Raw genomic sequence first — 64,600 nt, forward strand, 5'->3', positions numbered from 1 at the left:
AACCTGATGAGGATACCAACATATAGAAAAGAAGAACTCGATAACATAAGTTTCAGTCGTAAATAAATTATACTATCTTTTCATTACGAATACATAACATATAATTTAATACAAATTGCGTGTGATCGTTTTGTTTATATAAAGCAATGTTGGAATCATGTCTGCAATGCTTTGTTCGCGTGTCAGGGGAATTTGTTATCGTATTCTTAAAATTACCCGAAACGACAGATGGCATATTACATAGTAACCGTTTTATCACTGAAAATGCTAAATCACGCCGACTTATGCACAGTGGATGAATAAAAGTGTTCCGGAATCTTCGTGTGAGAACATTTTTCTTTTGTCTTTAATAGGCTAATTACGTCAGATTTAGGTCATGGTAATTGTCATAACACTCACCAAAAATTGTATATCGTGTTCACAGAACGGTGTTATAAAATAGGCTGACTTACTGACTGACTGACTGCCTCAGTGAAGTACGAACCGGACAGACCGTAGGACACTGTCAGAAAGACATACAGCCTGAATGAATACTTGTAATAACTGTCAATTAACCAATGTATCATGACCTTGGAGGATGCTAACTTAGCCATTGATTTCCAAACACTTACCAAAATCAGTCGTTTTTCAACAAGACAATCACAATGTTGTTTTCTGGTCTTTCAATATAAGCAACAATTATTGCGCTCACGTGAGCGCATTTCACTGAATCATCCATGCATAAAATTACGAAAGTCTTGCTCTTAATATTATCATAAAAATCTAAACCTAAACTGTATTTAATTAAAATATTTGAGTGAAGACAGTTTATAACCAAACACGTTTACTCTTAATGTTAGACATTTATTTTCTTACTGCACTCTAGAATGCTGCTTTGCCTTAATTTGAACCTCTTACCAGAAAAATAATTTTGTCACCGTAAAGCTACGAAAAACACCAATTTTAAAGCCATGATCAACTGTTTGACTAAGTATCTGACGTTAAATTAACCGGAGTCAGTAACAACGGGCTCGTCTTATTCACCGTCTGTTGGAACTGAGTGTTGTATTCGAATTTGGGAGGCGCTTCTTCCCAAACTTTCCAAAAGCGTTCTTGGTTGGAAAATATCCCTTAAAACCAGCATGATTTGATTTCATTTATATCGACTTTAGGAAGCACTTTGTTCTCAAACAAACATTGCTTTCATGTTTAAAGTGTTATTTTTTTGCGCGGAAGCTAGATAGCGGTAGAATATCGTAAATGAGAAAATTCTTGCTCGCTGGATCTTTACGCGTACCTGCGCTGCACCGAGAATAATTTATTTAATTATAACACTACAGAAATATTTGGAAGCAAAGAAAAGCACTGCTCTGTCAGTATAAAGTTATCAGAAAAATCTCTATAAATTGTCTTCAGAAAGTATTTTCTTTATCAAACGCGGAGAAAGAAATGTTTTCCAATTGGATACAGCGGGACCAGTCAGCTAGTAACCAAATCCACTAGAAAGGCGACATTTTTCAAGGGATGGAAAAACCATAGACATAACTGCAAAACAAAATAAAAAAGCACATCTATTTGACCTGTCCCAGAACGTTTATTCAAATGAACAAATGGAAAGAAAGAGAGGTATAAATAACCACAACAGGTAACCACAACCGGCGCAAAATTAATATCTCAATTTAATCTGTATTCACTGCTGAGGGTTTCAGTAAGAGTTTCTCTGTACTAAATTGTTGACAATGCTGGTTTTCATCTATAATCTGCTTTTTATTGGCAAATGATAACTGTTCTCCGAAGACAATTCCTTCATCGGCAAACAATTAGATTTACAAGGTAAATAAAAAACTTTTGAATGAAATTGTTACAAAAAATGCACCATAACTACAGGCGTGTTATTCTTCACAAAAGATTCTAATTATTCTATTGTAAAAGGCATTCAAAATGTTGCCGACACGAGACCATTCTTTACAAGTTCTGAAAGGGAGGAGTCGTGGATTGGTTTTTCGAGTCTTATTAGTTGATCTCCCTTACTCAGTCTGTTGTAGAAAAACATAATCCGATGAAAAAGAAATATACGTTAAATAAAAATAAACCAAAAATATAAACTTATATGCGTTTATACATGTATGTGTGATAACGTTTACTCATTCCTACAGGAAGATAGCGCTTTCCATGTTCTGATCACGCGAAGTAACGGGAAAGAAATTTGCATAGTTAATTTTGTTATGAACCAAATAAAAGTAGTATCTATTCTTTCTGTTAGAGAAAAAGGAAAGAAGAAACGAGCTTTAAGTTTACTAGAAGCTCTCTTTTATTTTCTACTTCGCAAAACTGACAACCGAAAAGTGGTAAAGTAGATGTTGACAAACCCAATTACAATATTCGATGCGTTTTCTTCCTTTTCATTGACCGAAAGGCCACCACCTGATCTTCAAATAACTGCCTACAAATAATGGTCTGCTCATGCGTAATACCGTGTAAATGCGTTTTGCTTCAAACAATGTTCTGCTCATGCGTAATTGTAACCACGCTCTTGTGTGAAAAATGGCAGATCGCTTCCCGGAGCTGTTAGAGAGTGAAAAACTTGGTGATGGAATGATAAAACAATTATTGAACTCGGTTATCGAAAAATATCGTAAAATATCGTGATTTGTCAATGTCTCGTAGATCATTTATTTGCCTCAGTCGAATAACTGGTCTTCTTGCCGCTGACAAATCACCATGTTTCGTTCAACCTCGTCCAGTAATTGTTAAATCCATCATCCAAGTGATGACACAATTTATTATTAATCAATAACGTACAGTTGCTGAACTAAGGATCATAAGACGTCACGCTTGTTAACAATGCAGATCTCGAAGCGACTCTGCGAAAGTAGCGACCTCAAAGTTCAATTGTTATAACATCAAAAACCAACATCTCCAAATTCCAATTCGACCAGGATAGAGGACCCGCATGAAAAATAGTTAAGACTGATGTGGCTTCCCTTCTAAATATTTACTTATTTTTTTAAATAATGGAAACAACAGGTACAGCAGGGGGCGGGGGGAAGGAACGAGAGGAAGTTCATTTGATTTTTTTCACTTTTTCAAGTGACAGAGCTTGGTCTTGCACAATTAGAGAGTTTGTTTTCGGAATAGTTTATACAAATCGGGCACATGAACAGGTCATGATAACATTGAAAGCCTTGAATCACTAACTATCATTATGGTGCAACAGTTTAAAAGACATAATCAAATTATCAAAATGAGTACAAACGAATTGTAGACAGTTAACAGGAATATGGCGATACTGTTTTGCTTGTTTCTTCACAATCCACTGAAAGCGTGAAAGGCACCACAATGAAACTGAAGAATTATCCATAGTGAATAAAACCTCGACATATGTGTGATGTTATTCAGTAAGTAGTTTTGTCTCTATAACTTGTAGTAAATGCTTGTGCCTCACATTTATAGCACTTATGCTAGCTGTTATAAGTACTTAGAACAAAAGGACTGTCACATGCAGTATGGAACTAGAAGAAGTAAAGTCAAAAGCAAATATAGCTAATTTCGCTCTGCGAAAGTAACGTCATAAAAGAGTTCAGGGTTTTGAGAGGAGTAGACGATACAAACAATTAACGTGCTTGATCACATGATAGCCTTGTTGCATCAGCCAGTATTGTTAATTTGTAGCTCGTATTTACAGAAAACTTTATTTTTAGCCTATGAGAAAGAGCTGCATGCCATGAATTCCAAGATTTGAATATCCCAGTTTCCAAAACAATATCTGCTGTAACGTTAGATGCAATGTGCGAGAGAACAGAGCCCTGACCTTTTGATGGATAAGCAGGGTTAAGCAGAATCAATATATACGCGCCAAAACGTCGAAGAACATCATGATGTCAATAGTAGAAGGGTGTTTTTTGTGTTGCAATACCGACGAAGCGAAAAACCAGACCAAACTGCATGAAAAAAATAATCATATCAAGGCCAAAAACTTAGAAACTCTACCTCTGTACAAGCAATGCTGGTAACAAATTTCATTATGCCTTGTCATGGTGAGCAGAAAAACAACTGTCTAATCGTTATGAATAAAACAAATTATTAAAAGCCTCTAATTAACTGCATAAATTGAAAACTCAATACAATGAATTATGACGTAGTGGTGCTGGCTCACCTGGTTTCATCTTTCCTTTACAATAAGAGTCCTTTCGGCGACTGCTTTGTAATTTGTAAGCATCAGACATAAAAGACCTTGACAAAATTTCTCGCTAGCAACATATCCACTTAGAAAACGTCACTTCGCGCGATCGATGTACTTTGACCTTTAGCGGTGCGGAAGGAAATTGGGTTCAAACAAACAAACATTCATTGATATTGTCTTGGTTAAAATGATATTTTAGGAACTGACGTTTTTAGGCTGGAACATTCTAATGCTAACTAAATCTACTCAAATTACCCCTAATTGGTATAAAAAACCCTCCCTGTTTGTTTGTCAGTATGAAGCAACCCCTTAAAACATCTTAGGAAGAGCTGGTATCACAAGGGAACCAAACTTTTTATCCTATTACGAGGAACAATAATCAGTATTTTAAACAGTCTCAACCCGACTTCAATTCCAAGCGTATAATTTGAAGGCCTCTTTTACTAGACGGTCCCCTGTCTTTTTCCTTGTTCAATGAACGTGAAAAAACATCCAAACAAATGTTATTTTTGGAACAGAAATTGAAAGAAACTACATGAAATATCATTAACATTCCTTAACTTTTGCGAGGTAAGAACATCTTTGGACTACGAAAACTCGTAGAGTTAGTAGTACATTATTTCATGCGGTTGTCCACTCTCAAAACGGGAAATATTTTCTGCTGGCTGTGTTTTTCAACTATAACAGGTGTTGTTTTGATCGACAAGATCACATGGCCACAATGAGCTGCAAAGGTTTTGCCAAAGCGAGCTACTGAGAGATAAGGAAGATAAACTCAAAAATAAAATGTTTGCCATAAATAGCAAATTTTAAATCAAATGATTAGCACTAAAATAGATTAAAAACAGCCATGCAGTTTGTTGACTGTTTTGTTAATTTCATCGAAAAAAATGAAAAAAAAAAAGGATTTGATATATTGATTTACTATTCTTAAGCAATAAATATTCCTTGGCAAGTCGTAGAGGGGAGGGGCTGTGTTGTTATGCTTGCTTCATTTCCCTGAATTAGTTTATATGGAGATCATAGCATGATTGCAAAGAGAATTGATCTAGAAAAAATAATACACCAACACATAGAAGGTACATTTGCTGGTTCATAACGTTATTTTAAATAAATGGCAAAGCAAAGTACTCGTGTTTTCTGCCGGGTATGGCGACAACCACATCAATAGGGAAGGTTAATGCATAATAGTGCAGATTACTTGCATCATTGATTTGAGGCACTCAACCGGCTAACGTTCTGTTGTCAATTCACTGAAAGAAAGATAAAGTGTCGATAGTTTTCTTTTATTCCCATAGGTGAAAACCCCGGGTCGATTGCGGTTTTTGTTCAGTAAATTTCTGATTTTCATTATCCAGCCAGTTAAGCTGTTATTATTATACATTGAACTCACAATCTCTTTTCTGATTGGCCGAAAGAGTACAGTGAATTTTCGAAATCAGCGGTTGTGACGTCATCATGTCATGTATGACCCCGTTGCATGATTTCTAAGGGTAATCATGTCAAGTTCGCGCGCTTTGTGTTGCTTGTCGTCAGTGAAGAAGCAAACACATGACTTCCATTTTTTTCTCGGTAAGGGTTATCAGCCTCAGCCTTCGGCTGATAACCCCTACCTCGACCTTGAGTATTCTGGATATCACAAGAACCTCGTCCAATAATTGTTTATAAACGATATTTTCAACACAAGCAGCTAAATTTACGCATTACAGAATTGATGTCATTAGTTTGTCTCGTGCGGATCTTGTGACTAAATGACGTTAATCAACATTGCCATTACAACTGACATCCAAACTTTTCTTATCGTAAAAATATATATTGCTGTGTTACCGCGTATGGCGACTGTAAACGATTATTAAAGTTTAATTAAGAAATAGAAAACAGTTCCGTGTTTCTATCTAGTTTTAGTATAAATCTACTAAAATCTACCAGCTTTCTATCGCGAATGCCGTTCTGTGATTGAGTAGGCTACTCACCATCTGTTCTGTTGTAGATAGTGAGTAGCCTGGTAGAATGCGGTTGTTAACAAAATGGCGACCGCTTATTTGCGTTTTCGACGTGACTGTGAATAGGATTAATTATTTTAGATAAACGTTTGGACGACTAATAGATTATACTGAATCAATTAGACTATTCGCTCTCCATTTCTATCACGCGATAGAAATCTCGAACGCATAATCTAATTAAAAAATAGAAATACGGAGGAAATAGAGCCTAAATAGGCAATGAGACTTAAGTATATAACGGTACGGTAAACTGCTTTATGTGAGATCAAAGATCTTTTAAGGATGGAGGAAATTAAAATGGACTATAGAAGCGATAAACGAAAAAAAATTGGGCTAAATGTTTCCAAATGCAAACAGAAACCGTTACATAGCATTCTGCGAAGGAGAAAATTAATCAATGTAGTGTGATGAAGAAACTTAGCACTGGAATTTATTGTCCCACTGGTATTGCTACAAGGAGGATACGTTTTGGTCTGTTATTGCTTTTTAATGCGAGGTGAATCTACAAAATTGAAAAATGTTAGTCCTTGCAGAAATGCAAATGTTATAACAAAGTTTCATGGATAAAAGAAAAGAGAAGTGATCAATGCTTTTGTGTCCTCAGATTATTTTTCAAAGCGAATTGAATGAACATGAACAATCCGTAGGAAAGACGTACCGCATTCGACTGGTTCTTTCAAGGTCTTTCGACGCAGTAAAGCGCAGTTGCTCGTTAATAGGAGATTATTTTTTTCTAAAATTTCTTCGTCGTCGTTCAATATTTATAGCTTGGAAGCCATCAGGGCTGCTATCGTGCATAACTCCGTATTGAAATCATTCGAGCAAAATTGTATTATAACTTTGCCGAGGTCAAACTTTCATGGTGCTTAATTGAAAGAACGGCCCAAAACTGTTCATGCTGCACTGTCAATTGCAAATTGTAAAGAATTAAAAGTCTCCATCAAATACTCGTTTGAACGAAATAAGATTGTTTTACAGGCTTTTTTGCTGAGCTAACCAGTATCAAAATTAAAGAAGAGAATTTCTTGAGAAAGAATTTAGGAACCAACAAACATAATCATGACGAGTCACGTGACACAGCTATGACGTCATTGATGAGTCAATTTTTCCTCTTTGTTTACAATACTACAATGCGACAGTTTCTTTGTTCGTGACAAGAACGGCATAAAATCCAATTCATAATTATGATATCGGACAATTGTATGGAAAAAATACAGCACACAGCAAGATTGAATACAATGTTTGGTCGCTGCCAAGACAGCGTGTGATGATTCAACACCGTGTCTTTAGCGACCTTGGAAATTCACATTTCATCGCAGTGACGTGGAAGTGTTTTTACCGTAAAATATTGCCAATTCATATTATTTGTTATTTTTATTTATTTTTATTTTTACGTCACAGGGGAACAATGAAACTACGCATTAACTCTAGACAGGAAAAGACAATGTGTCGCCCCATCTCAATCATCTTTTTAACCACATGATTAGGTACCTATCTAAACATTCCTAGGAAAAGTTTTTGGTTCGAAATAGGATTTTTTTTGTATTTGTATTGTCTAAACAATGTAACTATGGAAACGGAAGTTTGAGGAAAATAAAATATAAGAAATACTAAATATTACAAGAACCTTACTTGGTAAGTTAGTAATATTTTATGGTAGCATGGATGTAATTTACTGTACTACGGCTTTATTGCAAGTTTTTGCATAACGGACCATTTTTTAACTTGTCTTCTAACAGTACTGAGAGTCTGAATGTTATTTCAGTTGTCAGTTGAATTATCGGCGATTTCTCAGCCGTCAGTGAACATGGTTAAAAATTTCATCCCCTAACTCCGCAGCTATCAGTAACTTCTCCAAATCTCAGATCCCAGCAAGCAGTTGAAAAACGTGTAATTTTCAGTCGACCGTCAAAAAGATTAATCAATTCTCAGCTAGCAGCTCTACCCGACTAAGTCAGCTGAAAACAGACTCAGCACAGCTTCTCAAATAGGATATCAAATATCAATATATACGGAAAAAGGAAGTTGGACATCGAGAAACAATGCTCACAGAAAAGTTACGCTAATAGCCACTGTCCATTTCGCAGAAACGTTTTGTCGTAACATAATAATAAGTACATCGCGAGGTATTTAAATTTTGCAGATTTTCCTTCAAATCCTCACCATATCAGTGTAAAATATACGTTGTAAAGTGCATCATTCGTGAGCGAGACTCAAACAGTTTAATATTCCTGGGCTATAGTCTTTTAAGGGATGGGATAGAGTTGAACCGGATCTTCTCTCTCTCTTTTGTTTTGTTTTGTTTTGTTTTTTTCTTTAAAGAAACGCTATAATGGAAATAATTTTCAACAAAATGATATGTGTAGCAGGATGAAATAGGGTGCTTCTTATAACAAAACACAATTTAAATTGCAACCGGCCACTTGTTCTTTGGCCATAACTGAGGCAGCAGGAAGGAAAAACTCATGTAATTACCTATCAGGTGAGCTCTGTAGTTGCTTTGTTGATTCAACATTATGTCCAGCTCTGCCAGCTAAAGGTTCAGCGAAGGTCTATCTATTCAATGCAACAATGAAACAAACATAAACTTCTGGACAGACAAAAACTACTTAAGACGAATGAGAAGTTTGTTGGTGCTAAATGAAAAGAATGTAAAGGCTTATTTGTCGATGACGTTTTTGTGTTTTACTTTTAAATAATTATTGAATTGTCTGAGTTAGTCTTCAAATTTGCGGAGCCCAGTATTAGGGATAAATTGTGACATCGCATAGCACTGCAATCACCAAATAGGTGAACAAAATTGATTGTTCAGGCACGGCTTCTACGAAAAAATCCATTAAAGTATATGCAATATCGGGCCCTTGAAGCTGTTCAGCTTTCGGTTTTTCTACTTACCTAAAATTTATGATATACTGAGTACCAGAAAGCGTGGAACAGCCGTTGAACGTTGGTGTTAGAAGGAGAAAAACTAGAAGTGAAAATTTCGCTCTAAAGAAGTAATTGTTGTTCCGAGGTTCGCTTTGGGCTCGTATGAGCAAAATGAATGATCGAAACCAAAAAAATGTCTTTTATAAACACTGATAACCTTTGTTTCGTCATCAATAATCATTATACATTTCAACTTTACAAACAAATATATATTTAGATATTTTACTTAATTGCCCGTGAAAAAGATCTGTTATCACGTGTGCACGAACACTAAGCTCTTGACACAATGTCAACCACAAAATCTCACAATTTTGCAAGCAATATCTGCAGGTGTTACTAGGCAGTTTCTTCGATGAGTAAGCAGTTGTATTACGAATGGGCATACCTTGAAAGACAACATCATCACGTCATAAACTTTGACCGTTATTGGTGAATAATCATGATTTGTGACATTTTCATTGTTCTTAGCGTGACAAGGGTATTAAAGAAAGAACCTCATTTTGCCTAGTCATCCAGAGTAGAAAAACAACGTGCTTGAAGTTATAAATTAAACCGTTGATTACGCACGAGTTATGAATTAACAAACAAACACTGATTCTGTTAAAATGTTATTTTTGGAACGAAAGCTTAAGTGAGCTGAAAATAAGATGGTAGAAATTTCTATGCTCTCTAGATGTTAAAGTTAACCGCAGTTAACTCGCTAGTAGGAAACTATTAGTGTCGCACAACTTTCGAGACTTTATTCTCCTCGATATGTCTTTATTGTTCGGTGGGAACAATATTATCTGGTTTGGGAAAACTAACAACAGACAGATATAAGGGTAATTAGTCATTTTACTATAAAGAAAAAGATTTAAAATTGTAAACCTTCTCAGCGATGTTCCGGCTCTTCGAGTAGCGCCGTTATTTTGATTGACAAGAGCACTTGAGTAGAGGCTTTTGACGGCTTAATGGGCTTACTAGTAGTAACTAATTTAGAGCTACCGTTTTTATTCCTTTTAGCCACGGAGGAGTCTCTTGATCAGTTTCATTGACATGGTATTTTGAAAGCAAGCTGAAAAGGGCCTGTTGCCGACACAATTATAGCAATGCTGCTCGTCCTACAGGAGTTTCTGACCGAAAAAAATCGATTTTAAAGAGGCATCAAACTTCTGTATTAAATCATTAGAAGGAAAACAGATTGAAATAGCCATGCAGTATTGCACGGATTTTTTTATCAGCGCACTTTAAAAAAGCATTAAAATATTGCTTAACAAGTCTTGACAATAGAACATTCCTCCACAAGATCCTAAATGAGCCTAAAGGGAGGAGTTGTGATTTTGCCTTTGGTTTGATAACCCGTTTCTCTCAATCATTACAATCTTCAAAAGGTACATTAAATTGATTTAAAAGAAAGCTGACAAAAAAAAAATAATAATAATGATAAGAAACAGGGCGATATAGAACTACATGGTGACGTTTTGCCATTAAACGCACTGCAAGGCGTGTTTGCAGTTTTAGACATTGTTAAATTGTAAAGGAAATTTGAACACGGAATGCGTATTTTCAAAAACATGGCCAAAGTTTTGAAGTTTGTCGCGCGAAATCGTCTCAATCTTCCTAAATCTTACTTTTTGATGTTTTTTTGTGTTAGGAAACTATATAGTTTGAGGTTTTGTTGAAGATTATTGTGTGCATCGGAAAAATAGACTTAAATATCGCGACATAGCTCTTGGACTAAACTGGCACACGGCATGAATTGACAACTGAACTATCTACGGGGCAGTCTTTTGGAGCGAAGAACCTGGGAACGAGATTTACTCGTCTGATAATCTGAAAGTCGCCATACCCGAATGCAATAAATAAAAATATTTCAAAGTGTATTAAAGCAGTAAAGTAGTTTCTTTTTTTTTTCAGTCAATCTTATCAGATCTGGAAATAACGAAAATCTATATAACACTTGATTGACATTTGGTTTAAACAAAAGATTTTTAAGTTCTTGGAAAAAAAAATCATAAGAAGGAATGCTACTGAAACTGATTCAGCATGATTATCCAAAAAAGTATCTCGTTATTGCTAAAAGAGGTGTTGTGCAATATTTATTTCCTCAGTTGAATTTGACATCTTCATTGCGTGTTATTTAACGGCTTGAAACTCGCTGAAACACCTGACAACAAAATTGACAAATTACTGGTAACAAGAAATTTCGATACTCAGCAAAACTATCATGATTCGTACGTTTTAATTGTTTTTGGATGAATTTTGTAAAAGCAAGGAATTTTAAGACCTTTTTCACGTTTTTCAGTGTTACGCTGAATCAGTGTTGGTTTTGTGGAAAAGGGTGACCATTTTAGCAATGCTTTCTACTTTAATTATACTCAGAAGAAAAAGCGAGGTTCTCAAATCAAGGCACTAATTTCATGGAATGCACAACAGGCAAAACTATTTTTTCAATAAGGATTAGTATTTTTGGTCAAAAGTTTCTGAATATCGAACAAACATTAGTTTTGTTTGAAACTCTGAAACGTTATTTTTTGACACGGAAATTTTGACGGAAGTAACATAAAGACGCATTGTTCACTATGAATGTATCATTTTGAAGTCAGTTATTATTTCTTTGAGAAAACTTAAGATTAAAAAAACACGAACCTCGACACAAAAACAATAGAATAACAATGAGTACCAGCTGGAAAGAAGTTCCAGGACCGCGAAAACAACTCCATACTCTTCCCGGTAACTTCGTCTGGTGAGCGGAAATTATTACTCACGGAAAAACTGTACAGGCGTCTTATCCTTTCGAAATTGTTCCGAGGTTAAATGACTTTAAAATATAACGTTCAACCTCAGAACAATACAGAAAGGAAAACACAACCTTTTTCATTTAAAATGAGACGTGATAGTCTTAGAGATATTGTGATCAAATTCATTTACGGAAAAAAATCGTGACCGACTTCAAAGAAACAAAATTACGTCAAGCTAACAAAGCCCTACAGCATCGCGTGATCGAGATGTTTCACGTTACGTACAGCAGGAAGTTAGATATTTAAGTTTATGATATAAATATAAATCATATTTGCTGACTTCACCAGGCTTTATAGCTTGTTCATTATAGGATAATCCCATATCAGTTTCAAAGTCAAGTCATATCTATATACCAGGCTTTACTTGAACTACGTACTAGCAAAACAAGTTCAAAATAAATACCAACTGCATTTTTTGGTTAATAGTCACTCGATATTTTCCTATCACTTTATCTTGCTTTGCTTAAAATGCTTCCTGAGCAACATACATTATGAAATCTCTTATTAATTCCCTGCGGGGCTTGTTTCTTTGTACAACTACTTCGGTTTTCTTTTCTTCTCTCTCTGGGGGAGGGAGTAATGCATATTTTTCAAGCTTGGAAAATAATACTGAAGTTATCTCCTGCCTAGAAATTGTCTCGATTCAAATCTTTTGATGGGGGATCGCTAATTGAAAGGGGAACATATTAAAAAGATGATCAGTGTTTTGACCCGAGGTACGGTCTTGTTTGGAAAGTATCTTGAAAAACACTGGGGGTGGAACAAGTAAAGACACGAACGTCTTTCAAATGAAACCGATCGTGTCTTTAAGCAGTTTTAAATTGGGTGCAATCTCTGTGAAAGTCTTTTTTTCCGTTTTAATTAAAATGTATATTCTGGTATTAATATTGTAAGAAAAACATCGAAGAATAAAATCAGTTGATCAAAGAGGTGAAGCCGTGGAGCCACTGTGCCTTTGTGTTGGCGATGAATGTTTCCTGTTTCTCAGTTATTTTAAAAAAAATACAGAACGAAATTGCTCCAAAGACAAGACGAAATTAAGTTCCTTTGTTCGTCATTCACGCGCACTGAGCAATTTACAAATGTATTAACCGTTATCAATGGGAAAATCACACAACAATCGTTACAGAGATTTTAAGTTACAATGTTGACAGTACCAATAGGAGTTTATTTGGAAGTACAAATGCTAAATGTTAGTACCAGCGCCTGCTTACAACGGCGAAATTAAAGCTAAGTTCCAAAGTTTCTAAAGCTTCACACCTCTCGCATTTCTTGAAACATGAAATCCTTCATATGAATCTTCATATTTGTCCAGTGATGTAATCAGCAATTACATAAGACCGTGTCTCTAAGAAAACGTTAAAATGTATTGATATAAAAAAATTACCTAAAAAGGAAGTTACGTATAGTTTATGATTTAGAGTTCTGGCTTAACTTGTAAATATCTGATTCTATTTCCTGTTATACTGTAACGCATAAATTTAGAATTTTCTTGTGGTTTTTAAAATGGTCATTATTTTTAAAAACGTATGACCCAGCACTCTGTGAGATATTAGCATTTGATTTAGTTTCCTGTTTAACTGTTAGACGTCCATTTAGACCATAATTCATTGTCTTTTTCAAATGATCATTTACCTTAAAAATGCATTAAGAAGCTTCCAACGCTATCAATATTTGATTTAATTTCCCTTTTTACTGTTATGTCTCAATATAACTTAAATAAAGAACTATCTCATTGTCTTTACAAAAATGGCATAACGTTAAAAGAAAACATTACAAGGCTCTGCAAATATCATTGCTTGTCCTTTGGTAAAAAATAGCCATTAACTTTAAAAAGGAAACAAAAAGGGTCTAAAATATTCTTTTCAGCGTTAAATTGATTCAAAAGATGATGAAAGCCCGAGCCAGTATAGTTAAACATGACGCGGCTAAAATATTTGCTTTTCTATATATTTTCAGCGTGATTTATATTGATCTTATTCGAGAAAACAAAAAATACAAACGATGAAACAAATATGGCTTTATTAAAACTGTTATTTTTGGAAAGGACATTAAAGGTTCAGCCCAGACATCATTTAATAATAGACGGTAAGAGAGTATCTCTTAGGAGGTATATATGAATGAGTGCTCTCTTATTTTTCGAATACGATGCAAAATAGACTTTATAACACTAATTAAACAAATTTTAAACGATCGATGATCATGCTTGGTGACAAGAAAGAAAACACTCGCAGCAAGGCTAAAACAGTTTCTTAAACTGCGCACAAAAGAATAAGGAAATACAGTTACTAGAGTATATCTCAAAGAGGAGAGATATTGACAGCTTTATTTGAAACTGTTATAATTTATTTTTGTTTTTGTTCACCCGTCCATGTAGGCTGTACCATCACAAGGACAAAAAAATATTTTTAAGTGTTCTTAGACATGCAATATATGTTAAGTTTAGTCGTTTTATGTCGACGTTTACGCAGAAAGCGGAGTCATAAGCAGAAATCCAAGTCCTACTATGTTATATTTGTGTTTGCACCACGTACAAACCCAAACATTTTTGAAAGGAAAAATCGTTCTCATGTCGTAATATAGTCTCAGTATATGTCATAATAAAGGGAACTAAATCGTTATATCTAAGTAGCCGGCTTTTTCTTTAGGATAGGGTTTGTATAGAGGCGCGCCCGGATGGCCTTATGGTTAGCACGCGGGACTAGCCGAGGCCATTGCGTCTTGTTCTCCGGCAAGACGCTTTCCTCTCATGGTGCCTCTTTTCACCCAGGAGCATTAATGGGTACCGGTGAATTTAATGCTGGGGTCTAACCCTGCGATGGACTAACATCCCATCCGGGGGCGGGAGGAGGGGTTAGAACACTCTTAGTCGCCACGTGCTACAGAATTAGAACCGGACGAGCGCCAGCTGTATGGGCCGATGACCTGATTTAGTCTTAACTTTACCTAGGGTTAGGGTCAAATATCAACAGAATGAGGTAATCTTGTCAAAAGTTAATATGATGTTTTTCGTTCTAAACACTGAACCAGTTTTTTGCAAATTTGCGTGCATTACGAGGGTGAAAAAGAAAACGATTTAGCAACCGTAATTATATTGGTCAGAGAGCTCATCTTAAAACCGAGCGATATAATTCAGCGAGTTTTCTTGACAGGTTTACATCACAAGGAATTCTTGATTCATCTCTCATTCTAAGAGATCTGCGTAAGCAAAAAGTATAAATTCCTACACGCAAAGATGACGTGAATCCTAGAAGTTACGTTGTATATTGAATTCATTTTGATGACGGCGTTTCAGAATTCCTTTCGCTACAATGTAAAAGTTTAGTACTAGAAGGGAAAGAAATTATATGCCAACAAAGAAAGTCTCAACTTTTCCGTTTCAAATGGAGATTTCAAAAGTTTAAACTAGATAATTCGTGAAATACAAGAGGTATTCTTGCCGTCGATACAGTGAAAGTAGCCGGCTTAATATTAAGGTACCCAAACATGAAAAAATGAAAAAGCCTACAGTCGTACATGTGCGTCGAGTGTTGCAAGAACTTCCGCGTTAGTCACTTAAGTTAATGTTTCAGACCGTCTTTTGTATCTGTGTGATAAAGTGCGTAATCACTGAAAGGAAATCAGTAATTTTCAACTCCATATAAGGCAACTTTTTTGGACGAGTGAAAGCTCTAATATAACAAGTAAATGTAAGGGGTGAACCTTTATATCCAGTCAGTAGATTTACTGATATATTTTTTCCGATGTGAGATGTTTTTTTTTTGTAAAGGCTTGTGCAAGGTTAATACCAAAAAATACCATTACGCAATATCCATACCTTTCTAATTGTCCTCACGGTAGTTCTTCGTCGGGAAAGATATTGTGCCATGGCCTAGGCTCGATTACCAGGCGCTGTACGAGAAAGGAGCCCGCGCACGGGGAGGAAGGTGAACATGTCCAGGTTTCGTTAATTGTTCATAAGAGACCGGCAGGATTGTTCCCAAGGTATTTCTTGGCTAGGAATAAAGAGAAGTTAGATGAGATAAAGATAAGAACTTTATTAACGTGTCGAAGTCGCTAGCATACAATGTATACTAATTGGGGACACCTATAACATGCGTACAATTTAGGAAGCTGTTATAGTGAACTTCTTCTGTGTAGTGGGATGAGCTTTACAACGGTTCTTCTTCCTAAGTATTGTAACCTAGTATTTCTTTTAGGTAGGGGAGTTTTGAAAGCCAAGCACCTTTAGTCCTGGCTACGATACATAATCTTAACAAATAACTGTCAAAAATAATTTTTACTTTTCTTGAAGTATCAAAAATATAAGGTTAAGTCTACGTCAGCCAAAAGTATCTGACTTTGCCTGATATCACCCCAGTTTCCTTATCATGAAGCGACTTGGTGTATTTCTCACTCCCCCCTGGATGGGATGCTGGCCAATCGCTTGGTTACCCCAGCATGGATGGAGAGAGGCACTGTGAGAGTAGTTTCTTGCCCAAGGACACAACATAATGACCCTGGCCAGGACTCCCACCCAGACCCCTCGATCCAGAGTCCGGCATACAAACGATTAAGCCACTGTCCCTCTACAATAATAAGCGCTACCAAAAGTATCTAACCCTTGAGTAGCAGTGCTAAAAACCCGACCGCGCCCAACAGCACATTAGTAAATTTAAAAATGTGTCTCCAGTATAGCCCTCCTGCACTGAGAGTGCTGAACTTTGGTGGTGACCTTCAAATTGTTCCCAATTGATCGTGTACGCGGCATTAACGAAAACTTTAGAATATGTTTGAGACGTCTTAGGTTATTTCTAAAAGAATAAAAAAGCACAAAGGCAATCACGATATGAAATGCATCAGGCACCAATCCCCAAGGACGCGATGAATATAGATGGGCGTGGTTAATTAAAGCGGGAGCTTCGAAGTCCATTATACACTGCGATAAAATTTAAACCAAAAATTCCAGTTGGATCTGAGACTTAGAAACAAGGAAAAAAGTAAATAAATAAACACACATGATAAAAGGGGTGAAATCCCTTCCCACTCACTGCTTTCTTTGCAATTGTTCCTTCGCAAAATTTTAAAGTATAACTGGATCAATCCAATAAAATTCAATTAAGTCTTGATTAAAACATTTTTTTTTCAAGAACGGAGACGAAAAAGACTTTTTGAGCTGCTCCGAAAGGTTCAATATGTTTTGTCAGAGTTCTGGACGCGTTCCCAAGCTCTCCGTGTAATAAACACGTAAATATGTGCTTTTAAAACAGTCCTATAACTGTTATTGACTAACAAAGATCTTGACACTTCGCGTACGTACCTTCGGTCAGTACATAGTCTGTGCTTTACAATATGCAGTGGGGTTTTCAAAGAGATAAGATCTTTTGGTCAAGAGTGAACTCTTAAGACCGTCTGTATCAATTAGCCTGTTTGTTGCATCGCCAAAATACCTAGATGATATTTTTTCTTTGCTAATTTAAGGGCAATTCACTTGTGCAGTAGTCGCATCCTTATGGTATGTTTCAATTCTGTTATGACATTGCTGACGGTGTTATACAATAGGCCACTTTCGATGTATTAATATTCAGCTTGATAGTGAGGCCTAGAGGACACAAACAAAAGAGATGAATAAACATGGCCATTCAATTTCCTTTGTTTGTGTTCTCTAGGCCTCACTGCCAAGCTGAATTTTAATATATCGAAAACAGTCTATTGGAAAAATGGTGCACCGCAAAGTGTGTCATGGATAGAATGGATACTCGAGCGCCCTGATTACAGCTTAAAGAATGCTGATCTTTCAGAGTATGACTAACAATCGTGCGTTTTTTCACGCAGGTCATATTCTAGGGCTGCAGTCATGTATTCTACCGTCATAAACACCTTGAGAGGACTTAGTAAACACTCGCTTCTATACGTAGTTCTCGTGGTTGCATCATCAACTGTGTTTCATGGTAGTAAAACATATGGCCCTGACTTCTTCACCACTAAAAAAAAAAAAAACAAGCTGAGACTATTGAACTATTGAAGCTGAGACTATTAAACTCTTGTTTCGCACTACTCCTTTTGAAATGCACCGCAGTGCCAGTCTGATAAAACAGGAAGTATAAAACAGGAAGTATAGATATCGCACAAATCTGATAACACCATAAGTAACAAAGTACCGTTATATTGAGCAACGAGTAGCGCGGCGAACGTGATCTGATACATGCTAAACAGCGTGCATTGCCACATAAAAGACACGACATCGTATTTTGGGTGTCACTTTCGGCAATCAGCTGGACGGTGCAAGGCAAAGTTTGAAGGCGTTGCCTGCTATAGGCAAGAAAATGCAATATTTTTTAACCCTAGTGTTCAGCTTCAGTATAGCTCTGAGCTTTTGCCCTGTTAACTCTTTCCTTATTCCACAAGCAGGCAACGAAAAGTGCCAAGAGGTGAGAAGAGAGACTAGACAATTTTGCTTCTTGTAATTCCGACTATTGGATCAGTTATGGTGCTGTGTGTACACTTTAATTGGGGCGCACTGCTTGAGGTTTCGACACACGTCTGGGAAATATCAGAGTTGAGGAGTGTAAGATCCAGAGTGGCAGAAAAACAGACAAGACCTCCAAATAGTGACCATATAAATCGATCATATAAAACATACGTGATAACAGTTTTACCCAAGATTTGGGGATCCCTCTTAAAAACAAACAATGGCCTGTATGCTCTTGGGAAGGAGGCAATCCAGTGCATTGCACGTTGAAACCGTTCCACGAAAATACTCTCCATTTGCATTCGCATACTAAGATGTTTTTAAACGTGGTTATCATCTGTTTGTTTCAGTACACAACCTATGAGGATTGTGTGAAGGAAGCGTACATGGCGGCCGCAAAATGTCGAGTTTTAAGACTCCCATTACTCACGTTCAACATTTACGAGGTTTGTGATGGATATCAAGACAAGTTGAAACGCCTAAGTTCTTTTTTTAATACAAAACAGTTGCAATTCATTTGTAATATTTTTGTATTTCATAGTCTGTAAAGATCTTTACTGTCGCAATGGAGGCAAGTGTGCAGGACCCAACGCTTCTTGGTGCGCATGTCCGCCAGGTTATGCGGGAGCTTTCTGTCATAAAAGTAAGTGCTGGCTTGCTACTTTATATTTTATATTTTTTGAACGGAAAAGCTCGGAATGAAATCAAACAATGCAAAGCTCTCTGTTGACATTTAAGCAAACTTAGGTTCTTAAAGTACGGCGTAGCGTTCATTTAAGGTTGAAGATTGCTCGTAATTAGATTCAAAAATGCGAACTTGGGCTAAGTTAAGTCGTACTGCTGCGAAAGCTTAGTTTAGCTTAGCTTTGCCGAGAAGTTATTCCATAACGCTGCCAATAAGCATGTAAGATATTTCACTTCCAAGATGAAAAAAATTTTGGATGTTAATTATATGCAGTAGACAAATTAATGGTTAGTGGTTAGCAATAGTATAGATTTGAATGATTCTGCTAAGCAAGATCCGCTAACGGTTGTTCTTATTTCCTCTTGAAGGTAGATATGCAAGAAAGCCATGTAAAAACGGAGGCACGTGCATCAGTGAAAACCTCTGTAAATGTCCACCTCCATATTCTGGAGCTCAGCGTACAAGAAAAAGACTGGGAACCAAAGAGAGCCCGGCACCAAACGCACAGGCAATTCTTGACGCCGGCGACAGTGTAGGCAACGGCATGTACTGGATCCAGCCCCCTGGTGAAACGGCCCCGGCTCAAACTTACTGCGACATGAGCTTTGCTGGTGGAGCATGGATGCTAGCTAGTTATGGTTACGTTCACACAACGGGAACAAACTCCAACAACAAGGCCATTCCTAATATGAATAGTTCTTTGATTTCGCCTGGCTTCCCAGCCAACGCAGCTCCTCTCATGGCGTGATTAGTTTACCACACGGGGCGGTAATGACGGCAAATAACGCTCGTTACATGATCATGGCTGCGGGTAATAACCCAGCCACGGGCGGTATCAACCAATATGCATACGTGTACCGTATTTACCTAAAGAACAACCTTTACAAAATAACATTTGCAAATCATAACCGCTACAATGGCGGACAGCCGGGCCGTATGCATATCGTTGATTTTGTCGTTGAAGCGTTGAAAGGAGAAAGTGGCAAGTATGTGAGAAATGCCCTGGGGGAAGCACTGGGGGTGACATGGACCGACTCCTATCGCACCGCTTACGGTTTTAACGATAAGACCACGCCTTCTGCAACCTTTACCACGGGTCCCTTTTTTCCTAGTGTCCATTCGGGTTCGGGACGAAGCCCATATTCTGGATGTACCCCTACTAATTACGACCCTGATGTAGTGGGAGGGTCCCCTCATTACACACACCACGGATGGTTTACTGCTAACGGCTGGGACAAAACTGGCCAAACCTCTATCTGGTTTAAGTAAGGGGTTATTCCTAGTTATTGTTCAAACATCGGTTTAAGCTTTAGTAAGTTGATGAACTTCACTGACTACCCAGGTGGACCGGCTGCAGGGTGAAAGGGGCGGCGATGCTCATTGAAAATCTTAAAAGAAACCAATCTAGACGGGGCTCAAGCTTAATGAGAACTCTAAAATACCATTTTAAGGTAATTCCCCTGAAATAAAACTGCACATAGATTTTTGTTCAAACTTTGTGAATATTTATCATATGAGAACTTTAATTATAAAATACAAAAGGGGGTGCCCATGCTCGTTAGGGAGCTGTCAGGCATTAAAAATGTCCCATTTTAGCGTTATTTAATGCTTATTACAAGAACGCATTCCAAGTTATTGTAAACTTTTTGTGAGCCCAGACTCATGAAAACACGCCTCAAACTACAGTCAATACTTGTGTCGGACACAAATAAACTTTTTAAGTTTGATTTTGACAGACAGCTGAATCCTTGTTTAAATATTGGAACCAAATTGCTTGCCACGGTTATCAAACTGCAAAATAGAAAAGACTACAGTGCAGCTGCTAATTTCCTTATTTATTCAATTTTCAGCAATAGAAATCAGATCAGTCTTTTCTCACGCAAAGCTAATGATTAGTTCGGTTTTCTTTTCTTCTCTCTCTGGGGGAGGGAGTAATGCATATTTTTCAAGCTTGGAAAATAATACTGAAGTTATCTCCTGCCTAGAAATTGTCTCGATTCAAATCTTTTGATGGGGGATCGCTAATTGAAAGGGGAACATATTAAAAAGATGATCAGTGTTTTGACCCGAGGTACGGTCTTGTTTGGAAAGTATCTTGAAAAACACTGGGGGTGGAACAAGTAAAGACACGAACGTCTTTCAAATGAAACCGATCGTGTCTTTAAGCAGTTTTAAATTGGGTGCAATCTCTGTGAAAGTCTTTTTTTCCGTTTTAATTAAAATGTATATTCTGGTATTAATATTGTAAGAAAAACATCGAAGAATAAAATCAGTTGATCAAAGAGGTGAAGCCGTGGAGCCACTGTGCCTTTGTGTTGGCGATGAATGTTTCCTGTTTCTCAGTTATTTTAAAAAAAATACAGAACGAAATTGCTCCAAAGACAAGACGAAATTAAGTTCCTTTGTTCGTCATTCACGCGCACTGAGCAATTTACAAATGTATTAACCGTTATCAATGGGAAAATCACACAACAATCGTTACAGAGATTTTAAGTTACAATGTTGACAGTACCAATAGGAGTTTATTTGGAAGTACAAATGCTAAATGTTAGTACCAGCGCCTGCTTACAACGGCGAAATTAAAGCTAAGTTCCAAAGTTTCTAAAGCTTCACACCTCTCGCATTTCTTGAAACATGAAATCCTTCATATGAATCTTCATATTTGTCCAGTGATGTAATCAGCAATTACATAAGACCGTGTCTCTAAGAAAACGTTAAAATGTATTGATATAAAAAAATTACCTAAAAAGGAAGTTACGTATAGTTTATGATTTAGAGTTCTGGCTTAACTTGTAAATATCTGATTCTATTTCCTGTTATACTGTAACGCATAAATTTAGAATTTTCTTGTGGTTTTTAAAATGGTCATTATTTTTAAAAACGTATGACCCAGCACTCTGTGAGATATTAGCATTTGATTTAGTTTCCTGTTTAACTGTTAGACGTCCATTTAGACCATAATTCATTGTCTTTTTCAAATGATCATTTACCTTAAAAATGCATTAAGAAGCTTCCAACGCTATCAATATTTGATTTAATTTCCCTTTTTACTGTTATGTCTCAATATAACTTAAATAAAGAACTATCTCATTGTCTTTACAAAAATGGCATAACGTTAAAAGAAAACATTACAAGGCTCTGCAAATATCATTGCTTGTCCTTTGGTAAAAAATAGCCATTAACTTTAAAAAGGAAACAAAAAGGGTCTAAAATATTCTTTTCAGCGTTAAATTGATTCAAAAGATGATGAAAGCCCGAGCCAGTATAGTTAAACATGACGCGGCTAAAATATTTGCTTTTCTATATATTTTCAGCGTGATTTATATTGATCTTATTCGAGAAAACAAAAAATACAAACGATGAAACAAATATGGCTTTATTAAAACTGTTATTTTTGGAAAGGACATTAAAGGTTCAGCCCAGACATCATTTAATAATAGACGGTAAGAGAGTATCTCTTAGGAGGTATATATGAATGAGTGCTCTCTTATTTTTCGAATACGATGCAAAATAGACTTTATAACACTAATTAAACAAATTTTAAACGATCGATGATCATGCTTGGTGACAAGAAAGAAAACACTCGCAGCAAGGCTAAAACAGTTTCTTAAACTGCGCACAAAAGAATAAGGAAATACAGTTACTAGAGTATATCTCAAAGAGGAGAGATATTGACAGCTTTATTTGAAACTGTTATAATTTATTTTTGTTTTTGTTCACCCGTCCATGTAGGCTGTACCATCACAAGGACAAAAAAATATTTTTAAGTGTTCTTAGACATGCAATATATGTTAAGTTTAGTCGTTTTATGTCGACGTTTACGCAGAAAGCGGAGTCATAAGCAGAAATCCAAGTCCTACTATGTTATATTTGTGTTTGCACCACGTACAAACCCAAACATTTTTGAAAGGAAAAATCGTTCTCATGTCGTAATATAGTCTCAGTATATGTCATAATAAAGGGAACTAAATCGTTATATCTAAGTAGCCGGCTTTTTCTTTAGGATAGGGTTTGTATAGAGGCGCGCCCGGATGGCCTTATGGTTAGCACGCGGGACTAGCCGAGGCCATTGCGTCTTGTTCTCCGGCAAGACGCTTTCCTCTCATGGTGCCTCTTTTCACCCAGGAGCATTAATGGGTACCGGTGAATTTAATGCTGGGGTCTAACCCTGCGATGGACTAACATCCCATCCGGGGGCGGGAGGAGGGGTTAGAACACTCTTAGTCGCCACGTGCTACAGAATTAGAACCGGACGAGCGCCAGCTGTATGGGCCGATGACCTGATTTAGTCTTAACTTTACCTAGGGTTAGGGTCAAATATCAACAGAATGAGGTAATCTTGTCAAAAGTTAATATGATGTTTTTCGTTCTAAACACTGAACCAGTTTTTTGCAAATTTGCGTGCATTACGAGGGTGAAAAAGAAAACGATTTAGCAACCGTAATTATATTGGTCAGAGAGCTCATCTTAAAACCGAGCGATATAATTCAGCGAGTTTTCTTGACAGGTTTACATCACAAGGAATTCTTGATTCATCTCTCATTCTAAGAGATCTGCGTAAGCAAAAAGTATAAATTCCTACACGCAAAGATGACGTGAATCCTAGAAGTTACGTTGTATATTGAATTCATTTTGATGACGGCGTTTCAGAATTCCTTTCGCTACAATGTAAAAGTTTAGTACTAGAAGGGAAAGAAATTATATGCCAACAAAGAAAGTCTCAACTTTTCCGTTTCAAATGGAGATTTCAAAAGTTTAAACTAGATAATTCGTGAAATACAAGAGGTATTCTTGCCGTCGATACAGTGAAAGTAGCCGGCTTAATATTAAGGTACCCAAACATGAAAAAATGAAAAAGCCTACAGTCGTACATGTGCGTCGAGTGTTGCAAGAACTTCCGCGTTAGTCACTTAAGTTAATGTTTCAGACCGTCTTTTGTATCTGTGTGATAAAGTGCGTAATCACTGAAAGGAAATCAGTAATTTTCAACTCCATATAAGGCAACTTTTTTGGACGAGTGAAAGCTCTAATATAACAAGTAAATGTAAGGGGTGAACCTTTATATCCAGTCAGTAGATTTACTGATATATTTTTTCCGATGTGAGATGTTTTTTTTTTGTAAAGGCTTGTGCAAGGTTAATACCAAAAAATACCATTACGCAATATCCATACCTTTCTAATTGTCCTCACGGTAGTTCTTCGTCGGGAAAGATATTGTGCCATGGCCTAGGCTCGATTACCAGGCGCTGTACGAGAAAGGAGCCCGCGCACGGGGAGGAAGGTGAACATGTCCAGGTTTCGTTAATTGTTCATAAGAGACCGGCAGGATTGTTCCCAAGGTATTTCTTGGCTAGGAATAAAGAGAAGTTAGATGAGATAAAGATAAGAACTTTATTAACGTGTCGAAGTCGCTAGCATACAATGTATACTAATTGGGGACACCTATAACATGCGTACAATTTAGGAAGCTGTTATAGTGAACTTCTTCTGTGTAGTGGGATGAGCTTTACAACGGTTCTTCTTCCTAAGTATTGTAACCTAGTATTTCTTTTAGGTAGGGGAGTTTTGAAAGCCAAGCACCTTTAGTCCTGGCTACGATACATAATCTTAACAAATAACTGTCAAAAATAATTTTTACTTTTCTTGAAGTATCAAAAATATAAGGTTAAGTCTACGTCAGCCAAAAGTATCTGACTTTGCCTGATATCACCCCAGTTTCCTTATCATGAAGCGACTTGGTGTATTTCTCACTCCCCCCTGGATGGGATGCTGGCCAATCGCTTGGTTACCCCAGCATGGATGGAGAGAGGCACTGTGAGAGTAGTTTCTTGCCCAAGGACACAACATAATGACCCTGGCCAGGACTCCCACCCAGACCCCTCGATCCAGAGTCCGGCATACAAACGATTAAGCCACTGTCCCTCTACAATAATAAGCGCTACCAAAAGTATCTAACCCTTGAGTAGCAGTGCTAAAAACCCGACCGCGCCCAACAGCACATTAGTAAATTTAAAAATGTGTCTCCAGTATAGCCCTCCTGCACTGAGAGTGCTGAACTTTGGTGGTGACCTTCAAATTGTTCCCAATTGATCGTGTACGCGGCATTAACGAAAACTTTAGAATATGTTTGAGACGTCTTAGGTTATTTCTAAAAGAATAAAAAAGCACAAAGGCAATCACGATATGAAATGCATCAGGCACCAATCCCCAAGGACGCGATGAATATAGATGGGCGTGGTTAATTAAAGCGGGAGCTTCGAAGTCCATTATACACTGCGATAAAATTTAAACCAAAAATTCCAGTTGGATCTGAGACTTAGAAACAAGGAAAAAAGTAAATAAATAAACACACATGATAAAAGGGGTGAAATCCCTTCCCACTCACTGCTTTCTTTGCAATTGTTCCTTCGCAAAATTTTAAAGTATAACTGGATCAATCCAATAAAATTCAATTAAGTCTTGATTAAAACATTTTTTTTTCAAGAACGGAGACGAAAAAGACTTTTTGAGCTGCTCCGAAAGGTTCAATATGTTTTGTCAGAGTTCTGGACGCGTTCCCAAGCTCTCCGTGTAATAAACACGTAAATATGTGCTTTTAAAACAGTCCTATAACTGTTATTGACTAACAAAGATCTTGACACTTCGCGTACGTACCTTCGGTCAGTACATAGTCTGTGCTTTACAATATGCAGTGGGGTTTTCAAAGAGATAAGATCTTTTGGTCAAGAGTGAACTCTTAAGACCGTCTGTATCAATTAGCCTGTTTGTTGCATCGCCAAAATACCTAGATGATATTTTTTCTTTGCTAATTTAAGGGCAATTCACTTGTGCAGTAGTCGCATCCTTATGGTATGTTTCAATTCTGTTATGACATTGCTGACGGTGTTATACAATAGGCCACTTTCGATGTATTAATATTCAGCTTGATAGTGAGGCCTAGAGGACACAAACAAAAGAGATGAATAAACATGGCCATTCAATTTCCTTTGTTTGTGTTCTCTAGGCCTCACTGCCAAGCTGAATTTTAATATATCGAAAACAGTCTATTGGAAAAATGGTGCACCGCAAAGTGTGTCATGGATAGAATGGATACTCGAGCGCCCTGATTACAGCTTAAAGAATGCTGATCTTTCAGAGTATGACTAACAATCGTGCGTTTTTTCACGCAGGTCATATTCTAGGGCTGCAGTCATGTATTCTACCGTCATAAACACCTTGAGAGGACTTAGTAAACACTCGCTTCTATACGTAGTTCTCGTGGTTGCATCATCAACTGTGTTTCATGGTAGTAAAACATATGGCCCTGACTTCTTCACCACTAAAAAAAAAAAAAACAAGCTGAGACTATTGAACTATTGAAGCTGAGACTATTAAACTCTTGTTTCGCACTACTCCTTTTGAAATGCACCGCAGTGCCAGTCTGATAAAACAGGAAGTATAAAACAGGAAGTATAGATATCGCACAAATCTGATAACACCATAAGTAACAAAGTACCGTTATATTGAGCAACGAGTAGCGCGGCGAACGTGATCTGATACATGCTAAACAGCGTGCATTGCCACATAAAAGACACGACATCGTATTTTGGGTGTCACTTTCGGCAATCAGCTGGACGGTGCAAGGCAAAGTTTGAAGGCGTTGCCTGCTATAGGCAAGAAAATGCAATATTTTTTAACCCTAGTGTTCAGCTTCAGTATAGCTCTGAGCTTTTGCCCTGTTAACTCTTTCCTTATTCCACAAGCAGGCAACGAAAAGTGCCAAGAGGTGAGAAGAGAGACTAGACAATTTTGCTTCTTGTAATTCCGACTATTGGATCAGTTATGGTGCTGTGTGTACACTTTAATTGGGGCGCACTGCTTGAGGTTTCGACACACGTCTGGGAAATATCAGAGTTGAGGAGTGTAAGATCCAGAGTGGCAGAAAAACAGACAAGACCTCCAAATAGTGACCATATAAATCGATCATATAAAACATACGTGATAACAGTTTTACCCAAGATCTGGGGATCCCTCTTAAAAACAAACAATGGCCTGTATGCTCTTGGGAAGGAGGCAATCCAGTGCATTGCACGTTGAAACCGTTCCACGAAAATACTCTCCATTTGCATTCGCATACTAAGATGTTTTTAAACGTGGTTATCATCTGTTTGTTTCAGTACACAACCTATGAGGATTGTGTGAAGGAAGCGTACATGGCGGCCGCAAAATGTCGAGTTTTAAGACTCCCATTACTCACGTTCAACATTTACGAGGTTTGTGATGGATATCAAGACAAGTTGAAACGCCTAAGTTCTTTTTTTAATACAAAACAGTTGCAATTCATTTGTAATATTTTTGTATTTCATAGTCTGTAAAGATCTTTACTGTCGCAATGGAGGCAAGTGTGCAGGACCCAACGCTTCTTGGTGCGCATGTCCGCCAGGTTATGCGGGAGCTTTCTGTCATAAAAGTAAGTGCTGGCTTGCTACTTTATATTTTATATTTTTTGAACGGAAAAGCTCGGAATGAAATCAAACAATGCAAAGCTCTCTGTTGACATTTAAGCAAACTTAGGTTCTTAAAGTACGGCGTAGCGTTCATTTAAGGTTGAAGATTGCTCGTAATTAGATTCAAAAATGCGAACTTGGGCTAAGTTAAGTCGTACTGCTGCGAAAGCTTAGTTTAGCTTAGCTTTGCCGAGAAGTTATTCCATAACGCTGCCAATAAGCATGTAAGATATTTCACTTCCAAGATGAAAAAAATTTTGGATGTTAATTATATGCAGTAGACAAATTAATGGTTAGTGGTTAGCAATAGTATAGATTTGAATGATTCTGCTAAGCAAGATCCGCTAACGGTTGTTCTTATTTCCTCTTGAAGGTAGATATGCAAGAAAGCCATGTAAAAACGGAGGCACGTGCATCAGTGAAAACCTCTGTAAATGTCCACCTCCATATTCTGGAGCTCAGCGTACAAGAAAAAGACTGGGAACCAAAGAGAGCCCGGCACCAAACGCACAGGCAATTCTTGACGCCGGCGACAGTGTAGGCAACGGCATGTACTGGATCCAGCCCCCTGGTGAAACGGCCCCGGCTCAAACTTACTGCGACATGAGCTTTGCTGGTGGAGCATGGATGCTAGCTAGTTATGGTTACGTTCACACAACGGGAACAAACTCCAACAACAAGGCCATTCCTAATATGAATAGTTCTTTGATTTCGCCTGGCTTCCCAGCCAACGCAGCTCCTCTCATGGCGTGATTAGTTTACCACACGGGGCGGTAATGACGGCAAATAACGCTCGTTACATGATCATGGCTGCGGGTAATAACCCAGCCACGGGCGGTATCAACCAATATGCATACGTGTACCGTATTTACCTAAAGAACAACCTTTACAAAATAACATTTGCAAATCATAACCGTTACAATGGCGGACAGCCGGGCCGTATGCATATCGTTGATTTTGTCGTTGAAGCGTTGAAAGGAGAAAGTGGCAAGTATGTGAGAAATGCCCTGGGGGAAGCACTGGGGGTGACATGGACCGACTCCTATCGCACCGCTTACGGTTTTAACGATAAGACCACGCCTTCTGCAACCTTTACCACGGGTCCCTTTTTTCCTAGTGTCCATTCGGGTTCGGGACGAAGCCCATATTCTGGATGTACCCCTACTAATTACGACCCTGATGTAGTGGGAGGGTCCCCTCATTACACACACCACGGATGGTTTACTGCTAACGGCTGGGACAAAACTGGCCAAACCTCTATCTGGTTTAAGTAAGGGGTTATTCCTAGTTATTGTTCAAACATCGGTTTAAGCTTTAGTAAGTTGATGAACTTCACTGACTACCCAGGTGGACCGGCTGCAGGGTGAAAGGGGCGGCGATGCTCATTGAAAATCTTAAAAGAAACCAATCTAGACGGGGCTCAAGCTTAATGAGAACTCTAAAATACCATTTTAAGGTAATTCCCCTGAAATAAAACTGCACATAGATTTTTGTTCAAACTTTGTGAATATTTATCATATGAGAACTTTAATTATAAAATACAAAAGGGGGTGCCCATGCTCGTTAGGGAGCTGTCAGGCATTAAAAATGTCCCATTTTAGCGTTATTTAATGCTTATTACAAGAACGCATTCCAAGTTATTGTAAACTTTTTGTGAGCCCAGACTCATGAAAACACGCCTCAAACTACAGTCAATACTTGTGTCGGACACAAATAAACTTTTTAAGTTTGATTTTGACAGACAGCTGAATCCTTGTTTAAATATTGGAACCAAATTGCTTGCCACGGTTATCAAACTGCAAAATAGAAAAGACTACAGTGCAGCTGCTAATTTCCTTATTTATTCAATTTTCAGCAATAGAAATCAGATCAGTCTTTTCTCACGCAAAGCTAATGATTAGTTCGGTTTTCTTTTCTTCTCTCTCTGGGGGAGGGAGTAATGCATATTTTTCAAGCTTGGAAAATAATACTGAAGTTATCTCCTGCCTAGAAATTGTCTCGATTCAAATCTTTTGATGGGGGATCGCTAATTGAAAGGGGAACATATTAAAAAGATGATCAGTGTTTTGACCCGAGGTACGGTCTTGTTTGGAAAGTATCTTGAAAAACACTGGGGGTGGAACAAGTAAAGACACGAACGTCTTTCAAATGAAACCGATCGTGTCTTTAAGCAGTTTTAAATTGGGTGCAATCTCTGTGAAAGTCTTTTTTTCCGTTTTAATTAAAATGTATATTCTGGTATTAATATTGTAAGAAAAACATCGAAGAATAAAATCAGTTGATCAAAGAGGTGAAGCCGTGGAGCCACTGTGCCTTTGTGTTGGCGATGAATGTTTCCTGTTTCTCAGTTATTTTAAAAAAAATACAGAACGAAATTGCTCCAAAGACAAGACGAAATTAAGTTCCTTTGTTCGTCATTCACGCGCACTGAGCAATTTACAAATGTATTAACCGTTATCAATGGGAAAATCACACAACAATCGTTACAGAGATTTTAAGTTACAATGTTGACAGTACCAATAGGAGTTTATTTGGAAGTACAAATGCTAAATGTTAGTACCAGCGCCTGCTTACAACGGCGAAATTAAAGCTAAGTTCCAAAGTTTCTAAAGCTTCACACCTCTCGCATTTCTTGAAACATGAAATCCTTCATATGAATCTTCATATTTGTCCAGTGATGTAATCAGCAATTACATAAGACCGTGTCTCTAAGAAAACGTTAAAATGTATTGATATAAAAAAATTACCTAAAAAGGAAGTTACGTATAGTTTATGATTTAGAGTTCTGGCTTAACTTGTAAATATCTGATTCTATTTCCTGTTATACTGTAACGCATAAATTTAGAATTTTCTTGTGGTTTTTAAAATGGTCATTATTTTTAAAAACGTATGACCCAGCACTCTGTGAGATATTAGCATTTGATTTAGTTTCCTGTTTAACTGTTAGACGTCCATTTAGACCATAATTCATTGTCTTTTTCAAATGATCATTTACCTTAAAAATGCATTAAGAAGCTTCCAACGCTATCAATATTTGATTTAATTTCCCTTTTTACTGTTATGTCTCAATATAACTTAAATAAAGAACTATCTCATTGTCTTTACAAAAATGGCATAACGTTAAAAGAAAACATTACAAGGCTCTGCAAATATCATTGCTTGTCCTTTGGTAAAAAATAGCCATTAACTTTAAAAAGGAAACAAAAAGGGTCTAAAATATTCTTTTCAGCGTTAAATTGATTCAAAAGATGATGAAAGCCCGAGCCAGTATAGTTAAACATGACGCGGCTAAAATATTTGCTTTTCTATATATTTTCAGCGTGATTTATATTGATCTTATTCGAGAAAACAAAAAATACAAACGATGAAACAAATATGGCTTTATTAAAACTGTTATTTTTGGAAAGGACATTAAAGGTTCAGCCCAGACATCATTTAATAATAGACGGTAAGAGAGTATCTCTTAGGAGGTATATATGAATGAGTGCTCTCTTATTTTTCGAATACGATGCAAAATAGACTTTATAACACTAATTAAACAAATTTTAAACGATCGATGATCATGCTTGGTGACAAGAAAGAAAACACTCGCAGCAAGGCTAAAACAGTTTCTTAAACTGCGCACAAAAGAATAAGGAAATACAGTTACTAGAGTATATCTCAAAGAGGAGAGATATTGACAGCTTTATTTGAAACTGTTATAATTTATTTTTGTTTTTGTTCACCCGTCCATGTAGGCTGTACCATCACAAGGACAAAAAAATATTTTTAAGTGTTCTTAGACATGCAATATATGTTAAGTTTAGTCGTTTTATGTCGACGTTTACGCAGAAAGCGGAGTCATAAGCAGAAATCCAAGTCCTACTATGTTATATTTGTGTTTGCACCACGTACAAACCCAAACATTTTTGAAAGGAAAAATCGTTCTCATGTCGTAATATAGTCTCAGTATATGTCATAATAAAGGGAACTAAATCGTTATATCTAAGTAGCCGGCTTTTTCTTTAGGATAGGGTTTGTATAGAGGCGCGCCCGGATGGCCTTATGGTTAGCACGCGGGACTAGCCGAGGCCATTGCGTCTTGTTCTCCGGCAAGACGCTTTCCTCTCATGGTGCCTCTTTTCACCCAGGAGCATTAATGGGTACCGGTGAATTTAATGCTGGGGTCTAACCCTGCGATGGACTAACATCCCATCCGGGGGCGGGAGGAGGGGTTAGAACACTCTTAGTCGCCACGTGCTACAGAATTAGAACCGGACGAGCGCCAGCTGTATGGGCCGATGACCTGATTTAGTCTTAACTTTACCTAGGGTTAGGGTCAAATATCAACAGAATGAGGTAATCTTGTCAAAAGTTAATATGATGTTTTTCGTTCTAAACACTGAACCAGTTTTTTGCAAATTTGCGTGCATTACGAGGGTGAAAAAGAAAACGATTTAGCAACCGTAATTATATTGGTCAGAGAGCTCATCTTAAAACCGAGCGATATAATTCAGCGAGTTTTCTTGACAGGTTTACATCACAAGGAATTCTTGATTCATCTCTCATTCTAAGAGATCTGCGTAAGCAAAAAGTATAAATTCCTACACGCAAAGATGACGTGAATCCTAGAAGTTACGTTGTATATTGAATTCATTTTGATGACGGCGTTTCAGAATTCCTTTCGCTACAATGTAAAAGTTTAGTACTAGAAGGGAAAGAAATTATATGCCAACAAAGAAAGTCTCAACTTTTCCGTTTCAAATGGAGATTTCAAAAGTTTAAACTAGATAATTCGTGAAATACAAGAGGTATTCTTGCCGTCGATACAGTGAAAGTAGCCGGCTTAATATTAAGGTACCCAAACATGAAAAAATGAAAAAGCCTACAGTCGTACATGTGCGTCGAGTGTTGCAAGAACTTCCGCGTTAGTCACTTAAGTTAATGTTTCAGACCGTCTTTTGTATCTGTGTGATAAAGTGCGTAATCACTGAAAGGAAATCAGTAATTTTCAACTCCATATAAGGCAACTTTTTTGGACGAGTGAAAGCTCTAATATAACAAGTAAATGTAAGGGGTGAACCTTTATATCCAGTCAGTAGATTTACTGATATATTTTTTCCGATGTGAGATGTTTTTTTTTTGTAAAGGCTTGTGCAAGGTTAATACCAAAAAATACCATTACGCAATATCCATACCTTTCTAATTGTCCTCACGGTAGTTCTTCGTCGGGAAAGATATTGTGCCATGGCCTAGGCTCGATTACCAGGCGCTGTACGAGAAAGGAGCCCGCGCACGGGGAGGAAGGTGAACATGTCCAGGTTTCGTTAATTGTTCATAAGAGACCGGCAGGATTGTTCCCAAGGTATTTCTTGGCTAGGAATAAAGAGAAGTTAGATGAGATAAAGATAAGAACTTTATTAACGTGTCGAAGTCGCTAGCATACAATGTATACTAATTGGGGACACCTATAACATGCGTACAATTTAGGAAGCTGTTATAGTGAACTTCTTCTGTGTAGTGGGATGAGCTTTACAACGGTTCTTCTTCCTAAGTATTGTAACCTAGTATTTCTTTTAGGTAGGGGAGTTTTGAAAGCCAAGCACCTTTAGTCCTGGCTACGATACATAATCTTAACAAATAACTGTCAAAAATAATTTTTACTTTTCTTGAAGTATCAAAAATATAAGGTTAAGTCTACGTCAGCCAAAAGTATCTGACTTTGCCTGATATCACCCCAGTTTCCTTATCATGAAGCGACTTGGTGTATTTCTCACTCCCCCCTGGATGGGATGCTGGCCAATCGCTTGGTTACCCCAGCATGGATGGAGAGAGGCACTGTGAGAGTAGTTTCTTGCCCAAGGACACAACATAATGACCCTGGCCAGGACTCCCACCCAGACCCCTCGATCCAGAGTCCGGCATACAAACGATTAAGCCACTGTCCCTCTACAATAATAAGCGCTACCAAAAGTATCTAACCCTTGAGTAGCAGTGCTAAAAACCCGACCGCGCCCAACAGCACATTAGTAAATTTAAAAATGTGTCTCCAGTATAGCCCTCCTGCACTGAGAGTGCTGAACTTTGGTGGTGACCTTCAAATTGTTCCCAATTGATCGTGTACGCGGCATTAACGAAAACTTTAGAATATGTTTGAGACGTCTTAGGTTATTTCTAAAAGAATAAAAAAGCACAAAGGCAATCACGATATGAAATGCATCAGGCACCAATCCCCAAGGACGCGATGAATATAGATGGGCGTGGTTAATTAAAGCGGGAGCTTCGAAGTCCATTATACACTGCGATAAAATTTAAACCAAAAATTCCAGTTGGATCTGAGACTTAGAAACAAGGAAAAAAGTAAATAAATAAACACACATGATAAAAGGGGTGAAATCCCTTCCCACTCACTGCTTTCTTTGCAATTGTTCCTTCGCAAAATTTTAAAGTATAACTGGATCAATCCAATAAAATTCAATTAAGTCTTGATTAAAACATTTTTTTTTCAAGAACGGAGACGAAAAAGACTTTTTGAGCTGCTCCGAAAGGTTCAATATGTTTTGTCAGAGTTCTGGACGCGTTCCCAAGCTCTCCGTGTAATAAACACGTAAATATGTGCTTTTAAAACAGTCCTATAACTGTTATTGACTAACAAAGATCTTGACACTTCGCGTACGTACCTTCGGTCAGTACATAGTCTGTGCTTTACAATATGCAGTGGGGTTTTCAAAGAGATAAGATCTTTTGGTCAAGAGTGAACTCTTAAGACCGTCTGTATCAATTAGCCTGTTTGTTGCATCGCCAAAATACCTAGATGATATTTTTTCTTTGCTAATTTAAGGGCAATTCACTTGTGCAGTAGTCGCATCCTTATGGTATGTTTCAATTCTGTTATGACATTGCTGACGGTGTTATACAATAGGCCACTTTCGATGTATTAATATTCAGCTTGATAGTGAGGCCTAGAGGACACAAACAAAAGAGATGAATAAACATGGCCATTCAATTTCCTTTGTTTGTGTTCTCTAGGCCTCACTGCCAAGCTGAATTTTAATATATCGAAAACAGTCTATTGGAAAAATGGTGCACCGCAAAGTGTGTCATGGATAGAATGGATACTCGAGCGCCCTGATTACAGCTTAAAGAATGCTGATCTTTCAGAGTATGACTAACAATCGTGCGTTTTTTCACGCAGGTCATATTCTAGGGCTGCAGTCATGTATTCTACCGTCATAAACACCTTGAGAGGACTTAGTAAACACTCGCTTCTATACGTAGTTCTCGTGGTTGCATCATCAACTGTGTTTCATGGTAGTAAAACATATGGCCCTGACTTCTTCACCACTAAAAAAAAAAAAAACAAGCTGAGACTATTGAACTATTGAAGCTGAGACTATTAAACTCTTGTTTCGCACTACTCCTTTTGAAATGCACCGCAGTGCCAGTCTGATAAAACAGGAAGTATAAAACAGGAAGTATAGATATCGCACAAATCTGATAACACCATAAGTAACAAAGTACCGTTATATTGAGCAACGAGTAGCGCGGCGAACGTGATCTGATACATGCTAAACAGCGTGCATTGCCACATAAAAGACACGACATCGTATTTTGGGTGTCACTTTCGGCAATCAGCTGGACGGTGCAAGGCAAAGTTTGAAGGCGTTGCCTGCTATAGGCAAGAAAATGCAATATTTTTTAACCCTAGTGTTCAGCTTCAGTATAGCTCTGAGCTTTTGCCCTGTTAACTCTTTCCTTATTCCACAAGCAGGCAACGAAAAGTGCCAAGAGGTGAGAAGAGAGACTAGACAATTTTGCTTCTTGTAATTCCGACTATTGGATCAGTTATGGTGCTGTGTGTACACTTTAATTGGGGCGCACTGCTTGAGGTTTCGACACACGTCTGGGAAATATCAGAGTTGAGGAGTGTAAGATCCAGAGTGGCAGAAAAACAGACAAGACCTCCAAATAGTGACCATATAAATCGATCATATAAAACATACGTGATAACAGTTTTACCCAAGATCTGGGGATCCCTCTTAAAAACAAACAATGGCCTGTATGCTCTTGGGAAGGAGGCAATCCAGTGCATTGCACGTTGAAACCGTTCCACGAAAATACTCTCCATTTGCATTCGCATACTAAGATGTTTTTAAACGTGGTTATCATCTGTTTGTTTCAGTACACAACCTATGAGGATTGTGTGAAGGAAGCGTACATGGCGGCCGCAAAATGTCGAGTTTTAAGACTCCCATTACTCACGTTCAACATTTACGAGGTTTGTGATGGATATCAAGACAAGTTGAAACGCCTAAGTTCTTTTTTTAATACAAAACAGTTGCAATTCATTTGTAATATTTTTGTATTTCATAGTCTGTAAAGATCTTTACTGTCGCAATGGAGGCAAGTGTGCAGGACCCAACGCTTCTTGGTGCGCATGTCCGCCAGGTTATGCGGGAGCTTTCTGTCATAAAAGTAAGTGCTGGCTTGCTACTTTATATTTTATATTTTTTGAACGGAAAAGCTCGGAATGAAATCAAACAATGCAAAGCTCTCTGTTGACATTTAAGCAAACTTAGGTTCTTAAAGTACGGCGTAGCGTTCATTTAAGGTTGAAGATTGCTCGTAATTAGATTCAAAAATGCGAACTTGGGCTAAGTTAAGTCGTACTGCTGCGAAAGCTTAGTTTAGCTTAGCTTTGCCGAGAAGTTATTCCATAACGCTGCCAATAAGCATGTAAGATATTTCACTTCCAAGATGAAAAAAATTTTGGATGTTAATTATATGCAGTAGACAAATTAATGGTTAGTGGTTAGCAATAGTATAGATTTGAATGATTCTGCTAAGCAAGATCCGCTAACGGTTGTTCTTATTTCCTCTTGAAGGTAGATATGCAAGAAAGCCATGTAAAAACGGAGGCACGTGCATCAGTGAAAACCTCTGTAAATGTCCACCTCCATATTCTGGAGCTCAGCGTACAAGAAAAAGACTGGGAACCAAAGAGAGCCCGGCACCAAACGCACAGGCAATTCTTGACGCCGGCGACAGTGTAGGCAACGGCATGTACTGGATCCAGCCCCCTGGTGAAACGGCCCCGGCTCAAACTTACTGCGACATGAGCTTTGCTGGTGGAGCATGGATGCTAGCTAGTTATGGTTACGTTCACACAACGGGAACAAACTCCAACAACAAGGCCATTCCTAATATGAATAGTTCTTTGATTTCGCCTGGCTTCCCAGCCAACGCAGCTCCTCTCATGGCGTGATTAGTTTACCACACGGGGCGGTAATGACGGCAAATAACGCTCGTTACATGATCATGGCTGCGGGTAATAACCCAGCCACGGGCGGTATCAACCAATATGCATACGTGTACCGTATTTACCTAAAGAACAACCTTTACAAAATAACATTTGCAAATCATAACCGTTACAATGGCGGACAGCCGGGCCGTATGCATATCGTTGATTTTGTCGTTGAAGCGTTGAAAGGAGAAAGTGGCAAGTATGTGAGAAATGCCCTGGGGGAAGCACTGGGGGTGACATGGACCGACTCCTATCGCACCGCTTACGGTTTTAACGATAAGACCACGCCTTCTGCAACCTTTACCACGGGTCCCTTTTTTCCTAGTGTCCATTCGGGTTCGGGACGAAGCCCATATTCTGGATGTACCCCTACTAATTACGACCCTGATGTAGTGGGAGGGTCCCCTCATTACACACACCACGGATGGTTTACTGCTAACGGCTGGGACAAAACTGGCCAAACCTCTATCTGGTTTAAGTAAGGGGTTATTCCTAGTTATTGTTCAAACATCGGTTTAAGCTTTAGTAAGTTGATGAACTTCACTGACTACCCAGGTGGACCGGCTGCAGGGTGAAAGGGGCGGCGATGCTCATTGAAAATCTTAAAAGAAACCAATCTAGACGGGGCTCAAGCTTAATGAGAACTCTAAAATACCATTTTAAGGTAATTCCCCTGAAATAAAACTGCACATAGATTTTTGTTCAAACTTTGTGAATATTTATCATATGAGAACTTTAATTATAAAATACAAAAGGGGGTGCCCATGCTCGTTAGGGAGCTGTCAGGCATTAAAAATGTCCCATTTTAGCGTTATTTAATGCTTATTACAAGAACGCATTCCAAGTTATTGTAAACTTTTTGTGAGCCCAGACTCATGAAAACACGCCTCAAACTACAGTCAATACTTGTGTCGGACACAAATAAACTTTTTAAGTTTGATTTTGACAGACAGCTGAATCCTTGTTTAAATATTGGAACCAAATTGCTTGCCACGGTTATCAAACTGCAAAATAGAAAAGACTACAGTGCAGCTGCTAATTTCCTTATTTATTCAATTTTCAGCAATAGAAATCAGATCAGTCTTTTCTCACGCAAAGCTAATGATTAGTTGATTAAAATGACTGGAAAAAATTTGGGGTGCCCGAGCTCGTTAGTGAGCTATAGCCATTTTTCAACTGACAGAACTCAATATCAAGGCAAATCCGCCATGTTTTCAATGTGCGCGTGCACGAACGCGCGCTAATGACGCCATAAATTATGCGCAGTAAGGATGCGCAATGTAATACTGGGGAATGGCCTTAAAAGGGACACACAAATAAAATCTATAGAGGCTTTAGTGGCATAATGACATTGTCATCGAGAATATTTCTAGCAGTGCTGAAACTATCGAAGGACATGAAGAGATTCACGGGTCGGTAAAAACAATGGCATTCTCTCCTAAACACGTTGAGCACCCATAAGCGAAACAAATAACGTCGCCGCCTCCTGCACATTGTAGTCCCAGTCCTCTGATCGACGTGTCTTGATTTTAACACCTACTTTTTAGTTGATGTAATGAAGCAAGACTGCTGAACAAATCATCGCTTTTCAAAGGCATCTTAATGTTTTTGTATTAAAAAAAGGACTTAACAATATGTTGTCGTCTGTCATCATCTAATAATAGTGCACAGTACAGGTGCCCAGTTTAATTAGTTTGAGTTGAGAAGGATTCGTTTAGTTTTGAGTACAGCTAATCATTTCTAACCAAATTCGCAGTTTGTAGTCTGAGCAATTTAGAGATATCACAGATCACAGCAGAAAATAAAATAGATAAGCACCTTCTCGCTAATAAGGGCCTTTAGCTCACTACTCACAAATCCTCATCGGGCCCATGAGGACTCTTGAGACCGGAAGGGCCTTTAGCTGCCATCGTACAATACGGTAAGCTCCTCGGACGCTAAATCGAATTCCTACCTTGATGAATATTATTATAGAGCAAATCAGCTTTCTTAGATTTAGTTTATATCGTAGATTTTTAATGAGTCTTTAATCAGTGTAGTTCACCAAGAGAATATGATCCTTATCATATGCTCGAGTTCACCTAAATCACTCTTATAAAAAAAATAAATAATAATAAAAATGTTCTTGAGTTCACCTTAATCACTTTGGCCATGGGCTCCTGCTCTAGCCTATCACAGAGAGCAGAAACAATCCAGCTGTAATCGATGCGAAGCGCGGGAAAACGCATGCGAGCGAGTCACGATCGGTTTCGGTTTTACTTCTGATTGGTCGAGGAAGCGGCGCGAGCATTTTAAGCCAATCGTTTGGCGTAGTAATGCAAAACCAAAGCAAATGCGATCCACTTTCGACACTCACGTGGAACGGACTCTCTCAACGGGCGATTCCCTCAAGTAATGGATTCCACTTCACTGTGTTGTTAATACTCACAGCAGGGTAAAAAGACATTGTTCATAGCATCATGCTGTATTCCAAAATAGAGTGAACCCTAACTTCGATTCTTGGTCGCAATTTGTGACGTGCATAGCTGAGAGAAGCATTGTAACACCGGAAGTAATAAGCGGAAGTGATGACACCGGAAGTTTGTTTGACTAAAAAGCTAACTAAACGTGACCTCGACAACACTGTACAAAACGGTTTCATTTTTCGGATCACGTTCTCTTGCGAGCTTGCTGAGCTTACGATACGTTGAAGGGAATTTTGGTAAACGGTCGCTGTTCATAGAAAGTAAAGGGCAAGCACTTGAAATGGGAAGATATTTAGGCCTAGTTTTCAGTTGCTGTCTGACCATAAGTCTCTGTTCTGGGATCGGAAGGTTCTCTTCTGTTTCGTCGCTTACCAATCAATCGGACTTAGTGAACACAAAGAAGAATTGTCAAAAGGTGAGTTTAAAACATGTTTCGTTAAACTTAGTAGATATACAGTTGATATACAATTTGATTTTATTTAACAAGTAAGACGTTGTGCAATGGTGGAGGGGGGGGGAATCTTTCATTGTTTGTGCATAGTCTGCATAGGAATTCAGGGCAGTTTCTTGAGGCACGCAAACTGAACGATAAAAATATAATTCATGGGAAAAGTGCGAATGACAAATATTGAACGAAACTTTGAGGGGATGCAATATGATTGCCAGCTGTTTTCAAACAAAGACACAGCTTGTTTGGCGCTGTTTAGTAATATTGCACTCGCATTTCGTAATGGTGGACAGACGAGGGATATGACCCGGGATATGACATGACCTGTTACATGATATGGTATTCAAATCAGCACAGAGTAACCAAGCTCATGTGAGCCATGAGCATAGGCTGTGCGCAAGGACCTTCCTCCGCAACACGCTGGCCATGCGTTTTAAAGAGGATCTGCTTGGAACTTGATCTCTAGAACACACACAGAGAGAAATTCGTACTAACCGGTTGCATGTAAAAGGTCAATAAATAATAATAAAAACAGGTTGAAAAACGATTGAAAAGCTCTCAGATAGTCAATTATGGACCACAAATAGTACATGTGGTATGCAACCATTTGATGTTTCTTCACCGCCATTTTATATTTAGGGCCAGAAACCTTCATTCTAATCCCAAACTTTAACTTTCCTCTCGATTAGTCATATTTAGAACTTGGTAACGGAACTAAACTATCATTATCTTATCATTTCAGTACATGACTTATGAGGATTGTATGAAGGAGGCTTATGAATTGGCAGAAAAATGCCGGGCAGATTCAAGCCAGGCACAGCTCACAATTGACAATAAAAATGTTTGTGATGAATATGAAAAAAAGTTGAAAAGTCTATGTTCCGCTCACTGTGCAAAAGGTTAGTTGTCTTGTTTAAACGCGTGACATCTATGTCACAAAGAGCTACGTTACAACGTATAGCGTCACAAAAATGTTTTGACGTTTTGCCAATACCGTAAAATTCCGAAGAAAGATACCCTGAGGTTACACTTGTTTGAAAAACCTTTTCTTGGGCTTTGTTGTTTCCTCGAGGAAACTTCCATATTTTTCTACTGATGAAACGATCAAATAAGGGACCGTTCATTTTTTATGAGGGAGGGGGGGCTGGTGGAATTTGGGAAGCACCGTTTCAAAATCGCATGACCCCCCCTCAGCTTACCAATTTTTTCACATGGCCCCCCCTTATAGCGGTCATTTTTTGGGATGACCCCCCCCCACAAAAAAAATTGAACAAACAATATTTAGATTTCAACTTTTTTAATATTTCTCTATTATCCCCCTACTTCACGTTATTGTGCTCACTATGAAGACAATATTTACAATCTCTCTACTACAGAGAGCTGTTGTTTAAAAAACAAATCAAAAGAAAGAGAAGTCAATTTCGGATCTCCTAGTTATGGCTCGCCCTGAGCGTGTGGCATTTGGCCTCTCATTGGCATCTTTCTCATCTGAATTGATGAATGCAAGAATGACATCACTTGAGTCATCTTCTCCCCCAGAGTCAATGGCATCACTGTCATACTCATCATTGTCACTTTCATCCGTTTCGCTGCTGTCAGCACTTGCCCTGTTGTCATTTTGTGTCAATGTCCTGGCATTCCTCAGTGTTGGTTGGCCAGCTCTGAGAGGACTCTTCTGCTGCAAGCATGAATGTCTTACAATTGCCTTTACTTTCTCACTCTTGCTGCTTTTCAAATGCTGCTTCAGCCCGTGGTGGTTCAAGTACTTGTTTAGTTCTGGAACACGTAGCGTTTTAAGCTTGGTTAGATCTTCGAACAACTCAGTCCAAGGATAATCCTCATATGATTTATCTTTGGCGTCCCTACTTAACTTTGCCTTTTCTTCTGCTCTCTTTTTCCTTTTAAATTCCAGCACTTCAAGATGCTGAAGATACTCCACCACAAACTTTGATTTGACAATAAACTTATCTGCAAATAAAGCAACGCTCTCTGGGTCAGATAAAACCAGCCTGGCACTTCCTTGCTCTTTCTTCGCTTGGACCCTTGGCTGCCAGTCATCTGGATCACGCCCTTCTTTTGGGGTCTTCTGGTAGGAGAGGTAGTGGTATTCCGGTAGGCAGGAACGGTCAGGAACTTGTTTAGGGTATCTTTCTATGGGTGGTCCAGTCCATTCACAACAAAAAGAACAAATTTCTCCTACCTTTTCTTGACAGGACAACTTTAGAAACTCCCTGTAGTTCTCCCCCTCCTCGTAGTGCTCATTCATAAACTTCTCAATCTTACGGAAGTAACAGTGGCCTGGAACAGAGTCTTTCCTTGCTCCTGCATTGTGATACTGAACCAAGTACGAAGTGTTGTGAAAAAACTGGAAATCTGTTGATGTGTTGTGTGAAACACATTCTTACATTTAATTTACAGATGTCTTTATTTGGAAGGTTTTTTCCTCTACTCTAGTGATAGGCATGTATAAATGTTGCCCTGTGCAGGTAAAACGGAAAGCTGTTGAAGAACAAGAAGATGAGCCGGTAAGCGTTAATTTCTTGTCAGTGTTCCTATTTTTATCTGAACATTAAAAACGCATGTATGCTTCACTTTTATAATGAGAAACTTCTGTATTTTCCTATTGTAAAGATAGCACCTAAAACTGTTTGAACATTTTTAAAATAGTATGTGTCTTTTAATATATCGTTTGACTCAGGTCTACATTTCACTACACGAATACAACATTAAATGGTTACACGAACCATGATCATTCAATAATATCAGTTCAATATAATAAATAAAAAAATCGTCTTTCCTTTTCTGGTAGGTCACTAGTTCCTCCTCTGCTGATGATACAACCATACCTCAGGGTCTCCGGAAAACAAGCCTTGGCTATATTGTTAATCCAATCGGGAAAAGAGCGCATTACTACATGAGCATCATGAAAGAGGCTCATTCCAAAATGCGCAATAATGGCGAAAGCGACGAGTCGTTTAAGAAAAGGTTTACAGCTGAACGATCCAGGCAGTTTGACGTCTTACAAGCAAAAGAAGCAATCTTTCTAAGTGCGAATGGCTGTTCAGAAAGGGCGAGTGAGTTTTCCATGCCAGGGTACCGGTTGAAGCCCAGTGATGGAAGAAAACTGAACTTCTCCATCAAAGAGCACAGAGCAATCGTGGAAAAGTTGAATGTCATATTGAAAGATGTAAAGGAACACGAATCCACACTCTTTCAGTCCAATGGAAGGGAATTATTTCACCAATGCTGCAAGAAGCAGAATCACCACCAACCTTGAGCAGGAAGTCAGAGATTATGTTTATACCTTCATGTACCCTGAAGAGTACACTCTGATGGAAAGCATTGCTGCTTCTTGTAGCATTGGTGAAAGAGACTCCCATAGCAGCACAAGCGGCGACGAAGAACTCGACGACAGCGAAGATGAAGATGAGTGCCAGTGAAAGTTGCATTCGAAAATAACAGTGTTAAATACTTCTTTTCAGTAGCTACAAATGCTTTTAGTCGCCAAACATTTTTTAAAGCAGAAGGAAAGTTTGTAATAAATTTGTATCCTGCCTTCTATGTGTAGCAATTGCTATCTGTGGCAATTTTTTTGATATTCAAACATTATCCCATTTTAAAGTTTTACTAAAATATTTCACGCGACCCCCCCTTTTTCCCTTATTTTTTTGGGATGGCCCCCCCTCGAAAGCCATTTTTTTTCGCATGGCCCCCCCCCAAATCCCACCAGCCCCCCCTACCTTATAAAAAATGAACGGTCCCTAAATGCTAGCAATCCTCGCAAAGGGAAATGAAGCATGGAAGGACGCGGTTTTACAACAAAGTCAACGAGACGTCAGGTCTATCCAGAAAAACCTCCAATAAAATAAGATACCCCTCCCATCGTTACTGGTTCTCTCTTCCCCCTGTTAACATTATGACGAGCTCAAGCCTTTGTTGAAGCTGGAGTGAATATGTTCTAGCAGTAAAATAATTTTCTCTAACTTTTAAAAATCGTTTTTACTCTTACTCATTTTAGCGTCGTGTCTTGATTGTTTTGACAAAATGGAAAAGATCGTGGAAAACTGCCAACTATTTGCCAAGAAGATAAACTGTGGCCTTAATGATACAACTCAGGAATGCGAGGATACGAAGGTCTCTTTCACCAAATACTGCCGTACCAAGGAATGCCAAGGTTTGAACTACATTACGCTGCGTGTTTATGTCTATAAAACCAATGCCGTTTGAGATTTAACGCACGTACTGGTTGGATGATTGCAACGCGCACGCGATGTTGCTCATCATTGAAAAGAAAACGATGACAGAAGTCAGTTCTTTTGGTAGACACAACAAAGAATTGCAAGAGAAAACCTACAATTCCGTGTACTTTTGGGCCGAAAATTACTTTAACAAGTAGAAAATTACTCGTTTTACCTAGCCGCACCTGATGCAAACACGAGAGGGCTACTACCACATTCACATGACCTCACACAAAATGGCCTGTGAACAGGCTTTCTTGGTGATAGGGCGAAGAGAAAGCGGGAAGAACTGAGGGGAGAGAAGAGTCCCCCTCGGCCACTTCACTCTCACCCAGTTCCTTCTCGGCCCTTCTAGCCGCGGTCAGACCCTTTAAACCAGAGGGATTTCTCCACCAGTTACAGCACGCGCTATATCACCAAGTAAAGTTCTAGTATGACAACTTTCAGGGCGCGCATTCTTTCTAGGGTATTTCCTGACATTTTATGGCGATACATTGCAAACATTCCATTTCCTCAATATCAAAAAGATATTTCATGAAAATAGAAGGGCAGTGGCAACATAACAGATCAAAAGAAAACCAGCTTCGACTACCTTGTAGTCTTTTTGAGCAATGCCCAAACTAATGACCAGCAATATCGTTGAATTTTCAGTCTGCAAAGATCTCTACTGCCGCAACGGAGGAAAGTGCGCCGGATCCAATGCTGTATGGTGCGCATGTCAGCCAGGATTCACAGGAGCTTTCTGTCATAAAAGTGAGAAGTACCTCAAAATGGTTTGACGTTATATGTTGAATAAGATATTCAAAAAACTACTGACCAGTAAGAGAAAGGGAAACGAAGTGGTACAATTGAGTTGAATAATTAATCTGCGCATGAGTACTATGATAATCACTACCTATTGGTTTTCTTTTACAGGTAAATGTGCGAAAAAGCCGTGTTTAAATGGCGGAACATGTATTGGTGAAAACGTCTGTAAATGTCCACCTCCTTATTCCGGTGCTCAGTGTACAAGAAAAAGACTGGGAACCAAAGACAACCCGACACCAAACGCACAAGCAATTCTTGACGCCGGCGATAGTGTAGGTAGCGGCATGTACTGGATCCAGCCCCCTGGCGAAACAGCCCCGGCTCAAACTTACTGCGACATGACTTTTGCTGGTGGAGCATGGATGCTAGCTAGTTATGGTTACGTTCACACAACGGGAACAAACTCCAACAACAAGGCCATTCCTAACATGAATAGTCCCTTTGGTTTCGCTTGGCTTCCAACCCAACGCAGCTCCTCTCATGGCGTGATTAGTTTACCACACGGGGCTGTAATGATGGCAAATAACGCTCGTTACATGATCATGGCTGCGGGTAATAACCAGCCACGGGCGGTATCAACCAATATGCATACGTGTACCGTATTTACCTAAAGAACAACCCTTACAACATAACCTTTGCAAATCATAACCGCTATAACGGCGGACAGCCGGGCCGTATGCATATCGTTGATTTTGTCGTTGAAGCGCTGAAGGGAGAAAGTGGCACGTACGGAAAGTTTGCCCTTGGGGAGGCCCTGGGGGTAACATGGTCCGACTCCTATCCAACCGGTTACGGTTTTAACGACAACACCACGCCATTTGGAGGCTTTTCCAAGGGTCCCTTTTTCCCAAGTGTCCATTCCGGTTCGGGACGAAGCCCGTGTTCTGGATGTACCCCTACTGCTAACTACGAGCCTGATGTGGTGGGTGGGACCCCTCAGTACACACATCGCGGATGGTACACCGCTAACGGCGTGGACAAAACTGGTCAAACCTCTATTTGGCTCAAATGAAAAGTACATTTGAACTGCATGCGACATAAGTTACATAGTCTGTTGTATGATAAAAGTCGGAAATGTTGCATTACTTTCTAATTAGAAGCAAGCATTATATTGTCTACACAATTTCTGAAATATCAAACACAATAAACACGGCTCTAGCGAGAACATTAAAATCAATTCTTTGAGCAAAAAAAGGAAAACTGACACAGACAGCTGTGCTAATAAAACTCAAAGCAGCTGTATCTACACTAAAGGTCGTCCACCATGGGGATGGAACGACGCAATGACAAGGCAAAATAGAGAAAATGAATAACACAAATGAAACGTTCTAGTTACTTCGATTGTAAATCATAACTAGAATTAATTAATTAGTTAATCAATCAATAATGAAAAGTTTATGACGCGCAGTTTTTTCCATGCATGTGATGCTCAGTAGCGCATGAAAATTACCCAGCAGCTGTCTCTATACTAAAGGTTGTTCTGGTATTCTCATGTGCACAACAGATAAAAGGGCAGTCCAATTTCTGAGAGAAATCTGAATAAACGAAAGTGACGATATACCAGGTGTACCTTTTGTTAGTTAAGTTCAATAACCCTTTATATGGAAAGTGAATGCGGCTAAAAGTCTAGACATCTTGATTTGGGCTTCACAAAACAACACAAAAGACAGGTGAATATTTTTTTATGAAAATAAAATGCGAGACCTCATAACATATTATTTACCCAAGAATGACAGTACTATCCACGATCATTTACTCAGGATTTGCGAAAGAGAAACGAGGGAAGAAAAAAACAAATAATTTTTCTGTCTACCAAACGTGACATACATCTCTCAATTGCTTTGTCGGCCCTCAAAAGGTAGAGAAAGCCTTCTTAGGCAGCCATTCTGAAGACTGTTCCTCTAGTGCTAGCAACCAAGAGCTCAACATGAAACTCTTTGCAGCCCTGGTTTTCAGTTGCAGCATCGTTTTAAGCCACTGTTCTGTTCCTTCAGCAAGTGGTCAGCCAGACATCGTAAAGAGAATGGAGACATGCCAGGAGGGGATTAATACTGTAAGTGAGCAGTCAGTAACAAAGAGTTTGTTTGGCCAGTTATCACCGAAAGGCTGGAGAGGGATTCTAGAATTAAGTTTTAATTCGAGTGAAAATCGATGTGTCTTAGCATTCTTGGGACAATATCTTGATCCTGTGCTATACACAACGGATGAAAGTCAGAATAACTGATGATACAAATGTATGGCCTACTGAGTTTGAATCGAATTGATTTTATAATTTTTCTAAAAAAAAGTAATAGTTTTTGGCATGTTAACAGTACTTTTGGCCTTGCTTCATTAAATTATGCTTACCCTGACGAGAAAGAGAGAAGGGGATCTCTATCTCTACATTAGACTGAGATACTCAATGCGTTCAAGAAAAGTACGTAACATCAGGTATGTGTTAAATGGCGCTGAGAAGACGAAAATACAATTAAAAGCAATGCATTAGAGCACAATGTTGACAGCCTTCGTAGAACCAAGAAAACAAAAGTGGCCAGTAAAATAAAGCAAAAACTGCACATTGGTTAGGAGGGTAGTGTTTGATTGCTTTTACATTAACCGTTCAACAGTTTCATTAAGTCGAAGAAATGAACTTTTTTTCAGATTGTTCCTTATCAAGCACAAATTTATTACTTTTACTGATCCAGGCAAGATGAGAATTTACGATACGTTCTACTCTTCACGGTGTATATTCTTGACTTAAGGTTAATTCCTTATTTAAGTCAAATCGAAACACACGGCGAGAGGTCATTCTAGTTATGTGGCATGGGAGAGCTAAAATTATAACTACTTCCCTGGCATGGGGTGTTAGTCCAACGCCTAACGTATCAAACTTCTGTATTAAATCATTAGAAGGAAAACAGATTGAAATAGCCGTGCAGTATTGCACGGAGTTTTTATCAGCACACTTTAAAAAAGCATTAAAATATTGCTTAACAAGTCTTAACAATAGAACATTCCTCCACAAGATCTTAAATGAGCCTAAAGGGAGGAGTTGTGGTTTTGCCTTTGGTTTGATAACCCGTTTCTCTCAATCATTACAATCTTCAAAAGGTACATTGAATTGATTTAAAAGAAAGCTGACAAAAAATAATAAGAAGAAGAAAGATTAGTCAAATAATGGAAAAATGTACGTTTTGTGTTTTGTATTGACACCCCCTCTTTCAAACAGGGCGATACAGAACTACTTGGTGATCATGACGTTTTGCCATTAAACGCACTGCAAGGCGTTTTACCAGTTTTAGACATTGTTAAATTGTAAAGGAAATTTGAACAAGGAAGGCGTATTTTCAAAAACATGGCCAAAGTTAAGTTTGTCGCGCGAAATCGTCTCAATCTTCCTAAATCTTACTTTTTGATGTTTTTTGTGTTAGGAAACTATATAGTTTGAGGTTTTGTTGAAGATTATTGTGTGCATCAGAAAAATAGACTTAAATATCGCGACATAGCTCTTGAACTAAACTGGCACACGGCATGACCTGAATCGACAACTGAACTATCTACGGGTCAGTCTTTTGGAGCGAAGAACCTGGGAACGAGATTTACTCGTCTGATAATCTGAAGGTCGCTATACCCGAATGCAATAAATAAAAATATTTCAAAGTGTATTAACGCAGTAAAGTAGTTTCTTTTTTTTTTTTTTCAGTCAATCTTATCAGATCTGGAAATAACGAAAATCTATATAACACTTGATTGACATTTGGTTTAAACAAAAGATTTTTAAGTTCTTACAAAAAAACAAAAAAGAATTTCGTGAGAAGGAATGCTACTGAAATTGATTCAGCATGATTATTAAAAAGTATCTCGTTATTGCTAAAAGAGGTGTTGTGCAATATTTATTTCCTCAGTTGAATTTGACATCTTCATTGCGTGTTATTTAACGGCTTGAAACTCGCTGAAACACCTGACGACAAAATTGACAAATTACTGGTAACAAGAAATTTCAATACTCAGCAAAACTATCATGATTCGTACGTTTTAATTGTTTTTGGATGAATTTGTAAAAGCAAGGAATTTTAAGACCTTTTTCGCGTTTTTCAGTGTTACGTTGAATCAGTGTTGGTTTTGTGGTTAAAGGTAACCATTTTAGCAATGCATTCTGCTTTAATTATACTCAGAAGAAAAAGCGAGGTTCTCAAATCAAGGCACTAATTTCAGGGAATGTACAACTGGCAAAACTATTTTTTCAATACGGATTAGTATTTTTGGTCAAAAGTTTCTGAATATCGAACAAACGTTAGTTTTGTTTGAAACTCTGAAACGTTACTTTTTGACACAGAAATTTTGACGGAAGTAACATGAAGACGCATTGTTCACTATGAATGTATCATTTTGAAGTCAGTTATTATTTCTTTGAGAAAAATTAAGATTTGAAAAACACAAACCTCGACACAAAAACAAACGAATAACAGTGAGTACTAGCTGGAAAGAATTTCCAGGACCGCGAAAACAACTCCATACTCTTCCCGGTAACTTCGTCTGGTGAGCGGAAATTATTACTCACGAAAATACTTTATAGGCGTCTTATCCTTTCGAAATTGTTCCGAGGTTAAATGACTTTAAAATATAACGTTCAACCTCAGAGCAATACAGAAAGGAAAACACAGCCTTTTTCATTTAAAATGAGAGGTGATAGTCTTAGAGATATTGTGATCAAATTCATTTACGGAAAAAATCGTGACCCACTTCAAAGAAACAAAATTACAAGCTAACAAAGCCCTACAGCATCGCGTGATCGAGATGTTTCACGTTACGTACAGCAGGAAGTTCGATATTTAAGTTTATGATATAAATATAAATCATATTTGCTGACTTCACCAGGCTCTATAGCTTGTTCATTATAGGATAATCCCATATCAGTTTAATTTCAAAGTCAAGTCACATCTATATACCAGGCTTTACTTGAACTACGTACTAGCAAAACAAGTTCAAAATAAATACCAACTGCATTTTTTGGTGAATAGTCACTCGATATTTTCCTATCACTTTATCTTGCTTTGCTTAAAATGCTTCCTGAGCAACATACATTATGAAATCTCTTATTAATTCCCTGCGGGGCTTGTTTCTTTGTACAACTACTTCGGTTTTCTTTTCTTCTCTCTCTGGGGGAGGGAGTAATGCATATTTTTCAAGCTTGGAAAATAATACTGAAGTTATCTCCTGCATAGAAATTGTCTCGATTCAAATCTTTTGATGGGGGATTGCTAATTGAAAGGGGAACATATTAAAAAGATGATCAGTGTTTTGACCCGAGGTACGGTCTTGTTTGGAAAGTATCTTGAAAAACACTGGGGGTGGAACAAGTAAAGACACGAACGTCTTTCAAATGAAACCGATCGTGTCTTTAAGCAGTTTTAAATTGGGTGGAATCTCTGTGAAAGTCTTTTTTTCCATTTTAATTAAAATGTATATTCTGGTATTAATATTGTAAGAAAAACATCGAAGAATAAAATCAGTTGATCAAAGAGGTGAAGCCGTGAAGCCACTGTGCCTTTGTGTTGGCGATGAATGCTTGCTGTTTCTCAGTTATTTTAAAAAGAATACAGAACGAAATTGCTCCAAAGACAAGACGGAATTTAAGTTCCTTTGTTCGTCATTCACGCGCACTGAGCAATTTACAAATGTATTAACCGTTATCAACGGGAAAATCACACAACAATTGTTACAGAGATTTTAAGTTACAATGTTGACAGCACCAATAGGAGTTTATTTGGAAGTACAAATGCTAAATGTTAGTACCACGCCTACTTACAACGGCGAAATTAAAGCTAAGTTCCAAAGTTTCTAAAGCTTCACACCTCTCGCATTTCTTGAAACATGAAATCCTTCATATGAATCTTCATATTTGTCCAGTGATGTAATCAGCAATTACATAAGACCGTGTCTCTAAGAAAACGTTAAAATGTACTGATATGAAAAAATTACCTAAAAAGGAAGTTACGTATAGTTTATGATTTAGAGTTCTGGCTTAACTTGTAAATATCTGATTCTATTTCCTGTTATACTGTAACGCATAAATTTAGAATTTTCTTGTGGTTTTTAAAATGGTCATTACTTTTAAAAACGTATGACCCAGCACTCTGTGAAATATTAGCATTTGATTTAGTTTCCTGTTTAACTGTTAGACGTCCATTTAGACCATAATTCATTATCTTTTTCAAATGATCATTTACCTTAAAAATGCATTAAGAAGCTTTCAACGCTATCAATATTTGATTTAATTTCCCTTTTTACTGTTATGTCTCAATATAACTTAAATAAAGAACTATCTCATTGTCTTTACAAAAATGGCATAACGTTAAAAGAAAACATTACAAGGCTCTGCAAATATCATTGCTTGTCCTTTGGTAAAAAATAGCCATTAACTTTAAAAAGGAAACAAAAAGGGTCTAAAATATTCTTTTCAGCATTATATTGATTCAAAAGATGATGAAAGCCCGAGCCAGTATAGTTAAACATGACGCGGCTAAAACATTTTCTTTTCTATATATTTTCCGCGTGATTTATATTGATCTTATTCGAGAAAACAAAAAAATACAAACGATGAAACAAATATGGCTTTATTAAAACTGTTATTTTTGGAAAGGACATTAAAGCTTCAGCCCAGACATCATCTAATAATAGACGGTAAGAGAGTATCTCTTAGGAGGTATATATGAATGAGTGCCCTCTTATTTTTCGAATAGGTGGCAAAATAGACTTTATAACACTAATTAAACAAATTTTAAACGATCGATGATCATGCTTGGTGACAAGAAAGAAAACACTCGCAGCAAGGCTAAAACAGTTTCTTAAACTGCGCACAAAAGAATAAGGAAATACAGTTACTAGAGTATATCTCAAAGAGGAGAGATATTGACAGCTTTATTTGAAACTGTTATAATTTATTTTTGTTTTTGTTCACCCGTCCATGTAGGCTGTACCATCACAAGGACAAAAAAATATTTTTAAGTGTTCTTAGACATGCAATATATGTTAAGTTTAGTCGTTTTATGTCGACGTTTACGCAGAAAGCGGAGTCATAAGCAGAAATACAAGTCCTTCTATGTTATATTTGTGTTTGCACCACGTACAAACCCAAACATTTTTGAAAGGCAAAATCGTTCTCATGTCGTAATATAGTCTCAGTATATGTCATAATAAAGGGAACTAAATCGTTATATCTAAGTAGCCGGCTTTTTCTTTAGGATAGGGTTTGTATAGAGGCGCGCCCGGGTGGCCTTATGGTTAGCACGCGGGACTAGCCGGGGCCATTGCGTCTTGTTCTCGGGCAAGACGCTTTGCTCTCATGGTGCCTCTTTTCACCCAGGAGCATTAATGGGTACCGGTGAATTTAATGCTGGGGTCTAACCCTGCGATGGACTAACATCCCATCCGGGGGCGGGAGGAGGGGTTAGAACACTCTTAGTCGCCACGTGCTACACAATTAGAACCGGACGAGCGCCAGCTGTATGGGCCGATGACCTGATTTAGTCTTAACTTTACCTAGGGTTAGGGTCAAATATCAACAATGTGAGGTAATCTTCTCAAAAGCCAATATGATATTTTTCGTTCTAAACACTGAACCAGTTTTTTTGCAAATTTGCGTGCATTACGAGGGTAAAAAAGAAAACGTTTTAGCAACCGTAATTATATTGGTCGGAGAGCTCATCTTAAAACCGAGCGATATAATTCAGCGAGTTTTCTTGACAGGTTTACATCACAAGGAATTCTTGATTCATCTCTCATTCTAAGAGATCTGCGTAAGCAAAAAGTTTAAATTCCTACACGCAAAGATGACGTGAATCCTGAAAGTTACGTTGTATATTGAATTCATTTTGATGACGGCGTTTCAGAATTCCTTTCGCTACAATGTAAAAGTTTAGTACTAGAAGGGAAAGAAATTATAAGCCAACAGAGAAAGTCTCAACGCTTTCGTTTCAAATGGAGCTTTCAAAAGTTTAAACTAGATAATTCGTGAAATACAAGAGGTATTCTTGCCGTCGATACAGTGAAAGTAGCCGGCTTAATATTAAGGTACCCAAACATGAAAAAATGAAAAAGCCTACAGTCGTACATGTGCGTCGAGTGCTGCAAGAACATCTGCGTTAGTCACTTAAGTCAATATTTCAGACCGTCTTTGGTATCTGTGTGATAAAGCGCGTAATCACTGAAAGGAAATCAGTAATTTTCAACTCCATATAAGGCCACTTTTTTGGACGAATGAAAGTTCTAATATAACAAGTAAATGTAAGGGGTGAACCTTTATATCCAGTCAGTAGATTTACTGATATATTTTTTCTGATGTGAGATTTTTTGTTGTTGTAAAGGCTTGTGCAAGGTTAATACCAAAAAATACCATTACGCAATATCCATACCTTTTTAATTTTTCTCACGGAAGTTCTTGGCCGGGAAAGATATTGTGGCATGGCCTGGGCTCGATTACCAGCCGCTGTACGAGAAAGGAGCCCGCGCACGGGGAGGAAGGTGAACATGTCCAGGTTTTGTTAATTGTTCATAAGAGACCGGTAGGATTGTTCCCAAGGTATTTCTTGGCTAGGAATAAAGAGAAGTTAGATGAGATAAAGATAAGAACTTTATTAACGTGTCGAAGTCGCTAGCATACAATGTCTACTAATTGGGGACACCTATAACATGCGTACAATTTAGGAAGCTGTTATAGTGAACCACTTCTGTGTAGTGGGATGAGCTTTACAACGGTTCTTCTTCCTAAGTATTGTAACCTAGTATTTCTTTTAGGTAGGGGAGTTTTGAAAGCTAAGCACCTTTAGTCCTGGCTACGATACATAATCTTAACAAATAACTGTCAAAACTAATTTTTACTTTTTTTGAAGTATCAAAAAATATAAGGTTAAGTCTACGTCAGCCAAAAGTGTCTCACTTTGCCTGATATCACCCCAGTTTTCTTATCATGAAGCGACTTGGTGTATTTTCCACTCCCCCCTGGATGGGATGTTAGCCAATCGCTTGGTTACCCCCAGCACGGATGGAGAGAGGCACTGTGAGAGTAGTTTCTTGCCCAAGGACACAACATAATGACCCTGGCCAGGACTCGGACCCAGACCCCTCGATCCAGAGTCCGGCACACAAACCATTTAGCCACCGTCCTTCTACAATAATAAGCGCTACCAAAAGTATCTAACCCTTGAGTAGCAGTGTTAAAAACCCGACCGCGCCCGACAGCACATTATACCATGAGTAAATTTAAAAATGTGTCTCCAGTATAACCCTCCTACACTGAGAGTGCTGAAGCGGTATTTTGACATAGACGTGAGACTTTAAAGAACTTTGGTGGTGACCTTCAAATTGTTCCCAATTGATCATGTACGCGGCATTAACGAAAACTTTAGAATATGTTTGAGACGTCTTAGGTTATTTCTAAAAGAATAAAAAAGCACAAAGGCAATCACGATATGAAATGCATCAGGCACCAATGCCCAAGGACGCGATGAATATAGATGGGCGTGGTTAATTAAAACGGGAGCTTCGAAGTCCATTATACACTGCGATAAAATTTAAACCAAAAATTCCAGTTGGATCTGAGACTTAGAAACAAGGAAAAAAGTAAATAAATAAACACACATGATAAAAGGGGTGAAATCCCTTCCCATTCACTGCTTTCTTTGCAATTGTTCCTTCGCAAAATTTTAAAGTATAACTGGATCAATCCAATAAAATTCAATTAAGTCTTGATTAAAACATTTTTTTTTTCAAGAACGGAGACGAAAAAGACTTTTTGAGCTGCTCCGAAAGGTTCAATATGTTTTGTCAGAGTTCTGGACGCGTTCCCAAGCTCTCCGTGTAATAAACACGTTAAATATGTGCTTTTAAACCAGTCCTACAACCGTTATTGACTAACAAAGATCTTGACTCTTCGCGTACGTGCCTTCGGTCAGTACATAGTCTGTGCTTTACAATATGTAGTGGGGTTTTCAAAGAGATAAGATCTTTTAGTCAAGAGTGGACTCTTAAGACCGTGCGTATCAATTAGCCTTTTGGTTGCATCGCCAAAATATCTAGATGATATTTTTTCTTTGCTAATTTAAGGGCAATTCACTTGTGCAGTAGTCGCATTTTTATGGTATGTTTCAATTCTGTTATGACATTGATGACGGTGTTGTACAATAGGCCACTTTCGATGTATTAATATTCAGCTTGATAGTGAGGCCTGGAGGACACAAACAAAAGAAATGATCACGAATGAACATGGCCATTCAATTTCCTTTGTTTGTGTTCTCTAGGCCTCACTGCCAAGCTGAATTTTAATATATCGAAAACAGTCTATCGGAAAAATGGTGCACCGCAAAGTGTGTCATGGATAGAATGGATACTCGAGCGCCCTGATTACAGCTTAAAGAATGCTGATCTTTCAGAGTATGACTAACAATCGTGCGTTGTTTCACGCGAATGTAAATGTATAACGCAAGTCATATTCTAGGGCTGCAGTCATGTATTCATGGTTCTCGTGGTTGCAACATCAACTGTGTTTCATGGCAGTAAAATATATGGCTCTGACTTCTTCATCACTAAAAAAAGAAAGCTGAGACTATTGAACTCTTTAAACTCTTGTTTCGCACTACTCCTTTTGAAATGCACCGCAGTGCCATTCTTGTACAGATCTCATAACACAGGAAGTATAGTATAATGCACAAATCTGATAACAACTTAAGTAACAAAGTACCGCATGAACAACGAGCAGCGTGGCGAACGTGATCTGATACATGCTAAACAACGTACATTGCCATATAGAAGACACGGCATCGTATTTTGGGTGCCACTTTCGGCAATCAGCTGAACGGTGCAAGGCAAAGGTTGAAGGCGTTGCCTGCTATAGGCAAGAAAATGCAATATTTTTTAACCCTAGTGTTCAGCTGCAGTATAGCTCTGAGCTTTTGCTCTGTTAACTCTTTCCTTATTCCACATGAAGGCAACGAAAACTGCCAAGAGGTGAGATGAGAGGCTAGACAATTTTGCTTGTTTTAGTTCCGACCATCGGATATTATGCGTGTTGTGTGTACACTTTAATTGGGGCGCACTGCTTGAGGTTTTGAAACACGTCCGGGAAATATCAGAGCTGAGGAATGTAAGATCCAGAGTGAGTGTAAGATCCAGAGTGGCAGAAAAACAGTGACCGGATAAATCGATCATATAAAATATATGTGATAACAGTTTTATCCAAGATTTGGGGATCCCTCTTAAAAACAAACAGTCACCTGTATGCCCTTGGGAAGGAAGAAATTCAGTGATTCTACGTCTCATCATTCTTGTTTTCCTACAGAATTAGTCGAGTGTTAGAGTTAGCGGAAAATACTCCTCATTTGCATTCGCATACCGGCTAAGATGTTTTTAAAAGTGGTTATTATCTGTTTGTTTCAGTACACAACCTATGAGGATTGCGTGAAGGAAGCGTACATGGCGGCCGCAAAATGTCGAGATTCAAGACTCCCACTACTCACGTTCAACATTTACGAGGTTTGTGATGGATATCAGGACAAGTTGAAACGCCTATGTTCAACTCATTGCGCAAAAGGTCAGTTAAGATGAGACCCCTGTGATACTTATGTCACAAATATAATGTGTCTTAGCGTGACATGCGATTTTATCTATCATCTTTAAGGGATGCAAGGGAGGCTTATAACGGAGGGGTTGAAGTTGCACCCGAGGGAAAAGGTGTTTATATCCGTGATCAAAATTTCCTTCTAAATTATTAAGTGGTAGTTTAAGAGTTGATTTCTCGGCCAAGCTTAACAAATGCAATTACGCCAATCATTCCCTTGTAAATATGAGCTAACATAAAGTAACAATTAACAGTCAATACAAGCCGAGATACTTTTCTCCTAATACGCATGCGCTGCCTTTTTTTTTTGCGCCGGCATTCGGAGCCGCAATGAAATACACTGCTGTGCTAAAGAAATGCAACCGAAATTCAACGCTAACGAACGACATTTGTTTCCAACGAAATTTTAGAAGCCCTTTGTTACAACTGACGAGAAATTTCGAAATTTAGCCTGCTGTGTAAAACTTTGAAAGGAAAGTTTGCGGTAAACGATACACGCCAAGTGCGTTTCTCTTTTCCAGATTGAGTCTCCTTTTGATTATTTCCGACCTTGATCTATTACGATCGGTTCATTATGGCTGTGTTCACACTTGGTGCCCGAGCACTGATGACAAGGCACCGGCACAAAATAGTGTTGCGTTCAGACGCGCTAGTATAAGTACCCAAGTGCCATTTAGTGCCATAGTATAAGGTCAAGACCTTGTGCCCGGGCATGGGCAGTGTGCCCGAATTCTGGTGTGACTACTTGGTAAAAAGGTGCGTTCACATTCAGGTTAGTACCCGTCCAAACTCGTACTCGGGCACCGTGCTAGGGCACCAAGTGTGAACACAGGCTGTGAATCAATCCCGGTCGTCAGTACCATCAGATGAGCCAACTCGTAAAAGGCAGCCTACGGTTATGACAATTGTTTTCTTCCTTCTTTTAAGCATCTTGCCTGGAGTGCTTCAACAAAATGGAAATGATCGTCGAAAGCTGCGAATTGTTTTCCAAGAAAATAAACTGTGACCTCAATGCCAGTGCCTCAGCTCAGGAATGCGAAGAAACAAAGATTTCTCTCATCAAGTACTGCAGTAGCCAGGAATGCAAAGGTACGTATGGTACTTCACGTAAACCAAAAGGAATTTCAGTCAGTTAAAAAAAGAGCACGGTTTAAACCAGCCACTAACAACATATCGCCCAAGGAGCACACTAACTTTAACCCAAAAAATATTGCGCGTACAGTTGTAATTCATTTGTAATATTTTTGTATTTTGTAGTCTGTAAAGATCTTTACTGTCGCAATGGAGGCAAGTGTGCAGGACCCAACGCTTCTTGGTGCGCATGTCCGCCAGGTTACGCGGGAGCTTTCTGTCATAAAAGTAAGTGCTGGCTTCCTACTTTATATTTTTTATTTTTTGAACTGAAAAGCTCGGAATGAAATCAATGCAAAGCTCTCTGTAGACATTTAAGCAATCTTAGATTCTTAAAATACGGTGTAGCGTTCAATTAAGGTTGAAGATTGCTCGTAATTAGATTCAAAAACGCGAAATTGGGCTAAGTTAAGTCGTACTGCTGCGAAAGCTTAGTTTAGATTAGCTTTGCCGTGAAGTCATTCCGTAATGCTACCAATAAGCATGTAAGATATTTCATTTGCAAGATGAAAAAAAATTTAGATGCTAATTATATGCAGTAGACAAAGTAATGGTTAGTGGTTAGCAATAGTATAGATTTGAATGATTCTGCTGAGCAAGATCCGCTAACGGTTGCTCCTTTTTCCTTTTGAAGGTAGATGTGCAAGAAAGCCATGTAAAAATGGAGGCACGTGCATCAGTGAAAACCTCTGTAAATGTCCACCTCCTTATTCTGGTGTTCAGTGTACAAGAAAAAGACTGGGAACTAAAGACAACCCGGCACCAAACGCACAAGCAATTCTTGACGCCGGCGATAGTGTAGGCAGCGGCATGTACTGGATCCAGCCCCCTGGTGAAACAGCCCCGGCTCAAACTTACTGCGACATGAGCTTTGCTGGTGGAGCATGGATGCTCGCTAGTTATGGTTACGTTCACACAACGGGAACAAACTCCAACAACAAGGCCATTTCTAACATGAATAGTCCCTTTGGTTTCGCTTGGCTTCCAACCCAACGCACCTCCTCTCATGGCGTGATTAATTTACCACACGGGGCGGTAATGATGGCAAATAACGCTGGTTACATGATCATGGCTGCGGGTAATAACCCAGCCACGGGCGGTATCAACCAATATGCATACGTGTACCGTATTTACTTAAAGAACAACCCTTACAACATAACCTTTGCAAATCATAACCGCTATAACGGCGGACAGCCGGGCCGTATGCATATCGTTGGTTTTGTCGTTGAAGCGCTGAAAGGAGAAAGTGGCACGTACGGAAAATATGCCCTTGGGGAGGCCCTTGGGGTAACATGGTCCGACTCCTACCCAACCGGTTACGGTTTTTATGACCAAACCACGCCTTATGGAAGCTTTTCCAAGGGTCCCTTTTTCCCAAGTGTCCATTCGGGTTCGGGACGAAGCCCGTGTTCTGGATGTACCCCTACTGCTAACTACGAGCCTGATGTGGTGGGTGGGACCCCTCAGTACACACATCACGGATGGTACACCGCTAACGGCTGGGACAAAACAGGTCAAACCTCTATTTGGTTTAAATGAAAAGCTACTTTACTAAAGAAGGTTCCATTAGAGTAGATAGCCTACTGGACAAGAACACTCTTTAGAGTCATTACATTTTCGAACTCTCATCACTTCAAAGCCAGTTATTTAGTTATACATCTAAAATTCTAGAGAGAAAGATTTTAATCAGATTCGCAAACAAAATAAGCTCCCCTTAACCCCCCAACCTTGTTCCACACAGAAATCAGAATCTTGTGTGTAAACGATATCTGTAGACTAAGTTTAAGGTGTATCGCTTGTCGGTCATAGATTAGCAATAAGAGACAATCAGCATTCATCGAATTACTGCAGTCCTTAGACGTTTGCAGCGATATAGTCATATTCGAGAAACTTTATAATTCGTAATTCGGTCAACCGCAAGTCGCGCAATAATGTTTTAATTCAGGCACATGTCTCACTGAGAAAATAGAACAATTTTTAACACAACTAATGCAGTACAACTATACGCAATATTTTGGTGCGTGTTACTGGTATCTGTTCGTTATAAAGCTAACTTCAGCTTTGAAATTGGAACAGCGTTAGGGACTTGGCACATGCGCTTCGCCTTGAAAGGGGTCCTTGATATTTGCATTCTGTTATCGTTTAACAAGCAAGTACACTTTGCTTTCGTAGGAATGAAGATAGATCACTTAAACTTTAATTTGATAGCGGTAATAGCCTTGCCACAGCTTGTTTTATTCATTAAGATATACAACATGTCAAGATACAGAAGAGTTTTGAAAATACTGATAACTGTAAAGTACAAGTACTTTCTTTATTTCGCATCCCAATTTGCGTCCGTCATTCCGCTGTCTCAGTTCTTCTCGATGGGAACTTTGTTTCCAAGATCCCTTTCTCCCGCTCTCCCCCTCCTTATCATTTTGTTAGTCTGACAACATTTTCGATCCCATAGTACATTATAACCCACCCTCCCACAAAATTATGCTATGCCATTGTGAAAATTTCGTAGATGAAAGGATTTGCCTGTTGCCAAGGTTACAAGGAAGAAATTCAGCCTAGTCCGTTGTATGCAACGACGCAAAGACCAGAAAAAATACAGAAAATAAAATTAAAAATAAAAATTATTAAATTCTAAACCTCAAATAATACATTTCTAGCTTTCTGATTGGTTCACTGCATCTCGGTTGCCAGCCATTATACCTGCGTTTGACAAAAACTGGAAATGAGTTCGGCAAGTGTCGAAATAGACATGCGCACATACTAAGATTATGTCACCATTAAGGTTTCTGTCCGTTCAATTCTGCTAAGGAGAGAGAGAGCAATGGAGATCTTATTCATGCCACGTTCTTTGGGCTATAAAAAACGCAAACGGAGGAAACTTTACGGATACGGTACCGGAAGTTTTTGCAATATATCAATTGAAAACTTTACACACCTAGTAAAACTCAAGAAACATTTCAGAAGAAGTAACTGCGGTGATTACGTAAATGCATTCATTTCTACTCCATTTCGCAAATACAGTGACAACAAGGAAAAAGAGTGTTCATAGCAACAAGTGTTGCAAATAGAGAAAACTTCACGCTCAGAATACCCAGTGTTTTCCCGAATTTGGAACTAAAACCAGAATACTCGGAATACCCGCAATACCAGGAATCCTCGGAATGACCGAAAAATAATAAATTTAAAAATGTAATTAAATAAAAATAAAAATAAAACAATAACTTAATAATTAATTAAATACAAACTTTCTTCTGATAAATATGCAAAACGCAAAACAAGGAAACTTGCAAAATTTTGACTCGCCACATGGTCCATTGTCTTTGTTGATGGTACTCCTAGCGATTCTGAAGTGCATAGGCACTGTTTATCAATCTTGTGTTGAAAGATTTTTTTTTTTTGGTAAACTGCGCACAATCAAGTAGTTCAGAGACAGAGCTGGGAAACGGGCAAGTATTATAGAGGGTCGAGGGTAGAAGTATTCCTTCCGTAATTGTTGATAATAAGAAATGTTGACAAGATATGTTTAGACCGCTAGAGGACAGTCTGTTTCTGGAAAGCTCAATTATCTCAGACAAGTCAGAACGAGACCCGTCCACATATAGTTTAAAAGGTGTTGGCGGGGTCCACACGACTCCTGTAATTCACAAGTAATTTCTCAAGCTTTCATATATAGCTTAGCTCTTACTGGTATGTCTGCTAAACGTGCTGCTAAGTTAATACGTTTGCAAAACAGTTTGTACAATAGTTTTCAAATGTTAAGATCTTGTACAACAGTTTTAAGATGTAACAAAAACATATCTTCTTTCCTGCCTTCAACTGCTGGAACTTTCATGACAAGCTATTTCAGCAGAAAAGCAAATGGATACAAGACTACTCATCAGAAAAGATTTCATCTAAACTCGTTCCCGGAGCCTTTTCCCTGGCTCGGGGAAGCGAGGTTGGATTTCATCCGGCCTAAAAAAAATTAGAGTGTATAAATGAATACCGGCGAATTTAAAACGGTAACGAACGTCCCATTCAGGGTGGAGCAGAAATATTCTCGTCGCTTCATGCTCCAGAAACTGGGTTCGATTCAGGCTGTCTGGACCACTGGCCTGACGCCGATGTTTTTATTAAATCTATTATGTGCATCTCCAACAATGCCATACGTGGTTATTCATTTTACGTCACGTTTCTTTGTCAGTTTCCTTGTTTTTCTTTTTACATATTTATCAAAAGAAAATTTTGCATTTAATTATTTAATCTCGTTATTAATTGTTCATTAATTATTAATTTATTTTTATTTTAATGTTAATGTTACTTTTTTTTTTATTTATATTGTTAAAACTTATTTTTTTTTGGTCATTCCGGGTATTCCGGGTATTCCGGTTTGGGTTCCGAGTTCCGGAATTCCCTGTTTTCCAACTTACCGTGTTCTCGGCACCTCGTCTGGAACACCGGAAATTATTTATTAAGTCTAATTAGTACTTAAATAACGACACCGGAAGTTTTCGAACAAAGGAAAAACACGACAAAACGTGTACACCCTCAATAGCAAACGGCGCGGCTTTGTATTTCGGATCACGGTAATTTTCAGCAAGTTCAGTTACAGTTGCAGGCGAAGCTTAAAAACGGTAGCTGTTTTTGAAGAAAACAGGTGGTAAAAACTTGAAATGCGGAGATTGTCAGCCTTAGTTTTCAGTTCCTGTCTGGCCCTGAGCCTCTGCTCTGTTCAGTCTGTTCCTTCACTGACCACTCAATCGGACTCAGTTGTGAACAGAACGGAAAATTGTCAGAAGGTAAGTGTAACTGCAATTTCTAATTGTAGCAGCAATCGATTAGCTTAACTGAACTCCAGGTTCGGGAGCTGTTTTCGAGCAATTTAGATGTCTTTATCAATAACGGGGAGTGAGAATCGTGAGTTTGTGGTAGATGGTGAAAAACCTCAGTTATATAGGCGCTGCTAAAATCCATAAAGTCTTCGCTACCGCTATAAACAACCTGAGTGCTTATTCACCTTACACATCAGTCTAGGCGTGAAGTCTACAAAACAAAGAAGTCGTATCACGTCTATCAGTATACCCCAAATGACCATCATTGATTGGCGCCGCTAAATACGTTCAGAAGTTTGACGCAAACTGCAGTTAAGTATATATTTTCTGAAAGCCTAAGAATTGCAGATTACGAAGGTATATTTATTAAAATAAAGAAATGAAGGTTTTCCGAATTTAGCGCCCTATTTCTTAAAGTATAGAGGTTCACTAATCAAGTTCGTTTCCGGTCGGATTTGAGCCGGGGGCACGCGATCAACATTGCCATGTTTTCTTGACACCTTTCTCTGAACTGAAAACGGTGCCGGGAAATTTTGATAAGTTGTCTGGTTTGTTAATGGGCAAACATGCACTTTCTTTACTAAAATAGTCATAACTGTTAAAAGAAACAAAAAATAAAAATTCCCCTACACTGTTCTGTTGCCGGATTGTCGGGCAACATTCTCCCCAAATGTCAGCGAAAAACGGCGAAAACTTGCCGAAAACGAACTCAAAATGTGCGCTTCACTCGCTGAAATTTTCGTTTCGAGATACGAAGGAAAATATACTTCCCGCGTAATGAGATAATTACACAAAACGTGTCAAAATAACGACGCGTTGATCGATAAAGCGAAAGGGCTCGTATCATTACTAAGGAGCCCCAAATCTTGCCTCCGGCACGAAAGATCCTTTGCAAGATCTGAATTGCACTGCTCGTGCGTCCAAAATAGTTTTCGCTTCTGTTTGCTCCTTTCGATTTTTAAAACGAGGATAGTGCGCACTCTTAAACAACGAGAAGGAAGAATACTGATTGAGTTGAGATGCACCAGTCCAATTCTGATCGAATGTCTTTGAAATCTTTTTCCCGCGACTTTTTCCTCTGTGGTACTTTCTTCGCACTTGCTAATGGACAAAAACGTTTGGATTTCTTTGACGACATATTTACGTTTAAATCAACAATCTACAAACGGAGAACACTCCGAACAGCCCGTCGACTGCCAAACACTTGACAATCGTACATACGTGGCAATCTGTCACGCGACTTTTTAATGCAAGTTTACTTCTCGTAAGAAAACGTTTGAGATTATTCAAACTCAAAACTGAAGGACAAGCAATGTGAACAGAAAACCTCACCGAAAAGTTACAAAACTGAAATCAAAATTCTCGTTAATCCCGGGTTAGGTTAATCGGGCTTTGAAAAACCCGACCCATAATCGCCAAACCTGTAGTAAATATAGTGATCTTGAGTTTGTCATCATAACAAAAACTTTTTATTAATCAAATTACCTTCATCCAGCTACGCTGGAGTGCACTTGAAAACGTTTTTGGCTTTGTACATGTCGAGTAGAGTTCGTTTCAAAAAGGTAGCAGAGTAAAGAAAGACACGAACAAATCTGAAGAAGAGTTTTGGATTAACGTACGTGACCTTGAACAAGTGCTACGAGAAAGTAATAAAAACTTCAAAGAAGGAAACAAAATAACATAAATAATGATATACATATTGCATATTCGTCTTTTCACACACTGATCAACAATTCACAAAGGAACAGAATAATTAATTTTCAGCAAAGAATTTCCTAAAGATATAAGACTGAATGTCTCTCTGGGCCCTACCCTCAATTTTGTATCCTTGCGGTATTTTAGAACCTACATGACCAAGAGAAAATTTTCTCTTGACATGACCTAAGAAGGCCGTCGCGAAAACTTCTAAATAGAACTGTTCCCGTTTGTTGACTGCCGCTTTACTTTTTGTTTAATTCAGTACACCACTTACGAGGATTGTGTTAAAGAAGCGTCTATGTTGGTTGGAAAATGCCGGGGACAATCAAATCACTCACAGCTCAAGACTGACAATAACAAAATTTGCGATGAGTATGAAAAACAGTTGAAAAACCTATGTTCCGCCAACTGTGCTAAAGGTTAGTTGTCATAAAACCCTCGCGATATTTATGTTATAAACAACCTCCGGCCTTGTCAAAGCAAAACGTAGCGTGCAATCCCATTTCATGGTCTCCATTCACGAATGCGTTCTCGACATGACAAGAAACACACAACTGATTAGCTGTAGGCATGCGAGTAAAATCCCAGCTGTGATAGTAAGATTCAGGGCAGCTAGCTTATGAAATTTACA

At 38.4% G+C, this 64,600-nt stretch overlaps 3 protein-coding genes and 4 pseudogenes across 5 annotated transcripts in view; all 7 read left to right on the forward strand.

The window, feature by feature from the left end:
• Positions 1-18,204: 18,204 nt before the first annotated feature.
• Positions 18,205-20,889, forward strand: LOC145478222 (uncharacterized; annotated as a pseudogene).
• Positions 20,890-27,046: 6,157 nt separating this feature from the next.
• Positions 27,047-29,380, forward strand: LOC145478223 (uncharacterized; annotated as a pseudogene).
• A 6,157-nt stretch (positions 29,381-35,537) lies between these two features.
• Positions 35,538-38,917, forward strand: LOC145478230 (uncharacterized; annotated as a pseudogene). The gene is made up of 3 exons (XR_014048214.1): positions 35,538-35,752; positions 35,848-35,949; positions 36,360-38,917. The product of XR_014048214.1 is annotated as an uncharacterized LOC145478230 (transcript).
• Positions 38,918-39,208: 291 nt separating this feature from the next.
• LOC145478224 (uncharacterized) lies at positions 39,209-46,318 on the forward strand (annotated as a pseudogene). Its single transcript, XR_014048213.1, has 5 exons — positions 39,209-39,658; positions 40,434-40,590; positions 43,710-43,865; positions 44,581-44,682; positions 44,845-46,318. The product of XR_014048213.1 is annotated as an uncharacterized LOC145478224 (transcript).
• On the forward strand, positions 42,151-43,443 carry LOC145478231 (uncharacterized). Its single transcript, XM_081456173.1, has 2 exons — positions 42,151-42,216; positions 42,501-43,443. The coding sequence occupies exons 1-2, from the start codon at positions 42,154-42,156 to the stop codon at positions 42,966-42,968; spliced, it is 531 nt and encodes a 176-aa protein (XP_081312299.1). The 5' UTR covers positions 42,151-42,153; the 3' UTR covers positions 42,969-43,443.
• Positions 46,319-46,427: 109 nt separating the features above from the next.
• LOC145478225 (uncharacterized) lies at positions 46,428-60,432 on the forward strand. Its single transcript, XM_081456170.1, has 5 exons — positions 46,428-46,789; positions 56,149-56,302; positions 57,257-57,418; positions 57,587-57,688; positions 58,095-60,432. Exons 1-5 carry the CDS (start codon positions 46,664-46,666, stop codon positions 58,997-58,999), a joined length of 1,449 nt encoding a protein of 482 aa, XP_081312296.1. The 5' UTR covers positions 46,428-46,663; the 3' UTR covers positions 59,000-60,432.
• Positions 60,433-61,836: 1,404 nt separating this feature from the next.
• Positions 61,837-64,600, forward strand: part of LOC145478226 (uncharacterized) — a 10,144-nt gene continuing 7,380 nt past the window's right edge. The window contains exons 1-2 of the mRNA XM_081456171.1: positions 61,837-62,238; positions 64,232-64,388. Coding sequence (XP_081312297.1) covers positions 62,113-62,238; positions 64,232-64,388 — 283 coding nt within the window. The 5' untranslated portion in view covers positions 61,837-62,112. The remainder of the gene's footprint in view (positions 62,239-64,231; positions 64,389-64,600) is intronic.

The sequence above is a fragment of the Orbicella franksi genome, chromosome 2 (assembly GCF_964199315.1).
Source record: "Orbicella franksi chromosome 2, jaOrbFran1.1, whole genome shotgun sequence".
Classification (NCBI taxonomy): Eukaryota; Metazoa; Cnidaria; class Anthozoa; order Scleractinia; family Merulinidae; genus Orbicella; species Orbicella franksi.

Bases quoted from the DNA above. Each gene is read 5' to 3' on its own strand.
- LOC145478225 (XM_081456170.1), top strand. From the start codon at position 46,664: ATGAAACTCTTTGCAGCCCTGGTTTTCAGTTGCAGCATCGTTTTAAGC. The intron at 46,790-56,148 runs GTAAGTGAGCAG...TGTTTGTTTCAG, and splicing joins GCCAGGAGGGGATTAATACT to TACACAACCTATGAGGATTG. The intron at 56,303-57,256 runs GTCAGTTAAGAT...CCTTCTTTTAAG, and splicing joins TTCAACTCATTGCGCAAAAG to CATCTTGCCTGGAGTGCTTC.
- LOC145478231 (XM_081456173.1), top strand. From the start codon at position 42,154: ATGTATAAATGTTGCCCTGTGCAGGTAAAACGGAAAGCTGTTGAAGAA. The intron at 42,217-42,500 runs GTAAGCGTTAAT...CTTTTCTGGTAG, and splicing joins AAGAACAAGAAGATGAGCCG to GTCACTAGTTCCTCCTCTGC.